General features: G+C 40.7%; 1 protein-coding gene across 1 annotated transcript; it reads left to right on the plus strand.

The window, feature by feature from the left end:
• The first annotated feature begins 4,380 nt into the window (after positions 1-4,380).
• On the plus strand, positions 4,381-51,633 carry LOC117524182 (protocadherin-17-like). The gene is given in 6 exon segments (XM_034185938.1): positions 4,381-5,274; positions 5,276-7,597; positions 8,720-8,778; positions 8,929-9,094; positions 36,372-36,375; positions 50,254-51,633. Coding segments are annotated over 6 exon segments (3,282 nt in total). The 5' UTR covers positions 4,381-5,124; the 3' UTR covers positions 50,835-51,633.
• The last annotated feature ends 20,456 nt before the right edge of the window (positions 51,634-72,089 follow it).

Below are 72,089 nucleotides of genomic sequence, written 5' to 3' on the forward strand. Positions count from 1 at the left end.
ACCAGCACATGCTCCCAGACTGAGTTGACCAAGTTTGAATCATGGTAGATTTACTACAAACAAGCTTAAAGAAATATGGCCAACCATCCATCCATCCATCTTCTATACCAACACAAAACATATTTTGTGTGTGGTACTGTGTACAACACAATAGCACAAATACAGTTTCTATATGATCTCTTGATAATAAAATCATTGTTAAAAGCTGATCGCAGGAGATCGCCTAAAGAACTGCCACATTTCTTTGATGCAGTTTTATCAATTTTATCACAAATAAGAAAATATGAAGCCATACATCACTCACCTTCAACCATTTAATCCAATCAAGGGTGACGAGAGAGCTGGAGTGTATCCCATCAGTCACAGGGCGCGAGGCGGGATACAACCTGGACGGGACACCAGTCTGTCGCAGGGCTACATATAGAAAAACAAACACATTCACACTCGTGTGCACACCTACAAACTATTTAAAGTTTCCAGTTCACCTAACCCGCGTGTCTTTGGATGTGGGAGGAAGCCGGAGGACCCAGACGGAACCCATGCAAACACGGGGAGAACATGCAAACTCCACACAGAAAGGCCACAGGTGGGAAGCGATACCATGACTTTCTCACTGTGACGCAACAGTGCTAACCACTAATCCACTGTGCTTCCCATATGTTAATATCTACACCGTGCAATTTTAAGGTTTGGAAGAATGTGAATCGAGTTAATTTAGTAGTTTGACTGCAGGTACCATGTTGCTATATTTCATTTTCTACAATTTGTGGAAAATGGGATTTGTGCCATATGACATATCCACATTGGAATGGTGTACATGTTTCCCAGCCCAGAAATCCACATAGGATGACCACCAACAGCTCCCCCAACACACACACACACACACACACACACATATGTACACACAATGCATTTATACCAACAGAGGTATTTGATATTTTTTACTCATAATGTGGCTTTTCTTATTGTGTATCTATATATTAAAAGCCAAGTAGCCTCTGTGTACATGTATGTGTGCGTGCGTGCATGCATGCAATTCGTGCGCATGCATGTGTGAGTGCATATGAACTTCAATCACAGAGAAACTGGGGAGAGCTGATATTTTCCGTTTGGTTTGCTTGTGTGTTTTGGGTCAAGAATGAAGACTGTGAAAACGGAAAGTTGATAGGACTAATATTTTTGGAGAAATTAGGGATATTAGGTAACAACAGTGAACAATGGACGTTGATAATTAAATTCTGGACTCACACACCATTCCAGCAGGGGGTGGTAGATCATCTATATACTAAAAGCCACGTGGCCTCTGTGTACATGTGTGTGCATGTGTATGACTTCGATCACGGAGAAACTGGGGAGAGCTGACTTTTGCCGTTTGCATGCTTACCATATTTCTTTGATAAAAAGCCCGGGTGTTTATTTTTTTCAAACTGTGCTCAGACCCGGCGCCTAAACGAGGCAGGGCATAATTCAACAGATGTGATTATTAATAAAAATGCTGCTTGCTGCCTGCACTGTAATCTAGTGTTAGATTTCACACATATCCTTGGGGGTGGAGAACCAAAGACAACTGCTTTAAATCAGAACCCTCTGTGTGGCTGCGAACCCTCCCCGTAGAGCCTGACACGCACCTGCTTTAATGACGGAGACGAGATTGGTCACATTTTTGGTTTCACTCCATCTGCCGTCAGATCTAAAAGTTTTAGCAGTTCACACACCAATTACATTTCAATCACAGATCAAATACAGGGGTGCACATAACTGGTACTCATCATGCTCATGTGTGCTAAAAATCATTGATGCACAGCAGACAGAACACAGAGAGAAACACTTTTTCTGTAATCTGTCATTGCTTTCCTTCTATGAAGCGCTTCCCTTGTGTGTTCTGCAGCGCATCATTTATTTTTAGCATGCACAAGTACCATTAGTCCCAGTTATGTGCATGCCTGCAAATAGAGGAACGATTGGCAGAAAAGTCCGCGAATATGACGAACTTTACAACACAAAGTCTGAAAAACTGTAGTTATAGTTATAGTTGAGCAATAGTAGAGTTAGTATAGTTATAGTTGTGATAGTCAGGGTGAAATGCTTCTTCTTTAACCATCTTTAAATATATATATATATTACTCACTGACATCGGTGTGTGAGTGTGCCTGTGTGAATGGGTGAATGTGAAGCATCATCGTAAAGCAGTTTGAGCTTCAGATATCGATGGAAAAGCACCGTATAAATGCAGCCAATTTACCAATGATTAAAATGACTATACAATGAATGAATGAACAAAGAATCAAATGAATGAATCGTTTGATAAACTGAGCCAAAAGAACTAACTTTTTCAAATAAACCAGATTTACCACAACTGGTATATAGTTGTACTAACAGTGTAGTTATAGTTGTGCAACAGTATAGGTAGTATAGTTATAGATGTAATAGTCAAGGTGAAATGCTTATTTTTTTAACTTTCTCAAAAGCACACTGACATCGGTATGTGAGTGTGCCTGTGTGAATGGGTGAATGTAAGGCATCATTGTAAATCAGTGAGCTTCTGATAGAGATGGAAAAGCGCTGTATAAATGCAGCCCATTTTCCAAAGATTAATATGACTAAACAATGAAAGAATGAACAAAGAATCAAATGAATGAATCGTTTAATAAACTGAGCCAAACGAACCAACTCTTTGAAATGAACCAGATTTACCACAACTGGTATATAGTTGTAGTAACAGTGTAGTTATAGTTGTGCAGTAGTATAGGTAGTATAGTTATGGTTGTGATAGTCAGGGTGAAATGCTTCTTTAACCATCTTTAAATATATATTTATCAAAAGCACACTGACATCGGTGTGAATCGGTGAATGTAAGGCATCATTGTAAAGCCTGATGGAAAAGCACTGTATAAATGCAGCCCATTTACCAATTATTAATATGACTGAACAATGAATGAATGAACAAAGAATCAAATGAATTAATCGTTTAATAAACTGAGCCAAAAGAACCAACTCTTTAAAATGAACCATATTTACCACAACTGGTATATAGTTGTAGTACCAGTGTAGTTGTGCAATATTATAGTTAGTATAGTTATAGTTGTGATAGTCAGGGTGAAATGCTTCTTTTTAAACCATCTTTAAATAAATATATTTCTCAAAAGCTCACTGACATCGGTGTGTGAGTGTGTCTGTGTGAATGTGAGGCATCATTGTAAAGCACGTTGAGCTTCTGATATAGATGGAAACGCACTGTATAAATGCAGCCCATTTACCAATGACTAATATGACTAAACAATGAATGAATGAACAAAGAATCAAATGAATGAATCGTTTAACAAACTGAGCCAAAAGAACCAACTCTTTGAAATTAACCCGATTTACCACAACTAGTATATAGTTGTAGCAACAGTGTAGTTGTGCAATAGTATAGTTAGTATAGTTATAGTTGTGATAGTCAGGGTGAAATGCTTCTTTTTTTTAACCATCTTTAAATATATATATTTCTCAAAAGCACTCTGACATCTGTGTGTGTGTGTGTGTCTCTGTGTGAATGGGTGAATATGAGGCATCATTGTAAAGCACTTTGAGCTTCTGATATAGATGGAAACGCACTATATAAATGCAGCCCATTTACCAAAGATTAATATGACTAAACAATGAATGAATGAGCAAAGAATCAAATCAATGAATCGTTTAACAAACAGCCAAAAGAACCAACTCTTTGAAATGAATCAGATTTACCACAACTGGTATATAGTTGTAGTAACAGTGTAGTTGTGCAATAGTGTAGTTAGTATAGTTATAGTTGTGATAAATCAGGGTGAAATGCCTCTTTTTAAACCATCTTTAAATACATATTTCTCAAAAGCACACGGAGCCTCTTATCCTGACTGATCTTGACCACTTGTCAAGTTCATATTGGTTCCACTTCATCCCAGTCAAACACGTTTCATCGATCTATTCCAGAGGTCTAGTTCCCTTCCACATGTATTAGGAAAAGCATCCAGGAGCACGTTTTTCCCCTCTGATGCTGCTGTTGCACATCAGTAAATGAATCACGTAGCACTAGAACAGCCCTTCTTCATGCGATCTCAGACCTATTGAAAGGGGAGAAAAAAAATCCCTAAGGCAAGATCTGTCACTGTTCACTCATTTGCTGGATGGCGATCACAAACTATGTTAAATGCACCGAGAAATATAGTGGAGTGCGCGCGCTGAGGGCGTCGAGAGGATTCCAGTCAGATCTCACTGCGAACGGAGCAGGTTTCAACAGTTGACGCGTGAGAAAACTGGGGGGAGCGCGCGTGCGAGGAGAGCAGAAGCGATTAATTTGGATGATCTGAAAGGTGGAGAGGGGGGGATTTGGGAAAAAGGGAAAAATCCACGCGATTTTCTGGGAGCAGCACCAATGCGCATTGTCCGAATGAAGGATGTAAGAGCTGTGGGTCCAATCGGACTGGATTATGGGATTATCGGACTGATTACAGGACAATCACCGGGCAAAAGTCGCAGCCGCGCCACAGATGCTCTTGACTGACGGGGATACAAAAGGTTTCGCCGGAGAAAAAGCTGTGTGTCCTGCTTTCTTCCACTTTATGGCTTCTGCTCCGCAGTCGGCGCCGACATGTGCAACAGTGTGCCGCACGGAAAGTGAACGCTTTTTGCGAGAGGAAAGCGGCGCCGATGCTGCATTTTCAACGGCGATCTGCTGTAGGTGTAGATGTCGCATGAGAGGGCAATGCGCTTTTGTGCACGAGCTTCAGCCTAACCTTCAGCGCACAGATTCAAACGTTTTCACCTTGATGCATGCAGTAGGGGGAGATTAATACTTTATAATCATCGATTATTTATTAAGAAACACCCCCTCACCACCACCCCCAGGAGGGGAAACAAAGCCTTTCTGCAGCACTATGTTGAATTTTATCTTTAATTCATGCAATAGGTGTCGCCAGGCGGTCATCATTGTTTACAGAGTTCATCACAGCTGAAAGGGATGTGAAAACGGTTTGCAAATCGATTTAATTCACCATTAGAGGGAGATCAGGTTCTAGGTTCTCAGTAATCAACAGGTTGAAAGTCAAAGAGGATTTTTTTTTTTCCCCCCTCTGTCTGCCTCTAGCGCATATATTCAGTTGAAGGATGATGCGTCTCTCTGTGCCCATCTTCCTTCTCTTGTGGGTTAAAGCCCTGACATTGAAAAGCCTTAATTATTCCGTTCCAGAGGAGCAAGGACCCGGAACTGTTATCGGTAATATTGCAAAAGATGCCGGTTATGGGACCTTGGAGAGAGGGAAAAAAAACCAACTTCAGAGTGTTGGAGAATTCTGCACCACATCTGGTGGATGTTGATCCTGAGAGTGGACTAATCTTCACCAAACAAAGGATTGACAGGGAAACGTTATGCAGACGCAACCCAAAGTGCCAGCTCTCCATGGAGGTGTTCGCAAATGACAAGGAAATATGTATGATCAAGATTGACATCCAGGACATCAATGACAACTCGCCCAGTTTCCCCTCAGATCATCTTAATATTGACATTTCGGAAAATGCAGCCGCCGGGACTCGTTTCCCTCTGACGATTGCACATGACTCCGATTCTGGGGAAAATGGGATAAAAACCTACCAGGTTACACGAGATGACTACAATACCTTCTCTCTGGATTTAAAAGTCAGGGGTGACGGAACTATATACCCAGAGCTGGTGGTTCAAAGACCTTTGGACAGGGAGGATCAGAGTCATCACACCCTTCTCTTGACGGCAATTGACGGAGGGGAGTATCCAAGATCGGGCTCCATGCAGATCAATGTCAGAGTGACAGATTCGAATGACAACAGCCCTGTTTTTGAAAAATCTTCTTATCTATTAGAGATGCCGGAAAACTCACCACCTGGAAAAGTGCTCATAGATTTGAATGCCACTGACCAAGATGAAGGAAGCAACGGACAGGTGATCTATTCATTCACTGGGTATGCATCAGAGAGAATCCAAGATTTGTTTTCCATTGACCCCAACACTGGTGTCATCAAGGTTCAGGGAGAGATCGACTTTGAAGAGAATCCAATCATAGAGTTTGACGTGCAGGCTAAGGATCTAGGGCCCAACCCAATACCAGGCCACTGTAAAATTACTGTCAAAGTGATTGACAAAAATGACAACTCACCAGTAATAAGTTTTGTGTCAGTCCGGCAGGGAGCCATCAGTGAGGCAGCACCCCCTGAATCTGTCATAGCGCTGGTCAGAGTGACGGATAAAGATTCTGGCAGAAACGGTCAACTTCAATGCAGGGTGTTGGGAAATGTACCTTTCAGACTGCAGGAAAACAACGACAATTTCTACACGTTGCTCACTGACAGACCGCTAGACAGAGAGATGAAAGATGAATATAACGTAACAATAGTGGCTCGAGACAATGGGATTCCATCTTTGAACTACACTAGATCGTTTACTGTGAAAATCCTGGATGAAAATGACAATGCACCTCGCTTTACAAAGACAGTCTACGTGCTGCAGGTTCCCGAGAACAACATCCCAGGGGAGTACTTAGGCTCTGTTCTGGCTCATGACCCAGATGTAGGTCGAAATGGAACAGTGTCGTACTCCATTCTGCCGTCACACATCGGAGACGTCTCAGTGTATACTTATGTGTCCGTTAATCCCACCAATGGTGCCATTTACGCCTCACGCTCTTTTAATTATGAGCAAACGAAATCCTTTGAGTTCAAAGTTCAAGCTAAAGATGGCGGATCACCTCATATGGAAAGCACTTCAACGGTCAGGGTCAACATCCTGGACGTTAACGACAATCTTCCAGTTATCATTTTGCCACTCCTGCAGAATGATACAGCTGAAATTCCAGTGCCTAGAAATGCAGGCATAGGGTACATCGTGGCTACAGTAAAAGCGGTGGACCACGACCACGGGGAGAGCGGCCATTTGACATACGAGATCACAGAAGGCAACGAGGATCACCTGTTTGAGATGGATCCAGTGGGCGGGGAGGTCAGAACTGCCCACGCGCTTTGGGAAGAGGTGTCCCCTGTGGTCGAGCTTGTGGTGAAGGTAACCGACCATGGCAAGCCGCCGCTGTCAGCTGTGGCTAAACTGATCATTAAAGCCAACACGGAAGCGACGGCAGGTGGTGGATCCAACACAAGTGGTGAGCAACAGTCCTGGGATGTATCCCTTCCCCTCATAGTTACCCTGTGCATTATCTCTGTCATGCTCTTAGCAGTCATGACCGCCATCGCTGTCAAGTCCAAGCATCAAGATAAAGACACTGGGAATTATAACTGCCGCATGGCTGAGTACGCCAATCCTCCAGTGGGGAAGGGCAAAAAGAAAAGGATCAACAAGAGTGACATCATGCTGGTGCAGAGTGAGATGGAGGAGAGAGATTCGGCGAGCCGGATGAATGTGGTGAGCAGCCCCTCCCTCATAACTTCACCCATATGTTTTGACTATCAGAGCCCTCTGCCCCTCACACTGCCCAGGTCAGAGGTCATGTACCTGAAAACCACCCCAAACAGCCTGACAGTCCCCAGGGCGGCATGCCACTCCAGCTTCGCCGGGCTGAGCACAGACACTCCGGCGAATAGGATGTCAGTGATACAGGTAAGAAGGATGGTGCGCTCTTTATCTGGCCTTTATTCTCTCTTATCTGCACCTGCTGCTTCCGCTCACAAATCTGAGTAAAGAGAAGTAAGGGACTGAAAAAGAAAAAAAATGGGGAAAATAGAGTCGCCCTTCCTGTGAACAGACATCATCATTACGAAACATAAATATGATGTTCCACGTAAGTGTCAGAAGGTATTGATATATTGGAGAAGGCTCTTCACACAGAAAAAAAAAAAAAATCCTATTCCCCCCTCTAAAAGCTGCATTAGCGGGATCATTTCAGAAATTGGTCCGTTGAGAGTCCCTTTTTTGCAAAACGGTACAGGTGGTGTGCATAATCAGAAAGTCCTCTCAGTTAAACATGCAAACGCTGCGAGTCCTGAACAAGGCAACTGTGACCCTGCCAGATCCGCTGCCATAGCGTGAAAATGAAAACCCTGCCTGAAATTTGGGTTTGGACAGGTGTTTGAGCAGCTTGTCCGATCACATTACTGAAGCATTGTGCGCCAGGCAGCAAGATGCACACAGCGTAGTATCAACACACTATCAGATCCACCCGACCACATCCAAAGTTGGCACCCGCAAGGCCATTAATAAAGTGTAGATTTTCCTCTCAAAGAGGCTCCCGGAGTGGTGGTGGTGGGCGGTGCATATAGAATCTGACGAGATGTGTTTTTTTTTGTTGTTGTTGTTTGGGACAGCACAGGCGCAGTGGAATTATCTGGTGTAAAAGCGGTGTAAATATCTAGGACGCTCTCATTTAGAGATAGTACCACAGACGACAGGGCCTGGCGCTGTCACCTCTCCACTCGGGTGTGTGGGTGTGAGCAACACAAACACATTATTCTCAAGATAGGAGCAAAAGGATGCTAATCACAGCGGTACTGCTTTGCCGCGTCCAAGGAAGCCGCATATGGCCACAATGGTGATTGTTTTCTTATCAAGCTGTCTGACTGGCAGGTGCTCCAAGGCCAGAAATGACACTTATTTTATTGACATGTTTCAGATGTTAAGGGAAGAAATGTAAAAAAGTCTAACTCTCTCACAGACCTTTGAGGAAAATCGTAAGGAAATTCTGTACTGACCGATGAACTGCGTTATTTTCTTTTATGTTTATAGACGGAAAATTTCCCCTCAGAGCCCAATTATTCTGGAAGCAGGCAACCATTTGTTCAAAGGTAAGAGCTCGATCCAAAAAGCTTCCTGACCACTGCTTTTAGTAGCTGCAACTACGTATCAAGCAGGCCTGTCTACAGCACTCGCGGACAGCTAATGGCCAGTTATGTTGTTTTTTTTTTTTTTTTCTTCTTCCTTCTGTTCTGCTGCAGCTCAACATTTAAGGATGCAGAACGAGCAAGCCTCCGAGACAGTGGCCATGGTGATAGTGACCAGGCTGATAGTGACCAGGATACTAATAAAGGCTCACACTGCGACACGTTGCCAGGGAGGGCTCTCAAGATGAACGCGGCAGCAGTTAATGGGCAGCCTTTTCGAGCAGGGTGAGTGGACGTGCTTCTTCCTGACATCTTGAAGATGCCTAACTGACTCTTGCATCAGATGTTGTTTATGCGCCGAGGGCACAACTAACTGGTATTTAAGTGCTGGTCCGTGAGCATCTTTCGGCTGTCAGAGAGGTTAATCCACAGCAGTGGCACCAGAGAGGTTTTATTGGGGGGGTTGTGTGAGGGTGTGATATTTTCAGGGAAGGGTGACAGGTTTCTACGAAATGTGCAATATGTATTTTAAGTCTTTTCAAGTCTACGGAACCCAGGAGAGGTCACTTAGTGTTTTTTTTTTTTTCTGGCCGTGATAATTTGTGAGCCTGTTTTCCTTTAATTGAGCCCTCAAAATATACAACATGAGCATGTTTAGCTGAGCTCTCGAACTCTGTATTTTGTGTTTACATTTAGTCATTTGCAAAATTTTCTCACGTTCGCTGTTGCAAGATATTGTACAGAGATTGGGCATACTAGTACGTCTGTAACATTGCAGTTCATATTGGAAGTGATGATGAAGTGATTGTGTTTTCACCATTAGTGGTTTCAGTTGACTAATACCACGCTTTTGTGCACACAATTAATCTTCTGCGGCACACGTTTGAATTTTTCCTGGGTGTGTTTTAGTAGATCAAGATGTGTCAAGACAAATTGAGTACACGTTTTACAAATTGTGGCCACGTTTACAGTAAGTAGATCATACACGCCAGTGTTTTATAACAGTGTTTACTAAACTGTGCTCTCATTATCTCTAAATTGTTCCTTCGTTTTACTAAATCGTTCCCTAGTTTAATAAATGTGCCCTCGTTTTACTAAACTGTGCGTTTATTTTTACAATGCTTAAAATGAGCGCACACTATAGTAAAATGAGAACACAATAGAGTAAATTGTGTACACAGTATAGTAAAACGAGAGCAAGTTAGTAAAACAAGCACATGATTTAGTAAAACGAGCGCATAACTTAGTAAATTGTGCACGCAATATAGTAAAAAAAGAGCACAATTTAGTGAAACGTGCACAATTTAGCAAAATGAGCGCACACAGCGTAGTAACATGAGCGCACATTCTCTCGACATGTAAAACATTTTGTGATGACGTTTCTAGTGCTCCGTACAAGTGCCCTACTACATACATTAAAAATCTTTTAGGTTGCTCCTTCTTATTTTTATCTATTTATTTATTTTTGCTCAGGGCCACCACAGCAGATCAGATATAGCTGTGTATGTTGATTTGGCACATGCTTTACACTGGATGCCATTTCTGACACAACTCCAGACTCCAGTATTCGGGCTTTGTCCCAATTCAGAGGCTGCATACTCCTAAGGCTGTGTCCGTAAGATCGGTCTTCTGAGACAGCGGAGGCAGATGAAACCATTCTGAAATGAGATCATCTAGCCATGTAGATGTGCTATTGCCATCATTAGCTTACTCACTAGCGTAGTGGTGTGTAACCCATAATTTAGTCATAACCCCTGCCCATTTCTCCATGTAATGTGGAGTTGCATCAGGAAGGGCATTCAGCATAAAACTTGTGCCAAATCAACATGCAGATCCACCTCAGATTTGCTGTGGCGACCCTGAGTGAAAACAAGTGAACAGTTGAAGGGATTTACTATTACTTATTGATACTTTTCTTCGAAACATTACTTATTCACAACATATGGAATTCAACATTGTCCTTTTATGAATTCATTTTTTTAAATTTACCAAATAGGACAGCCTAGTTAGACCATTTATAATGTATTTGGCCAAAGAATTCAGCCTTAGCGGGGTACAACCACAGAATTGGGACACAGCCATATAGAATGGGCCGCAGGTGGTTTTGAACCAGGAAGTAGTATCTGTTCTGGGAGTAAACACACTAAGTGCCTGCTTACTGCTTGCAATACGTTTGTCAATTCCCAGAAACAATATGAACAATTGTTTTTTTGACAGGAACCAAGTGAAAATGTAAAAACTTTCAAACTTACAGTCAAATCATTGAAATGTAGACATCTGAAGACGGAACATTGAGTAAGACTGGTGTTAACAGTTACTGTAGGGTTGCAAGATTTAGATGCAAACCAGTGGTCGAAAGGCTCATTTATGGTAAATGGTAAATACTTTGTCTACACTCTGTGCAAATTGTGTCCATATTTGTGTCTGTTTGCTGAAAACTTTCAGATATGCACTAAAGAATCAATACCACCAGTCATTATGGAGGCATTGTAGCTAAAGTTGAAGTGACCTTAAAGAAAAAGTACATGAAGAAGATGGTCAACTATAATTAAATATTTTGAACAGCATATATATATATATATATATATATATATATATATATATATATATATATATATATCTATATATATACACACATATACATATACACAAGGTCTGTCCAAAAAGTATCGTACCTTTTTATTTTTTTCAAAAACTATATGGATTTGAATCACGTGTGATTACATCAGCCAAGCTTGAACCTTCGTGCGCATGCGTTTTTCCACGCCTGTCGGTTGCGTCATTCGCCTGTGGGCAGGCTTTCAGTGAGCACTGGTCCACCCCTCCCGTCGGATTTCTTTTGTCTGAGAACTTGCTGAGAGACTGCCGCTTTGCTCCATGAAATTTTTTTCAGAAACTGTTAGAGACAGGCAGTTGGAAACCATTCACTAGATTCAGTTGGATATCGGTGAAGATTCTGTCAGTGTCACGCGGATTATGGACTGTTAAAACCTTTTTAAAGACGGCCCACAGCGGCGGAGGGCGCGCGCGCACCGAGCGGCCATTCAACAGGCTGGATCGACCAGATCATTTCTAAACTGAATGCTGTGTTGATCCGAGACATCATGTAACTACCACAGAAATGGCAACAGAGCTGGACATAGCACTTTTGCGGCACATTCCACTGTTACAGGAGATTTTGTAATGAAAGACGTGCGGAGGATTTCGCGCGTCGGCACAAAGCAGCTCAGGACTTGCAGCAAAAAAACACCTCTGTCTTGGAAGTCTCACAGGACATGTTGGGGCATGTCCAGCTGTTACACAATTTCTCGGATACTCACTCGACTGAAAGCCATCGAAAGCCGTCTGAATCTTCTGAATGGTTTCCAACACGGAGGTGCTTTTTTTTTTGCTGCGCATCCTGAGCTGCTTCGTTCCGGCGCGCGAAATCCTCCGCACGTCTTTCATTACAAAATCTCCTGTAACAGTGGAATGTGCCGCAAAAGCACTATGTCCAGCTCTGTTGCCATTTCTGTGGTAGTCACATGATGTCCCGGATAAACACAGCATTCAGTTTAGAAATGATCTGGTCGATCCAGTCTGTCGATGGCCGCTCGGCGCACCGTGCGCCCTCTGCCGCTGTGGGCCATCTTTAAAAAGGTTTTAACAGTCCATAATCTGCGTGACGCTGACAGAATCTTCACCGATATCCAACTGAATCTATCGAATGGTTTCCAACTGCCTGTCTCTAACAGTTTCTGAAAAAAATTTCATGGAGCAAAGCGGCAGTCTCTCAGCAAGTTCTCAGACAAAAGAAATCCGACGGAGGGGTGGACCAGTGCTCACTCAAAGCCTGCCCACAGGCGAATGACGCAACGACAGGCGTGAAAAAACTCACGCATGCGCACGAAGGTTCAAGCTTGGCTGATGTAATCACACGTGATTCAAATCCATATAGTTTTTGAAAAAATAAAAAGGTCCTTTACTTTTTGGACAGACCTCGTATATATATATATATATATATATATATATATAATATATATATATATATATATATATATATATATATATATATATATATACATATATATATATATATACATATATACTCAACAAAAATATAAATGCAACACTTTTGGTTTTGCTCCCATTTTGTATGAGATGAACTCAAAGATCTAAAACTTTTTTCACATACACAATATCACCATTTCCCTCAAATATTGTTCACAAACCAGTCTAAATCTGTGATAGTGAGCACTTCTCCTTTGCTGAGATAATCCATCCCACCTCACAGGTGTGCCATATCAAGATGCTGATTAGACACCATGATTAGTGCACAGGTTTGCCTTAGACTGCCCACAATAAAAGGCCACTCTGAAAGGTGCAGTTTTATCACACAGCACAATGCCACAGATGTCGCAAGATTTGAGGGAGTGTGCAATTGGCATGCTGACAGCAGGAATGTCAACCAGAGCTGTTGCTCGTGTATTGAATGTTCATTTCTCTACCATAAGCCGTCCCCAAAGGCGTTTCAGAGAATTTGGCAGTACATCCAACCAGCCTCACAACCGCAGACCACGTGTAACCACACCAGCCCAGGACCTCCACATCCAGCTTGTTCACCTCCAAGATCGTCTGAGACCAGCCACTCGGACAGCTGCTGAAACAATCGGTTTGCATAACCAAAGAATTTCTGCACAAACTGTCAGAAACTGTCTCAGGGAAGCTCATCTGCATGCTCGTCGTCCTCATCGGGGTCTCGACCTGACTCCAGTTCGTCGTCATAACCGACTTGAGTGGGCAAATGCTCACATTCGCTGGCGTTTGGCACGTTGGAGAGGTGTTCTCTTCACGGATGAATCCCGGTTCACACTGTCCAGGGCAGATGGCAGACAGCGTGTGTGGCGTCGTGTGGGTGAGTGGTTTTCTGATGTCAATGTTGTGGATCGAGTGGCCCATGGTGGCGGTGGGGTTATGGTATGGGCAGGTGTCTGTTATGGACAAAGAACACAGGTGCATTTTATTGATGGCATTTTGAATGCACAGAGATACCGTGATGAAATCCTGAGGCCCATTGTTGTGCCATACATCCAAGAACATCACCTCATGTTGCAGCAGGATAATGCACGGCCCCATGTTGTAAGGATCTGTACACAATTCTTGGAAGCCGAAAATGTCCCAGTTCTTGCATGGCCGGCATACTCACCGGACATGTCACCCATTGAGCATGTTTGGGATGCTCTGGACCAGCGTATACGACAATGTGTACCAGTTCCTGCCAATATCCAGCAACTTCGCACAGCCATTGAAGAGGAGTGGACCAACATTCCACAGGCCACAACTGACAACCTGATCAACTCTATGTGAAGGAGATGTGTTGCACTGCATGAGGCAAATGGTGGTCACACCAGATACTGACTGGTATCCCCCCCAATAAAACAAAACTGCACCTTTCAGAGTGGCCTTTTATTGTGGGCAGTCTAAGGCACACCTGTGCACTAATCAAGGTGTCTAATCAGCATCTTGATATGGCACACCTGTGAGGTGGGATGGATTATCTCAGCAAAGGAGAAGTGCTCACTATCACAGATTTAGACTGGTTTGTGAACAATATTTGAGAGAAATGGTGATATTGTGTATGTGGAAAAAGATTTAGATCTTTGAGTTCATCTCATACAAAATGGGAGCAAAACCAAAAGTGTTGCGTTTATATTTTTGTTGAGTATACACATACACACACACACACACACACACACACACACACACACACACGTATATGCACTACTGCTGCATATTCTTGTTTCTTTTGTGGCAGAAACATTCTTATAACCTCTTCAGTGGTCGCCATGTTTGAAGATGTCAAAAGCTTTCAAGATGGTCTGCAGGACAATCTATTGCATATCTTTCTTGACAACTCTGCCAACATAAAGGATGTGTGGATGTATGCGGGTTGCAATAGTTAAACCATTTGAAAAAATACTGACAGATTTATATATATATATATATATATATATATATATATATATATATATATATATATATAGTATACAGAGTAGTAGTACATATAGTAAGTGGAGTATAAATGAGCTGTACATTGGCAACTGTGTGTCTTTAGTATTGGGTCTTTTGGCAGGATTCTTGGATACCACTGCAGTGACTTTGTGTCTCAGAGAAAATCAGAGTTCCTCAGCTTTGAGGATCCTAGCAACTAGAAAAAACTGAAGGTATACCCACAAGTATATCAGCCAGCTGTGACAGATAGATGGCTACTTTTGGTAGGTGGATATGGACCGGTTGTTTGCCTCTGTAGTTTCCATCTAGGACCCAGAGGGGTTCCATAGTGTGGCAGATCCAGTGTTGCACAACATAAGCTCATGCTCCCAGATCTGGTCTGATATTGCAGAATGAGCATATTACTTCACAACCCATGCCAAACTGTCATGGTTTCAGTTGTATTGTTTGAGTTGCACTATATAACATCGATTCTAAGTTTCTTAACAATCAGGCATCGTACAGTAAAAAGTATTGTGCTCACAACGTTGGGGTGAAAAAAACACTGTTGATATTTGACTGTCTGATCACAAAATCAGCTGGGTTCTAGGGGTCAGGATCAGTAATAGATATACCATGTTTGGAACTCAGGCTTGAGCAGTAGTTATTATGGCAATCATTTTTTCAGTATCAATGCCAAAATAAAGATGGCCACCAAATCAGCCATGTTGAAAGTCCAATTTGACCCAAAATCAACAGGCTTTTGTGGAAACCAGACCCAAACATATCCTGGAATTTTCAAGTTGATTTGTCACCCTGCTTTCCAGCAAATGTGTTTAAAGCAAGGGATGAATGGTCTTACTGACGGACAGATGGCGAAGTGATGATAACACCCCTCCAGGCCGGGAGGGCCGAGGTGTAAAAAGCTACACACATAACAACAAGCGACACAGTCAGGATGCATGCTGTTCTTCTTTAGGTGGGGCTGGTCTTCCTCAGTCTTTGTCACACATAGACTGTCATGCTCAAATTTGCCATTTTTATTATTTATTTATTTGCCGTAATGTTATTCCTGAAAGAGTTTGTTATACAAAAAAATAATAATAATAATAATCACACTAGCTCACCAAAGCAAACTTAAAAACAACAAGATTAATAGAAGAAATGCACATTGTATTAGATGTGTAACATGAACTTGCTCAGTGGATGCCACCGCAGTGACAAAATTCCATGGGTGCTATGGAAACTGAGTGTTGTAGGACCGTTTCAATCAGAGAATGTGAGAAACTGAAGATGGTGGCAACATTTTATTATTTATTATAGAGACAGAAAACAGCTGGAGACATGCAGCAAAGGTCACCCAGGCCTGCGGACACTGCAAACTGTGGAATGTGGTTCAGTACACACCCTAACCTCTCAGCCATAATTGCCCTATTGATAGCAGGATTTTAATGGCAAATGTCAATATTTCTTTGAGCAATTTTCTGTTGGATTTATGGCTTATGGATGTCATATGGACTACTGAGCTTCCTCAGAGCTAACTAAGTCAGGGGCTTTAAAAAAAAATAAAAATACTTAATCATACTAGTTAAGTGTAGGACTCTGAGAATTTATGAGTTCCCATGTTTAGTCAACAGTCGTTTTTCCTTTTTCCATAGCCTTTCTTTCAGTTGGACTTTGGGCTTTTTTAAGGTTAGACCTTCGCCGTGTGAAGCACCTTGTGATTTTGCACTGCATAAATAAAATAAATTGAATTGAATTCACTTTTTTCCACTCCATAAGAAGCATTAAGTACAGAGGCTATAATATATAAAATGTGAATCTATGAAGGAACCAAGGTGCATCACTAAAAGAGTTTGGTGCCATTTTTGCACTATAGTGATCCAAGCTACAAGTCATGGCATCTCGCCCGGTTTTCCCAAATTAGCACTCACCTGGACACGTTCGGTGCCAATCCTCAAGAGCAGGCATACTACTCAGCAAAAGTCGGGAAAAGTCTTTTTTTTTCCAGAGCTCAGTGGACTCCCATCTGTGTTCGGTATGGGACAGCTGAGTCCCACTTAATGTAACTCTAGGTGATCATGGTGTCCACTCCATCCTCAGCTTGTAATACCACGGGGTAATTCTTTCCTTGGGTGCTGTGTTGTGCCGACCCTGGTCCAGCTGAGCTCCTGAAAATTTCAAACATAAAAAAAAAAAAACTGGTACAACTTTATCTGACTTTCCTCAGCTTGTGTTGATCCATGACAACATTCCACTGGCACACATAGGAGCAATGCTGAGGCGCTGGTTGAGTAAATGTGGCACTGAAATCAGCCGGGTGCAAGAGCTGCCCAAGACAGATACAAGCTTAGAGAGAACCATGAGTGCTAATAAAGTTAGGGACTTCTTATAAAATCCATCTTCTATACCCACTTACTTCAACTGAGGGACATGGGGGGGTGGGGGGGCTATTCTACCAGTCATAGGGCATGAGGCAGGGTACGCCCTGGACAGGACACCAGTCTCTCGCAGGGCCACATAAAGTAGTGTTCAGAATAATAGTAGTGCTATGTGACTAAAAAGATTAATCCAGGTTTTGAGTATATTTCTTATTGTTACATGGGAAACAAGGTACCAGTAGATTCAGTAGACTCTCACAAATCCAACAAGATCAAGCATTCATGATATGCACACTCTTAAGACTATGAAATTGGGCTATTAGTAAAAAAAAAAGTAGAAAAGGGGGTGTTCACAATAATAGTAGCATCTGCTGTTGACGCTACAAACTCAAAACTATTATGTTCAAACTGCTTTTTTAGCAATCGTGTGAATCACTAAACTAGTATTTAGTTGTATAACTACAGTTTTTCATGATTTCTTCACATCTGCGAGGCATTAATTTTGTTGGTTTGGAACCAAGATTTTGCTTGTTTACTAGTGTGCTTGGGGTCATTGTCTTATTGAAACACCCATTTCAAGGGCATGTCCTCTTCAGCATAAGGCAACATGACCTCTTCAAGTATTTTGACATATCCAAACTGATCCATGATACCTGGTATGCGATATATAGGCCCAATACCATAGTAGGAGAAACATGCCCATATCAGGATGCTTGCACCACCATGCTTCACTGTCTTCACTGTGAACTGTGGCTTGAATTCAGAGTTTGGGGGTCATCTCACAAACTGTCTGCGGCCCTTGGACCCAAAAAGAACAATTTTACTCTCATCAGGCCACAAAATATTCCTCCATTTCTCTTTAGGCCAGTTGATGTGTTCTTTGGCAAAATGTAACCTCTTCTGCACGTCTTTTATTTAACAGAGGGACTTTGCGGGGGATTCTTGCAAATAAATTAGCTTTACACAGGCGTCTTCTAACTGTCACAGCACTTACAGGTAACTCTAGACTGTCTTTGATCATCCTGGAGCTGATCAATGGGTGAGCCTTTGCCATTCTGGTTATTCTTCTATCCATTTTGGTGGTTGTTTTCGTTTTCTTCCACGCATCTCTGTTTTTTTTTTTGTCCATTTTAAAGCACTGGAGATCATTGTAGACGAACAGCCTATAATTTTTTGCACCTGCGTATAGGTTTTCCCCTCTCCAATCAACTTTTTAATCAAAGTACGTTGTTCTTCTGAACAATGTCTTGAACGTCCCATTTTCCTCAGGCTTTCAAAGAGAAAAGCATGTTCAACAGGTGCTGACTTCATCCTTAAATAGGGGACACCTGATTCACACCTGTTTGTTCCACAAAATTGACAAACTCATTGACTGAATGCCACACCACTATTATTGTGAACACCCCTTTTTCTACTTTTTTTTTTACTAATAGCCCAATTTCATAGCCTTAAGAGTGTGCATATCATGAATGCTTGGTCTTGTTGGATTTGTGAGAATCTACTGAATCTACTGGTACCTTGTTTCCCATGTAACAATAAGAAATATACTCAAAACCTGGATTAATCTTTTTAGTCACATAGCACTACTATTATTCTGAACACTACTATATAGACAAACAAACACATTCACACACACACACACACAACTACGGGCAATTTAAAGTTTCCAATTCACCTAACCTGCATGTCCTTGGATGTGGGAGGAAGCTGAACCACCTGGAGGAAACATACGTAAACATGGGGAGAACATGCAAACTCCACACAGAAAAGCCACAGGTGGGAATCAATCACATGACCTTCTTGCTGTGAGGCAACAGTGCTAACCACTAAGACACCGTGCTGCCCCATTATTCTTATATTAAAAAAAAAAAAAAACACTTTTCTTCCACAGTTCTTTTCTTCTTTTAACATTGCGAGATTGGTCAGCTTAATGGATTTTTGTTAATTTCTCCAAATACTACAGCAGATAAGTGAAACAATCATGCAAATGGTGATAAAAGCATCAAATTCGGCAGAAATACTCCTTAGACACTCCTCTTGAAAAAAACGATTGGCCACTTGACTTTTCAATTGGTGGTCAGGTAGGGGTCAATTGAAGAATTACACAGAGGTCAAAATTAAAAGATGTTCCAATCATATTGAAAAATATTCCACATTATTTGCCTGATCATAACGATTCCAAAAAGGTACAGTTTGGACTATCTGTGACTGAATTCTATGGAGTTATGGGATAAAACTGCAAGAATGGTGACAAAGCTCAGTGTCATTTTGTACAGGGGTCAAAAGTTAAAGTTGCTCCAATTTTTGTAAAAAGTGATGCAATAAATCAGTGCATAAATCCATAAATCAGTGTTTGAGAAAAAGTGGTGGCCACTTGAAAATCCAGTGTGGTGGCTATGTAGGAGTCAATGAAGAATTACACAAATTTAAAAATGCTCCAATCATATTGCAAAGTATAACATTATTTGCCTGATCACAAATATTCCAAAAAGATATAGTTTGTACTATCTATTACTGAATGTTATGGAGTTATAGGGTACAAACAGCAAGAATGGTGACAAAAGTCAGTTTCAGTTTGTACAGGTGTCAAAAGTTAAAGTTGCTCCAATTTTTGTAAAATGTGATGCAAATTATTGGTTGAGTTAATAGGCTTTTAAAAAGGAATAGTTTTCACCATGTGTCATGCTCAGTTGTCACGTTAGAGGGTCACATATGTCACGTGCCCTAGAATCCAATGTACGTCAACACTGTTTGACATTTACTTTGCAAACCAAGCATTCAACACAGACAAAACTATTCCATTTATTAATCCTATTAGTTCAAACAATAATTTGCACCACTTTTTACCAAAATTGGACCAACTTTAACTTTTGACTCCTGTACAAACTGAAATTGACCTTTGTCACCATTTTTGCTGTTTTTACCCCATAACTCCAGAACATTCAGTCATAGATAGTCCAAACTATACCTTTTTGCAATCTTTGTGATCAGACACATAATGTGGTATAACTTTCAATATGACTGGAGCATTTTTAAATTTTGACCCGTGTAATTCTTCATTACCCCTACCTGGCCGCCATATTGGATTTTCTGATGCTTGTATCAACATGTGAAAGATTGTTTCAGTTACCTGCTGCCCTGATAATGGGCCTAGAGAAATTTGTGGGGGCCACAGCCCCATTGAGCCCAACATTAGAACCGCCTGTGTAAATCCACTGCAGCATGTAGTTTTACTATGTACTGCTGTATGCTGTTGCACATTCCTGAGCAGTGATGCAAAAGATGACACAAAGTCACTTGAGTGGATGGTAGATGATAGTTTAAGGGGATAAAGGAGTCCACTGGCTGAGAGGAGAATGTTTAAACATCTTCTGTCTGATTTAACCATCAAACACGCTCACATGCATGGCAAAGTGCAGCTCCGTCAACGTCGCTTTTGATCACGGCATTATTTGAACACAGATTTGCCGCATGCATGTCTGGAATAACACGACACAGAGTACAAAGTCTGATAGACACTCACCGTGCAAAATGACAGCTATTTCTGTCGAAACATGACACAGCCTTTTCACGCTTTCCTCTGCAAGATTTTCTTACTTATTGTAGGTTTTGGAAAAGGATTTTTGGCTTTTTGATCCAAAATAGAAACGTTGCATTTTATTTCACGTATCCGAAATGATCCGCACTTGCCAGGAGAATAATCGCAGACGACTCATCAATCGGTTGCAACTGGAGTGACCTGGCAGGGGCTGATATATTTAGCTCCTGTGTGCACGTATGGGCTGAAAATATTAAAGCAATTCTCCGAGGTGAGATAAAAGATAATAGGGGACTTGAGTGCAGTGGCTCCTGTCCCTGTGTGAGCCTTAGAGGAGAATGGTCATCAGGTCCCCGTGCAGTGCTTTCCACACCATTTACATCGCTATGAACTGTTTGTTTGTGGCGAGCTCAGGAGGCCAGAGATGGAAACACTCTGGCGCCTGCCAGAGGGAGGTGTGAATCTTTTTCTCTTCCTCTCTCTCACTTTGTGTGTACATGCCAGCATCGGCGAGTGTGTGTTTGTGGAATTATGTCAGACCAAACTTACCCTGTGGGAGGTGTAAATTCAATCACAAGTTCTCTCTCTCTCTCAGCACATTTCTGAATCTGGTTCAGCTCGACATCCAAGTCCAATTACATGGAGAGATATGGAAAGAGCTGTTTTGTACATGCATAGTCTCATGTTTACATGCACAAGGCTGACAGTTTCGTGAAATGGGATAATTTTAGGGTTGGTTAGTTCAACATTAAAGGGGTCTATTATACATCATTTCAGTCGGCTAATGTATGTCACCAGGTGTTGTGAAACATTATAATTTGTAACAAAACATATTCCAAGAAATTTATGATGCATTTGTTTGCTAGCAGCAGGTGGCGCCACACTGCATGCCTCCATAGTATGTACCATCAAATATTCAGATTTTTTTTTTCTCATCTTCTTCTGCTTGCCACAGCTGAAAAGATAAAATTGATGTTGATTTATACTGAGCACAAAGACAGACAGCGGAAGATTAATCTTATGATTGTAGCGTTTGTACGTCTATATGCAGCGGTGCACATAACTGGTACTCATGGTGCTCGTGTGTGCTAAACATCATTGATGCACAGCAGAGGGAAACACTTTTCCTACAATCCGTCATTGCTTTCCTCTTATGAAGTGCTTCCCTTGTGTTTTCTGCTGTGCATCATTTATTCTTAGCATGCACACGCACCATGAACACCAGTTATGCGCATGCCTGTCTATACGTGTGTATGTAGGCATGCAAACCCCCCCCCACACACACACATACACACACACACACACACACACACACAAAACCCCCCCACACGTGCATCACCTGTAGGGCAGGTTTTTACAACTACTATTAATAATAATAATAATAATAATCATAGTAGTAATAATAATAAACAGTAATTTAAAAATAAAAAGGGATTTACAAAAAAGATGCAATAAAAAAAACCTTCAAAACTGTAAAATGAAAAACTTAAAACACAATAAATAAAAATTAATTTAAAAAAATCTAGGAATTTAGAAAAAATAAGACAATAAAAAACTTATTGACAAAAATTTTAAATTCAAAATTAAGATTAAAACTTACCAGCCAACAATGACTGTAAGCAACTGAGTACAGAAGAGTCTTTAAAGTCTCATTTTAAAGACTTTTTTCCAAACTCATGTGCCTAACTTTTATAGGTAAACCATTCCACTCTATCTCCATGTGAGGTGAAAGTGCTCTAACACAACAAGAATAGTTTCTATGACCTCACAGAGAGAAATGATCGCTTTATTACTTAGGTGTTTATAAATATAGCTATTTCTATCTAAACTATATACCCAAATGTAAAGGTTTATTGCTACTGAACAAATATAACTTAGGGACTGTATATTACATGACAGAAAAATAAGTTGGCTTCATGTTTAGACATTCTCAGGTTTAGTTACGATGAATAAACACTAAAATATTTAGGCAAACAGAGGATTTTACTTCCAGTTACACAGCTGTCAAAATGTTTATTTTGGGAAGACAAGCCAGATCCTTGGATTAAGTGTTGTAATGCTGCTACTGGTCAGAATTATTTCATGTAAATTCATCAAAACGTGGAAATAACTCACTCATTTGCACATTTTACGTCTGTATTTTTATTCCACTATATGAAAGTATTTGTTTGGATATTTTATGAAATATTCTGATGATACAAAATTGGTTCATTTGAATTTATTTTGGAAAGATTTTAAATTATGTATCTAATATTCAGACACCCAAATATTCTGACCAAGGCTGTAACTATACTGCAAAAAGTTTTTGAATTATTTAAGTAAGTCCATTCACCTGCTCACTCCTTTTTTCACTTAGGTTCACCACAGGAGATCCAAGGTAGACCTGCATGCTGATTTGGCACAAGTTTTACACCTGATGCCCTTCCTGACACAACTCCACATTACATGGAGAAATGTGGCAGGGGTGGGGTTTGAGCCAGGAACCTTCTGCATGGAAACCAAGCACACAAACCACTTGGCCACCACCCCTGCACCTAAGTTTTTGATGTATTTGAAAATAAGAAATGAAAGCATTTGTCCCTTTTTGGCAAAAAAAACATTTCCTAAACTACTGCCAAATAATACAGATTTTAAAATTTAACACCTTCCAAGAAAAAACATCGTCAGAAAGCAAAGATGCTGTAGCCGGATGGTTATCTTGTGCTTTAATCTTGATTTATTTTGGGATTGTATTGTTATAAAATGTGCTTATTTTCTTCCAGAGAAAATAGGCTTTTAGCAAATATTCATAAATTGTGTATTGCTGAGATATAGTGATTATACATAAAACATAAGGAACACCGCTTCCCGGGTGCTATAGACCTGCCCTGTGTCACTCCATTTTTAAGGGGTTAAGCTGCAAGATCACAAAAAGTTGATTCTTTAAACAACAGTCATTTACAGAGCTTCTTTTTTAAAATATGGCATTCTGTAAAAAGCTATATCACTGTTGCATAATTCTAATTATTGTCCTTTTAATTAATCTGCCTTCATCATTTACTGACACAATGCCTCTGTAACAGTGAACGCCACTGTTTTGTTTTTCCCACCAGAATGTGAACGCAGCATGACACGTAATAAAACAGCCAATTTTCATGTCTCTAAATTATTTTTGTTGCATTAAATGAGACTGTCCACGCGCCCCCCCCTTCAGAAAATGGGCCAGTGTCGCAGACCGAACGGTCCCCCACTAAAAATTGGTCCACCCTGCCTTCAATGCGCATGCGTCATTTCAGACCACAGCAGCACGTCTGAAACTGAGTCTCTACACCCAAAGCGATCAAATGGATTAATGTGATTATTAATCATCAGGTGACAAATTAAAACCTTAAATCATTATAAAGTCTGTTTTAAGCAGAAATGAGGCCGTTTAGCGCAGCAGATAACTGAAGCAATCATGCAAATTGTGATAAAGCATCAAATTCAACAGAAATACTCCTTAGACACTCCTCTTTTGAAAAAAAATGATTGGCCACTTGACTTTTCAATAAGTGGTCAGGTAGTGGTCACCTGAAGAATTACACAGAGGTCAAAATTAAAAGATGCTCCAATCATATTGAAAAATATTCCACATTATTTGCCTGATCATAAAGATTCAAAAAAGGTATACTTTGGGCTATCTGTGACTGAATTCTATGGAGTTACGGGATAAAAACAGCAAGAATGGTGACAAAGGTCAGTTTCATTTTGTACAGGCGTCAAAAGTTAAAGTTGCTCCAATTTTGGTAAAAAAGTGATGCAAATTATTGGTTGAGCTAATAGGATTAATAAACGGAATAGATCTGACAGTGTTGAATGCTTGGTCTCCAAAGTAAAGGTCAAACAAGGTCTACATCTATTGGATTCTATGACATGTGACCCCATATATATATATATATATGAGGTCACATGTATACCCCATAACGCCATATGCCATACCCCATATATATACCCCATAACGTGATAAGTAAGGATGATACATGGTCCAAACTATTCCTTTTTTAAAACCGTGTTAACTCAATTAGTAATTTGCATCACTTTTTACCAAAATTGGAGCAACTTTAACTTTTGACCCCTGTACAAACCGACACTGACCTTTGTCACCATTCTTGCTGTTTTTGTATGTAATTGTATGCTGTCCTTGCACAAATAAATGAAATGAAATTTTATCCCATAACTCCATAGAATTCAGTCACAGATAGTCCAAACCATACCTTTTTGGAATCTTTATGATCAGGCAAATAATGTGGCATAGGTTTTAATATGATTGAAGCATCTTTTAATTTTGACTCCTGTGTAATTCTTCAATTGACCCCTACCTGAACACCGACTGAAAATTCAAGTGGCCAATTGGTTTTTTCAAAAGAGGATTGTCTGAGGAGTATTTCTGATGAATTTGATGCTTTTATTACCATATGCAGGATTCCACTCTAAATATTCTCTTATCTGCTGCACAAGTTTTAAGCAGAAACAAGGTGATAATCAGTGAGCCGCTAGTGACGCTTTGAAATGACGGAGGTGCAGTGAAGGCAGCAGCAGCAGCTCGTCTTGCTGCGGCGCTCTGATCGCTTCCTCCGTCTTTTATTATGAAATAATGCTGAATTTATTTAAAGGGGATAGAGAATCAAAATCATCTTTTTCATGTTTTTGGTGTTAGTTCAGAGTCTCCCCGCTGTGGGGAATACACACGAAGTGCCAGCAAGTTTCAGAACCTCTGTTTCAAGTATTTCTCCTTTTTTGAATTGCCCCTAGAACACAGGCCAATCCGTTTTTGAGAGAAATCTTACGTCACTTTTTCACCAATAGCCCCCACACACACACACACACACACACCCCCTTTCACACACGCCCCTTCAAAATTAATTATTCATAAGGTTGTGCCCACCCATTCGTGTGCTCTCCCAGGCTGTTTTAGTGGACTACGATCTTCCCACGGAAAGCAATGTACGCGATCACTGGCTTTTATTCATTTTTAACCGCATCCCCAGTACATACAACCGCCGACTATTTCTTTGCTCTGCGCATGTCACGGAGGACTGTTTCACAAACCTTGCACGATTTCGAGCTGGCTTCAGTCGGCATTTAATACTCAGTAGAGGGTCAGTTCCGACTCTGCGACAAAATCAACCCCAGCAATCAGTACAGCCTGTGAGTATCACATTTTCTTGTTTTAAATTTGTGTTGCACCATATTCCTGTTGTAAGAATTGCATGTTAGAATGGCACGTTAGCTCTGGTTTGTTCCTCTAAAGGGAATGAGCTAAACCCTTAGCAGCTAGGGATGTGTATCGAGAACCGGTTCCTTTTGGGTATCTTTAAGAAATGACTCGATCCACCGACATCAATAAGCTTTGTGCTTAACGATTATGTTATCGGTCCTTCAGAGTGGCCGTTGTTTTGGGGGGTGTTTGTCAGGAAAATGATCATTTCTGTATTGATTACAGACCCTGCAGCGGGTCCGTAAACAACTTTTCTGCAGCGCGGCTTTGCTTTGAACCTTGAACCAATCGAAGCAGTGCTTCGCAGATTGAAGCAATGCTTCGATTATTCTTTCTTTCTTTTGCTTAATTTTCTCCTGCTAAAACCCTGAAGAGCATACGTCTGTGAGTATTATTTACCTTTTCTATGTTAACCCGACCTGTTATGTTCTTCTGAAACAGTTGATAGATGTATTTTATAACTTAAAAACTGGAGCGATGCTAACATGTTAGCATGTCTATGACATTTTCAATGTTAAAAGTTAGCATTGCAGCTGTCATCACGCTCGGGTGCATTTGTTTTCAAATTGTAATATTTCTTAAATTTATTTTTGTTTATATATTAATAATCTAATGATTATTATATACAATTTTAGAGAAAGAGGCAAAAAAAAAAACCTGAGTAGAAACACAACAGAAAATATAAAAGCAATGAAAATAAATAAACAATGCTTTCTTTTCAGTGAGAGCAAGGGCAGCCAATCAAACAACGGCAACCGATCAGCGCCACCTACTTGCATTTCATAATGAGGTTGCCAAATAAGCTCCGAAACGACACCATTAAAGGCAAACGAGGCATTCTAAACCCAGCATAGTAACATAGCTGTTTCAGAGAGCCTTTTAGGAAGGTTCTGAGCCATTACAGACCCAACACATTTTTTTGGGCTACATATCACATCACAGAACAAGGATTAATGCCCCATTCAACCTCTCTCTATCACCTTTAAAAATGATTGTTGTACAAAAGCTTCAGATATCTGTCGCTCAGACAGATGATGACTGGAGTGTAATTTTAAGCAGAAACGAGGTGATAATCGGTGAACCGCGGCTGACGCACAGAAATGACGCATGTGCAGTGAAGGCAGGGCGGATTTTTAGGTGACGCCGGCACTCCTTCTCCCTTTACAAACTATATGGCGTGTCAAGTGCACACTGCCTCAGTGGGTGTGTCTCATACTTGTGACACGGGTCACAGAAGTCAAAAATGAGCTGTGTCAAACCTAAATTTTACTTAGAGCAGGGCTGTTTCTACAATTACGTACACAGAACTGCTCAACTTTTAAGATGCTTAGTGTGAAATCTTAAGCATATGGAGCCCTAAAAGGTCAATTTCAACAGATTTTGCACAGTGTTACCCTTTTCAATATTCTTGCAGTCTACTTTGCATGACATGGTGCATTTAATCACACAAAAGCATCAACTTCCAGCCCACACACTCCTTTTCACACACGCTCACATTCGAAGATTTTATTTATTGAACAACAAAGCTGCTGTTTTTGCAGATTGTGACGATACAGCACCATTATCCAAAGTGGAGAATTCTGCTTCCAAATGCAACAACACAAAAGCTTGCAGGTTAAGTAGTTCTGCTTTTTGTGTTGTTACCTTTACTATCCCTCTAGTCTCCTGGCTGCTTTGATACAGGTAATATATGCACCTGTGCAGCTTCCCCCATCATGCACTCTGAATATTTATTCACTCTGGCAGACACCAGATGCACAGTGGGTATGTTGCTAGGCTTTCTGTGATTCTATTTATAATGGGCAGGCTCATTCTTTCTCTTTGAGAACATGTTATTGTTCCATTCATATTCGCCCGTAAGATCACAGCTATTTTATGACATTTCCACAGCTCTATTATGTGGCAGTCGGCTGCATAGAGCTGCAATACAACACATTTTCAAGCTACAGTATTGTATTCTTACTCAGCATCGACACAATGCTCGCATGTTCATTGTTTTTTATATTTTAATCCTATTAATTATATGGAAATTGCAAAAAGAAATATAAAACTGATGATTATTAATGTTAATAATTACTTCTATATGGCTTTTTTGCAGGAAAAAATACAATCTAACCATGTGGGTTTGATGCATCAGAAAAAACAGCATTTAGGGCAACAAGCATGTAAAGAACCTCTTTTTAAGTAATCGCATTTGATGTAGGAAGGCAAACACGGTCCTTTTATTTCTGCTTAGTGAGACATAGTAACACAATGACAACAAAACAAACTGTTTATGTTGAACCTTCGAGCACATGCATCTGTTTGCATCAGCATCATCTTGCCCCTCTGCAGCAGTGTTAGGTGCTGTGGAAATGAATTCACGATTTCTCTTTCCTTTGCTTATGCTTATTGTTCTGGCCTTGTGTGTCTTTCCTCCCGAAAACATACTTTTTTCATTTCTTATTCTTTTTTTTTTTCTTTGTGATGGCAGAGGAAGAAAGTCAGAGAAATAAAAATGCACAAAGCTGTAATCTGCAGAGTAGATGCTTCACTGCACTGCACACATATTGTACACTGGCTCTGTGTTGCAGTTTTGCAAAATCAAAGCTACCGTTTAGTTCTGCCTTTTGATATAAAATGCATTTTAAAGTCAAATGCACATTTTCTCTTGATCTGTCACTGGAATGATTCACACCAACAATAGTTAGGGCACATTCACGTAAAACAGACTGTGACCAAAAAAAAAAACCCTGATATTTTGCAGGATGAAATGTAGAACTGTACAATGCTGTAAGGAGCATCTACACAGTAAATAGAGTAAAATAACAAAGCCATAGTTGACTGTGTACATAAGCTGTCACAATACATTAACAGTACTGTGTAAAAATATTAGGCATACTGTACTATACATGGTCCAAAGCATTAAAAATGCATTTAAATAAACACACTGTGTTTATTTACCCCTTAACTTTAGAGGCAAGTTAAGATAATCCACTTTTACTGCCGCATTGGGGAAATTTGCATTGTTGCAGCAGCAAAAAGGTCTGGGAAAAAAACAGACAGCAAAGTCAAATTTAAATAGGCCAATATAAAAAATAAAAGTAAATAGAACATTTTGCATGTATAGATGGTATACTTAAAGATAATCAAATAAAACATCAGAAAAATCTAAAGCTGAATTATTACCCAAGGTCAAAATATGGTCATTGGGTATTGCGAAAACTTTGCATCTGTCCATCTGTCTTTGCTCAGCATAACTCCAGTCCTATTACTACCAGGATCTTCAAATTCACAGGGAGGATTCTTGGGACACAGACTTGGACAAGTTTAAAGATGGGTAACCTTGACCTATTCTAAGGGGTCAAAAGGTCACATTCTTTCAACACACACAGGGTATTTTAGCATTGCCTTATATATATATTTTCTTAATTTTACAAGATAATCACACATATCAGAACTGTAAAATACTGAACATTCTTATTTCACTCTGAGTCTGCAGATGCTGTTCTACTAGAGTTGCAGAATATTTCAGTCTTGACATGTGATGGGCAAATTAGGTTGTCTTGTGTTTATGACATGTGATGGCACAGCGGTGTTCTGCTGTATCTGTTAGCTGTTTGAACTGAGCTGTTTGAGTTCTTTGAATTAACAGTCTTTTTCAAGACTTTTTTACTTTTTTATTTTACTTTTTCACCGTGCTCCAACGCCTAAAGAAGACCTCTAACGGTCGAAGCATCGCGACGGAGCACTTTTATCAGCTAACCTTCATCAGCGTTGGCAAGCTAACTAGCTTGCTAACGCTTTCGTTTTTATTTTTATTTTATTTTTTAGCACTGTTGTCGTGCTGCTCCACAGCCTGCCTAGTGGATTTTTATTTTATTTTAGCGCTGTTGTCGTGCGTTACCTGTGCTGCTCCACAGCCTGCCTAGTGGATTTTTATTTTATTTTAGCGCTGTTGTCGTGCGTTACCTGTGCTGCTCCACAGCCTGCCTAGTGGATTTTTATTTTATTTTAGCGCTGTTGTCGTGCGTTACCTGTGCTGCTCCACAGCCTGTCTAGTGGATTTTTATTTTATTTTAGCGCTGTTGTCGTGCGTTACCTGTGCTGCTCCACAGCCTGTCTAGTGGATTTTTATTTTATTTTAGCGCTGTTGTCGTGCGTTACCTGTGCTGCTCCACAGCCTGTCTAGTGGATTTTTATTTTATTTTAGCGCTGTTGTCGTGCGTTACCTGTGCTGCTCCACAGCCTGTTCAGTGGATTTTTACCTGTGCTGCTCCACAGCCTGTCCAGTGGATTTTTATTTTATTTTTAGCACTGTTGTCGTGCGTTACCTGTGCTGCTCCACAGCCTGTTCAGTGGATTTTTATTTTATTTTTTAGCACTGTTGTCGTGTGTTACCTGTGCTGCTCCACAGCCTGTTCAGTGGATTTTTACCTGTGCTGCTCCACAGCCTGTCCAGTGGATTTTTATTTTATTTTTTAGCACTGTTGTCGTGTGTTACCTGTGCTGCTCCACGGCCTGTCCGGTGGATTTTTATTTTATTTTTTAGCACTGTTGTCGTGTGTTACCTGTGCTGCTCCACAGCCTGTTCAGTGGATTTTTACCTGTGCTGCTCCACAGCCTGTCCAGTGGATTTTGATTTTTATTTTATTTTTTTTAGCACTGTTGTCGTGTGTTACCTGTGCTGCTCCACAGCCTGTCGAGTGGATTTTTATTTTATTTTTTACCACTGTTGTCGTGTGTTACCTGTGCTGCTCCACAGCCTGTCCAGTGGATTTTTATTTTATTTTTTAGCACTGTTGTCGTGTGTTACCTGTGCTGCTCCACAGCCTGTCCAGTGGATTTTTATTTTATTTTTTACCACTGTTGTCGTGTGTTACCTGTGCTGCTCCACAGCCTGTCCAGTGGATTTTTATTTTATTTTTTACCACTGTTGTCGTGTGTTACCTGTGCTGCTCCACAGCCTGTCCAGTGGATTTTTATTTTATTTTTTACCACTGTTGTCGTGTGTTACCTGTGCTGCTCCACAGCCTGTCCAGTGGATTTTTATTTTATTTTTTAGCACTGTTGTCGTGTGTTATCTGTGCTGCTCCTCAGCCTGTCCAGTGGATTTCTATTTTATTTTTTACCACTGTTGTCGTGTGTTACCTGTGCTGCTCCACAGCCTGTCCAGTGGATTTTTATTTTATTTTTTTTTAGCACTGTTGTCGTGCGTTACCTGTGCTGCTCCACAGCCTGTCCAGTGGATTTTTATTTTATTTTTTTTTAGCACTGTTGTCGTGCGTTACCTGTGCTGCTCCACAGCCTGTCCAGTGGATTTTTATTTTATTTTTTAGCACTGCTGTCGTGTGTTACCTGTGCTGCTCCACAGCCTGTCTAGTGGTTTTTTGTTTTGTTTTGGCACCGTTGTCGTGCGTTACCTGTGCTGCTCCACAGCCTGTCCAGTGGATTTTGATTTAGCACTGTTGTCGTGCGTTACCTGTGCTGCTCCACAGCCTGTCCAGTGGATTTTGATTTTTATTTTATTTTTTTTTAGCACTGTTGTCGTGCGTTACCTGTGCTGCTCCACAGCCTGTCCAGTGGATTTTGATTTTGATTTTATTTTTTTTGGCACTGTTGTCGTGCGTTGCCTGTGCTGCTCCACAGCCTGTCTAGTGGATTTTTATTTTTATTTTATTTTGTTTTTCGGCACTGTTGTCGTGCGTTACCTGTGCTGCTCCACAGCCTGTCCAGTGGATTTTTATTTTTATTTTATTTTATTTTTTAGCACTGTTGTTGTGCGTTACCTGTGCTGCTCCACAGCCTGTCTAGTGGATTTTTATTTTATTTTAGCACTGTTGTCGTGCGTTACCTGTGCTGCTCCACAGCCTGTCTAGTGTCGGATTCCCTGTTTGGGAATCCGCTAGCTTAGCGTAGCTACTAGCTCTTAGCCGTTTTAGCATGGCGGCTTCTCCTGTCTCTCCCGTACTTTTCTGCTCTGGGTGTGAAATGTTTAGTTATTCCTCGGCCTCTTTTAGCAGTAACGGTACTTGTAATAAGTGCAGCTTATTCGTAGCTTTGGAGGCCAGGCTGGGCGAATTGGAGGCTCGGCTCCGCACCGTGGAAAATTCTACAGCTAGCCAGGCCCCTGTAGTCGGTGCGGACCAAGGTAGCTTAGCCGCCGTTAGTTCCCCCCTGGCAGACCCCGTGCAGTCGGGAAGGCAGGCTGACTGGGTGACTGTGAGGAGGAAGCGTAGCCCTAAACAGAAGCCCCGTGTACACCGTCAACCCGTTCACATCTCTAACCGTTTTTCCCCACTCGACGATACACTCGCCGAGGATCAAACTCTAGTTATTGGCGACTCTGTTTTGAGAAATGTGAAGTTAGCGACACCAGCAACCATTGTCAATTGTCTTCCGGGGGCCAGAGCAGGCGACATCGAAGGACATTTGAAATTGCTGGCTAAGGCTAAGCGTAAATTTGGTAAGATTGTAATTCACGTCGGCAGTAATGACACTCGGTTACGCCAATCGGAGGTCACTAAAATTAACATTGAATCGGTGTGTAACTTTGCAAAAACAATGTCGGACTCTGTTGTTTTCTCTGGGCCCCTCCCCAATCAGACCGGGAGTGACATGTTTAGCCGCATGTTCTCCTTGAATTGCTGGCTGTCTGAGTGGTGTCCAAAAAATGAGGTGGGCTTCATTGATAATTGGCAAAGCTTCTGGGGAAAACCTGGTTTGTTAGGAGAGACGGCATCCATCCCACTTTAGAGGGAGCAGCTCTCATTTCTAGAAATCTGGCCAATTTTTTGGGATCCTCCAAACTGTGACTGTCTAGCGTTGGGACCAGGAGGCAGAGCTGTGGTCTTACACACCTCTCTGCAGCTTCTCTCCCCCTGCCATCCCCTTATTACCCCATCCCCGTAGAGACGGTGCCTGCTCCCAGACCACCAATAACTAGCAAAAATCTATTTAAGCATAAAAATTCAAAAAGAAAAAATAATATAGCACCTTCAATTGCACCACAGACTAAAACAGTTAAATGTGGTCTATTAAACATTAGGTCTCTTTCTTCTAAGTCCCTGTTGGTAAATGATATAATAATTGATCAACGTATTGATTTATTCTGCCTAACAGAAACTTGGTTACAGCAGGATGAATATGTTAGTTTAAATGAGTCAACACCCCCGAGTCACACTAACTGTCAGAATGCTTGTAGCACGGGCCGGGGCGGAGGATTAGCAGCAATCTTCCATTCCAGCTTATTAATTAATCAAAAACCTAGACAGAGCTTTAATTCATTTGAAAGCTTGTCTCTTAGTCTTGTCCATCCAAATTGGAAGTCCCAAAAACCAGTTTTATTTGTTATTATCTATCGTCCACCTGGTCGTTACTGTGAGTTTCTCTGTGAATTTTCAGACCTTTTGTCTGACTTAATGCTTAGCTCAGATAAGATAATTATAGTGGGCGATTTTAACATCCACACAGATGCTGAGAATGACAGCCTCAACACTGCATTTAATCTATTATTAGACTCTATCGGCTTTGCTCAAAAAGTAAATGAGTCCACCCACCACTTTAATCATATTTTAGATCTTGTTCTGACTTATGGTATGGAAATAGAAGACTTAACAGTATTCCCTGAAACTCCCTTTTGTCTGATCATTTTTAATAACATTTACATTTACCCTGATGGACTACCCTGCAGTGGGGAATAAGTTTCATTACACTAGAAGTCTTTCAGAAAGCGCTGTAACTAGGTTTAAGGATATGATTCCTTCTTTATGTTCTCTAATGTCATATACCAACACAGAGCAGAGTAGCTACCTAAACTCTGTAAGGGAGTTAGAGTATCTTGTCAATAGTTTTACATCCTCATTGAAGACAACTTTGGATGCTGTAGCTCCTCTTAAAAAGAGAGCTTTAAATCAGAAGTGTCTGACTCTGTGGTATAACTCACAAACTCGTAGCTTAAAGCAGATAACCCGTAAGTTGGAGAGGAAATGGCGTCTCACTAATTTAGAAGATCTTCACTTAGCCTGGAAAAAGAGTTTGTTGCTCTATAAGAAAGCCCTTCGTGAAGCTAGGACATCTTTCTACTCATCACTAATTGAAGAAAATAAGAACAACCCCAGGTTTCTTTTCAGCACTGTAGTCAGGCTGACAAAGAGTCAGAGCTCTATTGAGCTGAGTATTCCATTAACTTTAACTAGTAATGACTTCATGACTTTCTTTGCTAACAAAATTTTGACTATTAGAGAAAAAATTACTCATAACCATCCCAAAGATGTATCGTTATCTTTGGCTGCTTTCAGTGATGCCGGTATTTGGTTAGACTCTTTCTCTCCGATTGTTCTGTCAGTTATTTTCATTAGTTACTTCATCCAAACCATCAACATGCTTATTAGACCCCATTCCTGCCAGGCTGCTCAAGGAAGTCCTACCATTATTTAATGCTTCAATCTTAAATATGATCAATCTATCTTTGTTAGTTGGTTATGTACCACAGGCCTTTAAGGTGGCAGTAATTAAACCATTACTTAAAAAGCCATCACTTGACCCAGCTATCTTAGCTAATTATAGGCCAATCTCCAACCTTCCTTTTCTCTCAAAGATTCTTGAGAGGGTAGTTGTAAAACAGCTAACTGATCACCTGCAGAGGAATGGTCTATTTGAAGAGTTTCAGTCAGGTTTTAGAATTCATCATAGTACAGAAACAGCATTAGTGAAGGTTACAAATGATCTTCTTATGGCTTCGGACAGTGGACTTATCTCTGTGCTTGTTCTGTTGGACCTCAGTGCTGCTTTTGATACTGTTGACCATAAAATTTTATTACAGAGATTAGAGCATGTCATAGGTATTAAAGGCATTGCGCTGCGGTGGTTTGAATCATATTTGTCTAATAGATTACAGTTTGTTCATGTAAATGGGGAATCTTCTTCACAGACTAAAGTTAATTATGGAGTTCCACAAGGTTCTGTGCTAGGACCAATTTTATTCACTTTATACATGCTTCCCTTGGGCAGTATTATTAGACGGTATTGCTTAAATTTTCATTGTTACGCAGATGATACCCAGCTTTATCTATCCATGAAGCCAGAGGATACACACCAATTAGCTAAACTGCAGGATTGTCTTACAGACATAAAGACATGGATGACCTCTAATTTCCTGCTTTTAAACTCAGATAAAACTGAAGTTATTGTACTTGGCCCCACAAATCTTAGAAGCATGGTGTCTAACCAGATCGTTACTCTGGATGGCATTTCCCTGATCTCTAGTAATACTGTGAGAAATCTTGGAGTTATTTTTGATCAGGATATGTCATTCAAAGCGCATATTAAACAAATATGTAGGACTGCCTTTTTGCATTTACGCAATATCTCTAAAATCAGAAAGGTCTTGTCTCAGAGTGATGCTGAAAAACTAATTCATGCATTTATTTCCTCTAGGCTGGACTATTGTAATTCATTATTATCAGGTTGTCCTAAAAGTTCCCTAAAAAGCCTTCAGTTGGTTCAGAATGCTGCAGCTAGAGTACTGACAGGGACTAGCAGGAGAGAGCATATCTCACCCGTGTTGGCCTCCCTTCATTGGCTTCCTGTTAATGCTAGAATAGAATTTAAAATTCTTCTTCTTACTTATAAGGTTTTGAATAATCAGGTCCCATCTTATCTTAGGGACCTCGTAGTACCATATTACCCCATTAGAGCGCTTCGCTCTCAGACTGCAGGCTTACTTGTAGTTCCTAGGGTTTGTAAGAGTAGAATGGGAGGCAGAGCCTTCAGCTTTCAGGCTCCTCTCCTGTGGAACCAGCTCCCAATTCAGATCAGGGAGACAGATACCCTCTCTACTTTTAAGATTAGGCTTAAAACTTTCCTTTTCGCTAAGGCTTATAGTTAGGGCTGGATCGGGTGACCCTGGACCATCCCTTGGTTATGTTGCTTTAGACGTAGACTGTGGGGGGGTTCCCATGATGCACTGTTTCTTTCTCTTTTTGCTCCGTATGCATCACTCTGCATTTAATCATTAGTGATCGATCTCTTTTTCCTGGTTCTTTCCCTCAGCCCCAACCAGTCTCAGCAGAAGTCTGCCCCTCCCTGAGCCTGGTTCTGCTGGAGGTTTCTTCCTGTTAAAAGGGAGTTTTTCCTTCCCACTGTGGCCAAGTGCTTGCTCATAGGGGGTCGTTTTGACCGTTGGGGTTTTTCATAATTATTGTATGGCCTTGCCTTGCAATGTGGAGCGCCTTGGGGCAACTGTTTGTTGTGATTTGGCGCTATATAAGAAAAAAGTTGATTGATTGATTGATTGATTGATTGATGTTGATTTTAACATAACTACTACATCGCCCAACTTCCACAAAGCCCGACACCTTAACCACTAGAGTGGTTAAGGTGTTGGGCTTGAGACCAGAAGATCCTTGGCTCAAATCCCAGCCAAAATGGAAAATCACTAAGGGCCCTTGAGCAAGGTTCTTAATCCCCTAGTTGCTCCCGGTGTGTAGTGAGCGCTCTGTATGGCAGCACCCTCACATTGGGGTGAATGTGAGGCATTATTTATAAAGCGCTTTGAGCGTCTGATGCAGATGGAACAGCGCTATATAAATGCAGTCCATTTACCATTTTACTACAGAGCAGACAGCTTATTCTTTGTTGTTTGTTTGTCTGGCAAAACTCTTCCAGTTTGTGTATGTAGATCGCTCATCAAACTGCACAAGGTCACATCATCTCCAACAATTGCTTGCTCCTCATCATGGCCGCAATCCAAAATCTGATCAAGTTCCTCACTCCCAACTGTGGAACAGCGATAATTATTTGGTAATCACTTAGCTGATCAAAATAAAATGATCTGACTGCTGCTTTGAGCCATATGAAAACAATTCTGTGCTTCCAGCTTCTTAAATGTGAAAAATTATTTTCTGACATGTTATAAGCAAAATGATCAATTTCACAACAATCCAGATTAATCAGAAATGAAACAAAAACTAATTTAGTTGCAGAAACATAGTTATGATTGATATTCAGAATTTTACAAGATAAGAGATTGTGCATCGGTGATGATCAGAGTGTAGTATCAAGTCTCGTTGAAGCTACACTACATTTAGTATTGTTTGCAGGAATTGTTATGTGTCGACGCGGGTTGAGGAGCGGACCTGCGTCAGACGGAACCCAGCGCTACAAATAACCAGAAAAGCGGTTCCAAAAACAATATATTTATTTCACCCACTGGTGCATAAAAAGTGTAAAAACAGAAATAGCGTCCTTCTGGTGGAGTGAAGGCTGGCACGCTCTCCAGCGCCCAAAAGGATCGAAGCCCGGCGCTTCTGGACCCACTACCACCGCCAAACACCCCCCAGGTGGACACGACAAACCGACTCTCTGCGAAGCATAGAAGAGGTGAGGTAAGTTAGCAGTTACAACTAATATCCTTCAAAAGACACACACTATCAGCAACACATACAGGTCTGTATTTTAAGCTTTATGCAAATAAGTAGCTTCTCACAACAGGTGGAGGACCACTTGTCCGCATGCCACAGCAGTGAGAAGCGAGCTGCACAATCCTCATCACAATTCAAGTATACTGCGTAACAAAATACCAAGTTACTATCAACAATTAGTCAAACACTTAATCACCTTTGATGTGTGCTGACAGCATGTGTCCCTCACCCTTCCTTGCTTCATGGGCTCGATGTGTCAAACCCAGGCGCGGTCCTCAGCGTCTCACAAACGAACATCACAAGGTCGAGTTCCCGGCAGTTCTGCTTGAATCACACATGACTTAAATGCAGAACGCCATCCAATTAACTGCTTCAGCTGAAAGTCTTTAAGGTTGCATGTGAGCACCATTCACAGGTGCTGCACATGATGTTGATGAGGGTGAAGGATTCTTCAGCCAGCACCTTCTCCACAGACAAATCAGTTCTCATGCCACCTGGAGAGCAAAGAAAAGAAAAGAACACCAAAATATCCAGCCACACCCCCAACACACAACAGTACCCCCCCTTTAACGGCGACCGAACAGACCAGGCCCGAGAACAGCACCTCCCTCCGGGGTCCTCGTCAGGAAGCAGACAGCACCACGCTCCCAAGGTCCACCACAGACAGCAGGACAGGGCACTGCAGCTGGAAGGCCGGCTGGCATCAACAAAAGCCCCAAAACATTCCCCAGTACAATCCAACACACAGGAAAAAACACAAAACCCACCCAAAACCTCCCATCAAACCCCGGGAAGAAAAGAAAAACTCCCAAACGCAAAAACCCAACACAGCCCCACAAACACAATACAAACATAAATGCATAAAGAAAAATAACAAACAACCCCCCCAGAATGACCTGCAGAGCCCAACCCCCCCCAGAAGGCCTTTACCGCCAGTTCCAGGAGGAACAGCCAGAACCAGAATCCCACACAGGTCCCCAGGTATACATGGAGCAAACGGCACCCCCCAGAGGACCGTACCATCAACCCCAGGAGGTACCCTCCCCACAACCGCGGAACCCCAGACCCGGCCACACTTGGCTAGTTGGCCCCAAGCCAATTCCCCCCCAGAGGACCGCCCCATCAAACCCTGGAGGTGGAACCCGGAAGGAAACAGAACAAAATCAAAATTCAACCCCCGGAGGACTACCAAAAACAACCCCGGGGGGATATAAAACGACCGTAAACCCTGTTACCCTCCCCGGCACCCCGAAAGACTCCAGGTCCCTCCCAGAGCCCCTCGGCGGCTCAATTTTGGCGACCGGCTCAAAACATTAAGCCGGGGAAGGGAACAGGAAAAACTAACCCAGCCCCAACCCCAAGGCGCAGCGGAAAAGCGGAAATACGTCTGGTGCCCCAACTCGACCATACCCCAGCCTCTCGGGAGGGGTGGAACTACCGAAATGGCGAACGGCAACAGATCGGCCCACCCCTCCGACTGAGGTATGTCTCCGCTGCACCACACCCCGGCAACACCAATGATGAACGGTACAAAGGCTCACCGAGGCTGGAGTGGAACCGGGCCCTAACCAAACCAAGAAAAACGCCCCTAACACCCCCCCCCCCAGGTGCAGAGGTCTTCTGAGAACGCTCAGCGTGACCAACCTGCACCACCCCACAACCCACAAGACAAACGGTCTTGGGGCAAGTGAGGTTGGGGTTAGGGATGTAGGGAAATAAAACACAACAAAATAAAACGACCCAACAACCCAAACAGAAAATACCTAAAAACACATAAAAATTAACAATTAAGTGAGCCCAGACGGGCTTCTAACCGCCTAACATTCACTCCACCAAACACGCCTCTGACTCCCCAAACAAATTATAACCCCTATTTAAAGAAAACAAAACATTAACCCGTATTGTTTTTTGTTTTTTTTTATGTGTGTTTTGCCTGTCCCAGAACACCTGGAGATACGTCACCATTATTTTTCTTGACGCTTATATGTCGGGGCAATACAGTAATCTCTGTTTGTCCGAGCTGCTTGGGCTCGTCAACAGGAGGAGCCAGAGGTCCCGTCGGAGGAGCCTCAGTGGGGCGAAGAAGAGGCGGCCCAGATCTGTGTCGGGGAAAGCCCCGAGACGAAAAAACCCGCTCTGAAGGCCGCCCTCTCTCGCGTCCACGCTCCTTCATCCGATCATCTAGACGAATCACCAACGATATTAGCTCATCTAAATCGTTTGGCTCGTCACGGACTGCTGGCTCGTCTTTTAATGACTCATTTAACCCATCTACAAACATTCCTCATAAAGCTGCGGCGTTCCAACCTGACTGAGCAGAAACCAGAGAACATTGCATCAAAAACGAAGCACAGGCTTCGACATCTCCCGCACAAGGCTCCGGACGACAAACAATCGGTTCGGACGCCGAATCTCTGGGTGACGGAATTATCTGCACCGGTATCGATGGTGCCGCAGCTGGAGCAGCAGGAAGCGGAACGGCTTGCGCTGCAATCTCCGTAACACGGGCGTCTGTTTGTTTAATTTGGTTTGCGAGATGCTGTAATTGCTTCCATATTTTCTCCAAGTGTTCTTGAACTTTTTCGGCAAAAGGAACCGCCGCTGCCGCTGGGTCCATTATGGAATGGCCGGGAACTACTGTTATGTGTCGACGCGGGTTGAGGAGCGGACCTGCGTCAGACGGAACCCAGCGCTACAAATAACCAGAAAAGCGGTTCCAAAAACAATATATTTATTTCACCCACTGGTGCATAAAAAGTGTAAAAACAGAAATAGCGTCCTTCTGGTGGAGGGAAGGCTGGCACGCTCTCCAGCGCCCAAAAGGATCGAAGCCTGGCGCTCCTGGACCCACTACCACCGCCAAACACCCCCCAGGTGGACACGACAAACCGACTCTCTGCGAAGCAGTTACAACTAATATCCTTCAAAAGACACACACTATCAGCAACACATACAGGTCTGTATTTTAAGCTTTACGCAAATAAGCAGCTTCTCACAACAGGTGGAGGACCACTTGTCCGCATGCCACAGCAGTGAGAAGCGAGCTGCACAATCCTCATCACAATTCAAGTATACTGCGTAACAAAATACCAAGTTACTATCAACAATTAGTCAAACAATCATTGATGTGTGCTGACAGCATGTGTCCCTCACCCTTCCTTGCTTCACGGGCTCGATGTGTCAAACCCAGGCGCGGTCCTCAGCGTCTCACAAACGAACATCACAAGGTCGAGTTCCCGGCAGTTCTGCTTGAATCACACATGACTTAAATGCAGAACGCCATCCAATTATCTGCTTCAGCTGAAAGTCTTTAAGGTTGCATGTGAGCACCATTCACAGGTGCTCACATGATGTTGACGAGAGTGAAGGATTCTTCAGCCAGCACCTTCTCCACAGACAAATCAGTTCTCATGCCACCTGGAGAGCAAAGAAAAGAAAAGAACACCAAAATATCCAGCCACACCCCCAACACACAACAGGAATAACATGAACTCATAAGGTCCACTTCTTTTGAATCTGTTGTGTGTATACATACATACACATATATGTATTCTATTGAGAGGTTTTCACTATGGAGAGCACTTTGACATTTTCAAGTAGAAAATGCGATATAAATCTATTATTATTATTATTACTGTTGTCATTGTCATTATGGTTGTTTACATACTCTAGATGTATAGTACAATTTTAAAAAGGCTCAAAGACAACAACTACAAACAATTTTTTTAAACTTGTTTTTGACTGAGGTTCATAACTTGATAAGTCAATGATTGATTGAATGAAACAGCAAAAAAAAAAAAAAAAGCTCTCATTTGATAATTGTTGATGTAGGAATGTTTGAGCATTTCAAATTTAATTTTCTGTTGACACGCCGACAAAGAAAAAAGCACGACACACAACATTTTAATCAAAACTGTTGGGCGCCTATAACTTTTGCACAGTGCCACGTGCGTGAGTACGTGTCATGCTGCAGGCACGGCATGTGTGAACTCAGCTCATGTAGCTAATAACACTAAATGTTCCAATTATATTACCAATTTTTCATGCTTTTGGATACCCATTGTGAACATTATCAGCTGTCGGCACAAACACATAAAAGAAGATATTTACAGAAAATGACAACAGTCAGGTTTGACTGAGACACAACAGGGGGAAGTTTTCATTTATTGTCATTTACAAAAACACACCTTTTGCATCAAGCAATAAGCCTTATTGTCATCCTCAAATTAAGTTTGATAGCACAGTGGAACTGGCTTGTGGTGTGAGCTGCGCTGTGTGTTTATTCAGCCTCCCAGGATAAGATTTGATGTAAAATGGATAGAAAGAGACATATTTATGGTGCCTCCGCCGTTATTCTTCCTGCTATGCAGCGGCGTGCTGGAAGTGTAGATGAATAATCAGGAGATCCACGTCTGATATGTTGTGTAGAAGAATGCCATTAAATACCATGAAAGACTTATCAACAAGTCACTCAAGTCGGCTCATTTCACATTCTTTTGTTAGTGGCGCTATTGACAGTTCAGTTTTGTCGTGTTTATGAATACACAGTTCACCGCTGTGTCGCTAATGTAATGTGAGGAGGAAAGTAAGTCTCACAGCTGGCCCAGTTTGACGTTGTTCCACGCAGTAGTTAGAGTCATACCTCCACACAACTCAGTTGATTTCCCCAAGCAGCTCTCATTAGCTCACATTAGTCCCCCAAATGGTAAATAACTGGTAAATGGACTGCATTTGAAGAGTTCAGATGCAAAACCCAGTATCTCCAAAACCATAAATTTTTAGTTGACGCCAACATCTACTTGGCTGTCAAGGGGACCATCAGTGTGCAAAATATGAAAGAATTTGAACAAACTGTGCATTTCCGCATAAGGTTTCCTTTAAATCTCCATTTTCAACTGCATTTTTCTCCATTTGAAAAAAAAGGGACTTACTGGGTTTTGCATCTGAACTCTTCATTTATATAGCGCTTTTCCATCTGCATCAGACGCTCGAAGCGCTTTACAATGATGCTTCACATTCACCCATCAATGTCAGGGTGCTGCCACGCAAGGCACTCACTAACACCGGGAGCAACTTGGGGAACTTGGGGAACGGTCAGGCTGGGGTTTGAACCGAGGATCTTCTGGTCTCAAGCCCAATGCTAAACCACAAGACCATCACTTCCCCCAAGTCCCTCCAACAACCCCAACCCAACTCACACTCAACCTGAGAGAACCGGGCATTATTCAGCTTCACTCTGGATGAACTTGGTGTACCCTTTTGGCATATTTGGGATTGTAGGTTTCCCCAAACCTACCAAAGCCCCTTTCACACCAGGCCAACCAAGACTTGTGTAATGTGGAGTACCGACTACGCCAAGCATATGCAGCCCTATGCCGAGCTCACAAAGGGTTTTTTTTTTCACCGACAACCAGTGCTCTACACAAGTCTATGCAACACTCCGCTACTGTATGCAAGTTTACGTAACACTGCGCTACTGTACACCATGCCAATTGCACGCTACCCTACACCAGTCCGGCAAAAAATCCTTATATATATATATATATATATATATATATATATATATATATATATATATATATATATATATATATATATATATATATATATATATATATATATATATATATATATCAGTACATACCTGCATTGCTCGATTTTATTCATCCCGCTGGACTCTGGTGAACTTAACTGGCAGTGAAGCTTCAAAACCATAGAAGAAGAATAGGCGGGTAAAGCTTCTCCCACTGTGCCCAACATACGCAGCCATTCCTGTGTAATAGATACGCAGCACAATGCAACTCTACACAGGCCCGGTTTGTAAAGGGGCTTCAGATCAATGCTGAGACTCCAACCGAGCTCCCAAAAGCTTTTAATACATTTAATACAATACAAGTTTATCTGACCTTTCCCGGCTCATGCCTAGCCACACGGGCATACTGGTGACCCTGACCCCCCCCGAGCTATTTATGAGCCCGGCCGCTGGGGAGAACTCGGCTCTGAAACTCGGTCATGTGTGAGAGCTGCTTTACTTAGTGCTGTGGTTCAGGCAGCAGCGAAACAACAGGGAAGCGGCAAGAAATGTTCACACAACAGCTGCTGATTATACTCTAGACTCACTTAGTAGTAGTAATAATAATAATTACACCACCACTCGTTAGCATATGAATGACCATTTACATGTCAAACACAAGTTAGGAGAAATCCCCTGCATCTGCTCCAAAACATTATTATTTTCTTTTTCTAACCTCGTCCTAAGAGTCATAAGTTCTGAGAAAGTCAGTTTATTCTTGTTTGAGCCATTCCTGCTAATCAACTGTCACAAAAGAAACCAACAAACACACAAAGGCACACAATCTCAAATCAGCTCAGATATCTATCTCATAGAGTAACTGCTAAAGCCGGACACTCAAAAATATTCATTTTGAGGATTCGTCTTTGGCGTGCGTAGTTACACATAAAATGTGTTTCAGAATGGCGTTTTAAAAAAACATGCTGTAGTCTGTTTATAGGAGGTTTTGCATGAATCTGCCAGAAATGTCACATATTCAGTGTTGCCATAGTTACTTTGAAAAGCTACTTTATTAGTAACTTTATACAGTTACATTATATGGTTACTTTATACCGTTACTTCATTAGCAGCTGCAGACAACTTGTCAGCAGCTACTGAATGTAACTAATAAAGTAACTAGTAATCAAACTTGGTTATTTTCAGTGTTGTGAAAGTAACTTTGACAAGTTACTTTGTTTAGTTGCTTTATACAGTTACTTTATGCAGTTACTTCATTAGCAGCTTTATGTAATTACTTTATTAGAATCTGCCGACAGCATGTAACTAATAAGTAATGTAACTAATAAGGTAACTAGTAATCTAACTTTGTTACTCTTAAGATTGACCAATCAGCAAAGTAACTCATAGTTACTTTTCTGAATACTAAATCTTAAAAATAACCAAATTAGATCATGAGTTACTGTATTAATTACATTCAGCAGCTGCCGACAAGTTGTCTGCAGCTGCTAATGAAGCAACTGTATAAAGTAACTGTAAAATATATCTGTATAAAGTAACTAATGAAGTAACTTTCCAAAGTTAGTTTCCCAACACTGGTTATTTTTAAAATTGAGTATAAGTTACTTTGCTGATAACTCAATCTTAAGAGTAATCAAGTTAGATTACTAGTTGCCTTATTAGTTACATTTAGTAGCTGCCGACAACTTGTCGGCAACAAACTTTATTAGTTTATTAGTAACTTTATTAGTTACTTCATTAGTAACACTATGGTGCTAATGAAGTAACTGTATAAAGTAACTAATAAAGTAACTGTGGTAACACTGCACATATTAACATGCTTTTATTGTGGTATTAGTATTTCTTTTGAATGGTGGCGTAAAGAGGCCACACCACTAGCAAATGCAGAGAACACTTGCAAACAAGAAGACAGGGGACTGGAAGGAGAGGAACAGTAGTAGCCAGTAAACCAGTAGCGATCACTATGTCTGGTATTTATATTTGTGTATGTGTATTTATATTTACAAATTGTTTTTTTGTTTTTTTCACTTTTGATACTCTGTGTGCTTCTTACCCTGTGTGCTGCTATACATGTGCTGCTGGAACCTCAGTTTCCCTGAGGGAGTCTTCCCAAGGGATTAATAAAGTTCTCTCTAATCTAATCTAATCTAAATGCAAAAGTAGTAGTAGTAGCAGTAGTAGTTAAATCAAAAAGTCTTACAAATTGAAAAAACACAGAACACAAACAAATATAACCTACAGAACAGGCAACAACTGAATTTGGTCAAACATTTGCTGTCAAAACAGACAATGCTCGCACAAACATAGATGTGTTGCAAAGAGTGTTACAATGAGCATTTCACAACAATGCAAATACTAAAAATGCAAAAACAGATTTCAGCCTGGAGCACTTTCACTGACACTACTCAGAGCATTGCAAATAAAATAATAAAATGCAACATAGCTGGTTCAAGGTTGGGGGTGGTGATGGGGGTGGCCAAGTGGTGGCTCCCCACCCCTGCCATATTTCTCCATGTAATGTGAAGTTACGTCAGGTAGGGCTTCCACCGTAAAATTTGTGCCAAATAAACATGCAGATCCTTGTTGGATCTGCTGTGGTGACCCCGTGTGATAAAAAACACAGGGAAGCAGCTGAAGGGACTTACTATAGCAAGTTCAAGGTTTAATCATTAATAATTTATTCAACTCTGCCGATCAGGTATGTGCCATAGCCCAAACATAACAGAATACCTGAATGGTTATTTTTGTGTTGTGTTTATGTTCTGGCTATTTGCAAAACTTCTATATTTTTTTCTGTGCTTTGTCTGAATTTGAAGCAGACACACTGTCAAGTCAAATTGCTGTATGTGCTGTAGGTTAGATTTATTTGTGTTTTCTGTGTTTGCAAGCACCGTCTCAATGTGCAAGTCTGTTTTTAATACAACTCCCTGCTGCAGGGCTTGTGCGTGCGTGCTGTGCATGCATGCGTGCATGTTTCGTATGCAGGGAGGTGATGGTGGAGGTAGTGGTTAAACGGTGGGCTAGAGACCAGCGGATCCTCAGTTCTAACCATCAGTCAGGCCACAAGAACACTACGTGTAACTTCCCTCCGTGAATTGTTGGTCATTTGAGTTTCTTTGTTTTTCTACTCCGTGTTGTAAAGTTGGTCATATTTGCAGAATTTTCTGCCAGTGTTCCTGTATTTGATCCATGATTGAAATGTAATCGTGTGCGCACTGCAGAAACTTTTAAATATGAAGGGAGAGGAAGGAGTGAACCCGGAAAAATGACCAACAAGCTGTTGCAGTTTCTGTCGTTTCAACATGTAGTTTCAATTTTTGGGAGGTGCATGTCAGGCTACGGAGAGGGTACGCAGTGATGCAGAGGGCTCTGCGTTGCTACGGAGCTGCAGAGACGGAGAAGCATAAATCAGGCTTTAAGGGCTCTTGGCAAGGTCCTGAGTCCCCAAGTTGCTCCTAGTATACAGTGAGCACTGTGCATGGCAGCAAACTGACACTTTAATTGAATCAGGTTAGTCCCATTGAGCTCGAGACCTCTTTTCCAAGCGAGACCTGGACAATTATAGAGTTTCCAATTCATCTAACTTGCATGTGTCATGTAAAATTATTAATTTTTGCCTTACAGATAGCCTGCCTAAAACTTTTGCATCTAAACTCTGTATGAATTGTCTTTATGTAACCTTGCAGCTTGCAGCTTTGCAGCTACACTGATAAAACACACAGTCTCTCCTCCACAGCCGAAACTCTGATAACATTCATTCTTTAGGGCCCCTTCACACATAGTACGAATGTGGTCGAATTGCGCATGAAGTGCCCATGAAGCAGGAATTGTATGCAATACGTGTAAAATCGTAGCTGCCTCGAACGCCTCGTACACCTGTTGCTACAACTATTTGTGCACACCATGGCTGAAAGACAGAGTGTGCCCTGTGAGAGCCCATTCGATCCCTCTCGCGGCAGGTGTTGGCCAAATTCCAGGTGACACACACGAACATCTAACACCGCTCGTATGGCACTTACAAAATGTGTGGCCATTTGTGCTGTTAGCAAGAAAAGAGTCAGCAGACAATCACTTTCGAGCTTGCTGTGAAATTTGTCTAAGTGCCCACACAACTGTAAAGTTGTCAAGTACGCATGTGGTGTGCCAGAGAGTCGGCTGCCCCCCCCAACACGTGTGCGTGTGTTTCACGCATTCCCCCCCCCTCACCCGAAGGCGAGGCGCCTCTCATCTGATCACAGAGTGACACCCTGGTCTGTGTGCTCAACGGACGGGGATGTGGCTGCCTGCCAACAGCCGTAGAGACATCTCTGGTCCTGGACATCACAGCTGCAGAAGACATACCATGTTTTGACTGACATGCGTGTGTGTGTGCTTGCTGTCCTCACGTGGAAATACTTAAAAACATATATCGCTCTTGCAACGGGCTGGAGAAACGGACAGTCAGTTCATGTGGACACGCAGTAGGCAATCTGAATGACATGTCTGTCTGTCAAGACATGCGTGTCCTGTGAGCGGCGTAGGATTATATGACAAGGCAACAGTGCGATAAATACGCCACTTTCAGTCACATATCAACAGAAATACGTCATAACAAACACCGTTCGGTCAGTTATCACGGCCCTTTTTTCTCTTTTAAAAAAAAATACATTTATCTACTTGTTGATTTTAGCCATTTCATACTCCTGTTATAAGACAGTGATTGTAGCGCAGTAGTAAAGTTTCCATCTGGTAATCAGAGCTTTTGTAAACTGCAGGTTCGAATCCCATGAGTGGCATTTATTTTTTATTTAACCAGGGTTATTTAACCGCGGGGTTCTGTATTGCGTTCCCTTTTATTTATTATTTCTATCAACCCAGTGATATTAACTAATTATACAGCTGGTTTTTATTTTATTATTCCCTATATCAGCAGCACAATGGGGTGCACCACGTCCCAGCTGCTCGCACTGTGTTGCTGCTTGCACTGTGTTCCCGCTCACACAACACCGTCGCAGCGGGTTCGTTCATGCCTGCCCATTGGCTCTATGTTTTCGTGGTTCACTCATACGAGCTGTTCCACCATGATTCTCCCTGATTTGTACTTATTCGTACTATGTGTGAACGGGCCCTTAGCGAGAGTTTTCATGGGAAACTTGAACAGTTTCATTTACTGGCAAAATGTACGTGACTGCAACAGTCCCACCTTTCTCTGAATGTACAAAAGAGCACTTTTAGAGTTGTCTCATATACACTCTTTCTCAGATTTTGCTGCATTGGGTGTGACTTCGAAGCTTCAAATTAAAAGCCTGTGTTTTTCGACAACCTGTCAATTTCCTGATTTTTTTATTTCCACAAACAGCTTCAGACAGCTTGACTTAAAGCCATTTTTTGCTTCTACCCGTCTTTAAATGTGGGAGGAGGACAGAGCACCCAGAGAAAACCCACACAAACACAGGGAGAATATGCAAATTCCACACAAAAAGGCCACAGGTGGGAATAGAACTTGTGACCTTCTTGCTGTGAGGCAACAGTGCTAACCACTAATCCAGCATGCTGCCAGGGTAAATGTGAGGTATGAGATTTGTAGTCCATGGAGTGAATGCAGTCATTTATCATTTTCTACATTTGCTAGTGTTGTCTCTTAATTTGAGTGTGGTGACCTCTCATGGCCACCGTACCTTCGGGAAGTGGCAGGCAATAACAAGCATTAAAACTAAATGATAACAAAAAATGTCTTTTAAAAAGTCTTGTACCAATTTATCCGCTCCAAAATGTTCTTTATTTTCCACACCAGGCGTGATAAAAATTTGTATTAGTTTTTGCAGGTGAAGGCGAAAACATCACCTTTTTTGGCAAATGCAACAATACAGTAAACTGCAATTTTGAATGAAAAATTAGATTTAAAAAATTTATTTTGCACACATATTTTTGTACTGTAGACTTATTTGATCTGTTTGTCACCATATTCTTTCCTAAAAATGGTAGGAAATAATGATTTAAAGAAAAAAAAAATAATGCAATTGATTTCTAGCAACTGAAGTTGCTCAGCTTGTGCCACATTGCTGATGTGATTAAAAACGTGACAGTGACTGCTTGTGCAAACAAACTACTGCTCCTGGAAATGTAAAACAGCTCACTTCCTCTGCACTAGATGATAATTTCTAGGAAACACCTACACGAGGTGTTTGGAACAGCAGGTGCGAGTGCTATCATTAAATATGCAGACTCTGAGTAACTGTTCAGCAAAAACAAATGGGCATTATATTTGTATAAAATAAGTGGATTATTGCATTCAGGGTTGATTTGAAAAAGTCTGTATTTAAGAAAGTCAAGATGAATTGTCACACACACATTATTTATTAGGCATCACTAGAATTTTGATGAGGAGGGATGTTATAGTTGGTGGTTTTGTGCTGTGGCGTTATTGTTGCTCATTACCCGAGGCCAACATATGACCATCGGGTATTGCGAAGACCTGGCGTCTGTCCGTCCGGCTGTCCGGCTGTGTACAGCATAAGTCCAGTTCTATTACTGCCACAGTCTTCAAATTCACAGGGAACATTCTTGGGACACAGACCTTGGACAAATTCAAAGATGGCTAACCTTGATGCATTTTAAGAGGTTTAAAAAGTCGCATTCTGTTATAATCTGATTTCGTCCTTGGGTGACAACCAATTAGAGTAGAGCTGCACTGTGACATCATTTGCTAGTTTCTTCAAAACCGCTTCGTTTTGTGTGTTTATATACATGTTTCTCATATATTATGTAAACACTAGCGAGAAGTAAGCACTTTTAAAACTGAAAACGCTGTTTTTTTGGAACCTGTTAACACCTCTGAACTTATTTATAAGACATTTTACGGAGGTTAGCATTGTGGTGTCACTTCCTAGTTTAGCGACTTGCTAAAAGCAAGCAAGAAATAAACACTTCTAAAACTGAAGCAAGAAATAAACACTTCTAAAGCTGAAAATGCTGTTCTTGTAACCTGATAACACCTCTGGTGTCATTAACAAGACATTTTGTGGACGTTAGCTTGCATGCTAACTTTCGTTAACTCAAAGTTAACTTTCTATGGAGTTAAATTTGTCTCTTTAATATTAATATGTGCAAATGCACAGAGGGTGATCTACAAATATTCCTTGATTCGCACAACATGAACAACTGATGATTTGATTTGAACATGTACAAATTGTACGTAAGACAATAAGATTGTAATAAATAACTAAACAGCTGCAAATTATAAATAACACAATACTCATATGGTCGAGGCTATTTTAACATTGCGTTATTTTTTTTTCAGAATGTGATCAGGTGAATTAAAAAACAAAAACAAACAAAAACAACAAAAAAAAAAACATCATGGTCCAGTAACTAGTGTTTAACAATTTTTTTTTTTTCTGCAGAGCAAGACAAATCAGTCCACTGCACCGATGAATGTCGTGCACTGGGACATTCTGACAGATGCTGGATGCCAAAGTTACGGGTAGGAAGCCAAGCAGACAGCGCGGATAATCGCACCAACCTTTTCATCCCTGTGGGAATGGATGCCATGGTAGAGACAGAGATTTATGGCACCATCAGTCGCAGCAGCAGAAAAACCCTCAGCACGTTTGGGAAGGAACAGCGGGACAGTACAATCCTAGTGGCCAATGTCAAACCCTACTTAAAATCCCAGCGTGCTCTGAGCCCACCATTGCAGGAGAGCCCGTCCGCATCCAGTAGTCCCACTAAGAATAGTTTGCCCCTGGACTTGGCCAGCCATGAGTCCAAAGAAGAGAGGGAAGGAGGTTCAGACAGCAGTGCCTATGGCCCTCCAGATGGCCAGTGCTCACCGCCGCACACCGAATTGGAGGAACCCTCATACCTGACCTGCGAGCTCAGGCCCAAATCCCTGTCCAGCAGCCTCATTCACAGCTCCGTCATCAGCCAGGAGTGCGGCGGGGGGTCCGAGTGCACAATTGACCTGCGGGACTCCGCTAACTGACAGGTCAGGTAATCCCACCCGCACTCACCTGCCAGGGGTGGGGGCGTGGCGACAATATCACGGATTAACGGCCAAGACGCGGTTTACGTTGACATGCCGAGGGTTTTCAGACACGCATTGTATAACCAAAAACCATCTGCTTTGTATGTTCTTTTGAGTTTGTGACTTGTTGTGTTTCGGTGAAATATTTGTCCTTGACTGATTGATGTGAAGGTGCGGAGAGAAAATCAGTGCTTACCTGACTTCAAGTGTTTCATGGTGTACTGTACCTGTCAATTTCGGTGTCTGTATTTTACACATTTCAAACTCAGATTTTGTGAGGCTGTTGAACAAATTGCTACTGTTAAGCTATTGAGTCCCGTCTGCTTTTGTACAGTGAAGCTTTCTGTCTCCATTCAGTGTATAAGGAACATCTCTTTAAATATCACAGGCAACTGGAATACATATCAGTGACGTTACATACAAAAGTGAAGTGTCTTATGAACTGTTAATGGTGGTGCGACAGGGAACGTCCCTTTTCATAAAACCATCTGAAGTTCCTATAAACTGTTTTTTAAGAATGTATTTGTAATTTTACTGTTGTCTCCGCTGTTTATGTGAAAATAAGCCGAGCTTACACACATCAATGTGGGCCACTGTACTTGTTGTGTATTTTATTAAATTTGTATACACTGTGCATGGAAGGTAATTCTTTTTGAGTCGTGACGACTTCTCAAGCTGTCGTGTTTTATGTAACAGAAGTGCATTTATGTCCATGAGGTGCTTACCACGTTAAAGGGGCAATCCTTCAATTTTTGTTTGGCAGAAAATTACAGAAGTAAAAAAATAAATAAATAAAAAAAATGTGTCTGATCGAAATTAAAAAAAAAAAAAACAAGCCTGTTGATGGCAAAATTTGTTTTAAAGGGGTCATATTATGCGCTATTTTAGGATCTAAAAGAGCAGGTGAATAGTTGCAGCTGAATTTTGTAGATGAAGAGGAGATGGGCTCCATGAGTTTGTGCATGTTGCTTTAAATGGAAGGGAGCTGCTATAAGCCACACCCCCTTGACAAAAGGAGCCGAACAGCCAGTAGGGAATTTAACCAAGGTTGGTTTTATGGATTTATGTTTCTGAAGACTTAAAGCAGACAGGCCTTAACAACGCTATACTCACACTGGTTCAAATTTAATACATTTTGATACAATAACAGAAATTCCAGATTGATTTCTTGCTTAAAAAAAAAGTTTCACAGGACTTATCAACGATCAACGTTAAGTTCTCCCAGTGGTTTAAAATGAATAAACCTATATTTACAAAAAAATAATAAAATTTACTCATTCAAAATGAATATATTTATGTATGATAACAGAGATTTCAGATTGATTTCTTGTGAAAAAAAAATAATAATAAATAAATAAAAGGTTTGACAAGACTTATCAATGCTAACTTCTCCCAGTCGTTTAAAATGAACAAACTTGCATTTACTAAAAAAAAAAAAAGTTACTAGTAAAATTTACTAGTTTAAAATTCAGAAATTTGTGCATAATAACAGAAATTCTGGATTGATTTCTTGCTAACAAAACACCATCCTGGCTGAACGCTGTGTGATATGGCTGATTTAGCAGCTCACAATAAATGTAAGTAAAAAGTGGGCAATTCTACGGCAACGGAATTACAATCTGAGCTAAATTGTCATGGTTAGATGCCATATGTCCCGATTTTGCTGCTGTTGTAATTCCGTTACCATAGAATTGCCCAATTGCAACATTACTGAAAATATGTGTCCCTTGAAGCAGGGGTGGTGGCCAAGTGGTTAGTGCGCTTGGTTTCAGTGCAGAAGGTTCCCGGTTCAAATCCCACCCCTATCACATTTCTCCATGTGAAGTGGAGTTGTGTCAGAAAGGGCATCCGGTGTAAAACCTGTGCCAATTCAACATGCAGATCCACCTTGGATTTGCTGGGGCGACCCTGAGTGCAAACAAGGGAGCAGCTGAAGGGACTTACTTTTTTACTTACTGAAATATGTGTCTCTGTCAAGTGTACACATTTCCCTTTAAAAAAAGACTACTCCCACTCTTTTAGAAAAAAAATAAATTAATGTTGGATAACACTATTTTCAGATTGGTTTCTTGCTAACAAAACAGCTTTAGCTTTAGAGAAAACAGAGAACGACTTCCCATCACTGCAGTGGAGCATAAAACTGTCATTGGCTCAAATAACCAATCAGTCTCCTCATTTTCACAGATATGCATCATGCTAAGTTGCAGTTTGAAAGCTTGGAAAACTTCTGAGGCTCCACTGCGATGGTTGTGGTGAATGGCAATATTCACTAACTGTGGCGTGGGCTTTTTTAATTGTGTCAAATCTTCAATGTGTTTGAAAATTTCATTTTTTGTTGAGACAGTAATGTTTTACATGCCGGGACATCGCAGTTGTGCTAAGGTTATATTAAGGGCGTGCTATGGTTGTTTTGCACGCATTGCACGGTACAAGCCTACGTTATCCCACTGCAAGCTAGATCGCACTGGTTGTGCATTTGTCGCTGTTGTATACTGTGATCTTCTAGAATGCATGTCTGTGAAAGTGACACAGGTACATATGTCACAGAAGTCTACCATGAGATATTTCAGACATAAACGCTACTTATTGCGGTGTAATTTCAACATGCACATTTACTGAATTGTATGGCATTGAGGATGTTTAACATGAAAGCGCAACCACGTTTAACTGTGAAAAAAAAATATGACTCCTTTAATAGCTGTCTTGAGATAGTCTGTTTATGAACAGTTGCCATTATTTTGTATTATAAAATCTGTGTTTTGTACTTCAGTGGCGGGGCAATGTGTTTGTTTACATGTGTATCAGGGATTGTCCCTTTAAAGACAAAAAGCATCAAGAATTCAGCAAATGTGCCAACTTTAGCTACATACTGTATACCAGCACAGACTCATCAGAAAAAAGAAAAAAAAAATCACAATCTACATTTTAACACAATTATTTATATTTTAAAAGAAACTCTAATAAAAACAGGCACTGTGTATTAGTGCACCCAATAAAAGATGAGTTGATTTTCTCTACTGCTTCAAAGCTCCGAATAAAAGGCGGAGATGGAAACATTTGTCATTCTTTGATATTCAAAGGTATCAGAGCTGTTGTCATTTTAACTCTACTTGTAGGTTTACAGTATTTATGTAAAGGCTGGCTTTGGGTGGAAAAAAATGGCATCATATGAATTAAACAAATGAAATACTTACAAGAGAGCAACTAGTGGTTCCAAGCCAAGTCTTTCTTCTTTTTCTGCTTCTTTTTTTTTTTTTTTTTTTAGATAAAATTAGACTTTAAATGATCTCTGTGGGGAAAGTAGGTCACTACCACACCAAAGTACTCAACAAAAAATATTTACAAAAATACTAGATCATTAATTGGAAAACTCTACATCCTTAAAGGGCAAAAATGGGATCTGAAAATGTAAAAAAAAAAAAAAAAAAAAAATGTAAAAAAAATTCTATATATGTGTGTGTGTAAACATTGTGAAAATATATATTCAGAAAAAAAGAATATATTAGATGAAATAAAAGTGAACATATCTCTTTCTGGGTATGACCCTTTATATGGAACTCCACCCACAATGGCAAGCTTTTTAATTCAGGGCCACATTTAGTCAATTTATCAATCTTGTAAATATATGTTTACTTTGTTTTTATATCATCTGGTTCATAACTAATGCTCAGAAATATACCTGGAAACCAGTGGCATCCTATAGGAGGAGGAAAAAACATCTCAGCAGCAATTACAATGATAAATACAAGTTCGATTACTATGCCAAGAATTTTTGTAATTATTGATGGCCAATATAAAATGAACTCAATTAAAAATACACACCACAACCCAGAGCTGCATAAGTGGCAGAAAATGAATGAATGAATATATCAAGTATCACACTGATGTTACACATGAAAATATAGACTTCAGTTAAACATAAGTGATTATGTGTCTTATTGTTTTTTGCGATGTAGAGGATTGTACTGAAATTCAAAAGAATTCATTTAATTTAAGTTGTTGAATGGAATCCTAATCTGTTTATATAAGTCGTTTTGCTTTTGGCTGCTCAGATGATAAAATAAATTTTTACAGTTACAAATTTACATAAAACCCACATCAAGCAGGTGCTCTTACAGTTGTGACTTAAACTAAATGGCATCAAATTAAACTTAATGGTCTTTGACAGCATGTTTTTCTTATTACATTTTTAGATTAATTTGTGTTTGCATGTTATATTTCAGATGACATCCAAAACAACATGGGCACTGAATAGTGATATAACAACACCAGGTATTTTGCTCTTTCCCAGCATTAGTTGTTGTGTATTTCTGCATCATGTAAACATCATATAGAGCAAAGATAAGTGGAAAGGAGGGAACCTAAAAGAACAGTTTGTCCAGATGTAATTACTGTCATGAATTTCTACAAATACTGTACCATTCCTGTTTGTTAAGCAATTAAACTTGCAGGCCTCGATCTTCCACCGTGATCAAACCAAAGAACCGCAAGAGTCATTGCGAGTTTCCGCCAGATACACTTGTCATTTTCACACCCAGCACTCAGTTTTCATCTATGCCAAATATATATGAGAGTACTTCAAAAAGCTCTCTACCTCACCCAGAAAACATCACAGGAGAAAGATCAGCCCACAAGCCAAGCAATTTTTTTGATACCACTTAAGGGGACTAAACAACACTTACAATCAATCCTCAGTATACTGTGGGCTACATAAATGTATGGTGGCCATACCAGAGAGGTAGCTGTAGCCAGGTAGGGGCCAATGATGTATTATCAATCAATCAATCAATCAATTTTATTTATATAGCGCCAAATCACAACAAACAGTTGCCCCAAGGCGCTTTATATTGTAAGGCAAGGCCATACAATAATTACGTAAAAACCCCAACAGTCAAAACGACCCCCTGTGAGCAAGCACTTGGCGACAGTGGGAAGGAAAAACTCCCTTTTAACAGGAAGAAACCTCCAGCAGAACCAGGCTCAGGGAGGGGCAGTCTTCTGCTGGGACTGGTTGGGGCTGAGGGGAGAGAATCAAGAAAAAGACATGCTGTGGAGGGGAGCAGAGATCAATCACTAATGATTAAATGCAGAGTGGTGCATACAGAGCAAAAAGAGAAAGAAACACTCAGTGCATCATGGGAACCCCCCAGCAGTCTAAGTCTATAGCAGCATAACTAAGGGATGGTTCAGGGTCACCTGATCCAGCTCTAACTATAAGCTTTAGCAAAAAGGAAAGTTTTAAGCCTAATCTTAAAAGTAGAGAGGGTGTCTGTCTCCCTGATCTGAATTGGGAGCTGGTTCCACAGGAGAGGAGCCTGAAAGCTGAAGGCTCTGCCTCCCATTCTACTCTTACAAACCCTAGGAACTACAAGTAAGCCTGCAGTCTGAGAGCGAAGCGCTCTATTGGGGTGATATGGTACTATGAGGTCCCTAAGATAAGATGGGACCTGATTATTCAAAACCTTATAAGTAAGAAGAATAATTTTAAATTATATTCTAGAATTAACAGGAAGCCAATGAAGAGAGGCCAATATGGGTGAGATATGCTCTCTCCTTCTAGTCCCCGTTAGTACTCTAGCTGCAGCATTTTGAATTAACTGAAGGCTTTTCAGGGAACTTTTAGGACAACCTGATAATAATGAATTACAATAGTCCAGCCTAGAGGAAATAAATGCATGAATTAGTTTTTCAGCATCACTCTGAGACAAGACCTTTCTAATTTTAGAGATATTGCGTAAATGCAAAAAAAGCAGTCCTACATATTTGTTTAATATGCGCTTTGAATGACATATCCTGATCAAAATGACTCCAAGATTTCTCACAGTATTACTAGAGGTCAGGGTAATGCCATCCAGAGTAAGGATCTGGTTAGACACCATGTTTCTAAGATTTGTGGGGCCAAATACAATAACTTCAGTTTTATCTGAGTTTAAAAGCAGGAAATTAGAGGTCATCCATGTCTTTATGTCTGTAAGACAATCCTGCAGTTTAGCTAATTGGTGTGTGTCCTCTGGCTTCATGGATAGATAAAGCTGGGTATCATCTGCGTAACAATGAAAATTTAAGCAATGCCGTCTAATAATACTGCCTAAGGGAAGCATGTATAAAGTGGATAAAATTGGTCCTAGCACAGAACCTTGTGGAACTCCATAATTAACCTTAGTCTGTGAAGAAGATTCCCCATTTACATGAACAAATTGTAATCTATTAGATAAATATGATTCAAACCACCGCAGCGCAGTGCCTTTAATACCTATGGCATGCTCTAATCTCTGTAATAAAATTTTATGGTCAACAGTATCAAAAGCAGCACTGAGGTCTAACAGAACAAGCACAGAGATGAGTCCACTGTCTGAGGCCATAAGAAGATCATTTGTAACCTTCACTAATGCTGTTTCTGTACTATGATGAATTCTAAAAACCTGACTGAAACTCTTCAAATAGACCATTCCTCTGCAGATGATCAGTTAGCTGTTTTACAACTACCCTTTCAAGAATTTTTGAGAGAAAAGGAAGGTTGGAGATTGGCCTATAATTAGCTAAGATAGCTGGGTCAAGTGATGGCTTTTTAAGTAATGGTTTAATTACTGCCACCTTAAAAGCCTGTGGTACATAGCCAACTAATAAAGATAGATTGATTATATTTAAGATCGAAGCATTAAATAATGGTAGGGCTTCCTTGAGCAGCCTGGTAGGAATGGGGTCTAATAGACATGTTGATGGTTTGGATGAAGTAACTAATGAAAATAACTCAGACAGAACAATCAGAGAGAAAGAGTCTAACCAAATACCAGCATCACTGAAAGCAGCCAAAGATAACGATACGTCTTTGGGATGGTTATGAGTAATTTTTTCTCTAATAGTTAAAATTTTATTAGCAAAGAAAGTCATGAAGTCATTACTAGTTAAAGTTAAAGGAATACTCGGCTCAATAGAGCTCTGACTCTTTGTCAGCCTGGCTACAGTGCTGAAAAGAAACCTGGGGTTGTTCTTATTTTCTTCAATTAGTGATGAGTAGTAAGATGTCCTAGCTTTATGGAGGGCTTTTTTATAGAGCAACAGACTCTTTTTCCAGGCTAAGTGAAGATCTTCTAAATTACTGAGACGCCATTTCCTCTCCAACTTACGGGTTATCTGCTTTAAGCTGCGAGTTTGTGAGTTATACCACAGAGTCAGGCACTTCTGATTTAAAGCTCTCTTTTTCACAGGAGCTACAGCATCCAAAGTTGTCTTCATTGAGGATGTGAAACTATTGACGAGATACTCTATCTCACTTACAGAGTTTAGGTAGCTACTCTGCACTGTGTTGGTATATGGCATTAGAGAACATAAAGAAGGAATCATATCCTTAAACCTAGTTACAGTGCTTTCTGAAAGACTTCTAGTGTAATGAAACTTATTCCCCACTGCTGGGTAGTCCATCAGAGTAAATGTAAATGTTATTAAGAAATGATCAGACAGAAGGGAGTTTTCAGGGAATACTGTTAAGTCTTCAATTTCCATACCATAAGTCAGAACAAGATCTAAGATATGATTAAAGTGGTGGGTGGACTCATTTACATTTTGAGCAAAGCCAATTGAGTCTAATAATAGATTAAATGCAGTGTTGAGGCTGTCATTCTCAGCATCTGTGTGGATGTTAAAATATTATGCAGCGGTCGTCATTTAAAAATGTTACAATTATATCGAACAGTCTATTTAATCCAATTTATTTCAATTTATTTAGATTATAGCGCCAAATCACAACAAAGCTGCTTCAAGGAGCTTCACACAAGTAAGGTCTAACATTACCAACCCCAAGAGCAAGCACACAGGTGACAGTGGTAAGAAAAAAAAACTCCCTCTGATGATATTGAGGAAGAAACCTCAAGTAGACCAGACTGAAAGGGGTGACCCACTGCTTAGGCCATTCTACCAAAACAGTATACTATATTATTTGTCTGATGATAATGATTCCAAAAAGGTTTCATTTGGACTATCTACGTGTGGATGTAGATACGTATGGCTGAATGCTATGAATTGATGAGGTTAAAACAGCAAAAATAGCGACAAAGGTCAGTTTAATTTTGTACAGTGGTCAAAAGTTCCAATTTCGATAAAAAGACATGCAAGTTACCAACTGAGTTGATAGAGTTCTAACAAAGAAGAGTTTGCTCCATCTGTTATGCTTAGTTTTCATGTTACAGGGTAACATATAGTATGTCATATATCATAGATTCTAATGGACATCCACCTTGTATGACCATTACTTTGGAGATCAAGCATTCAACAGTCAAAGCTATCCATTTAGTCTTCCTAACTGCTCAACCAATAATTTGATCCCTGTGTAATCCTTCATTGGTCACTAACTGGCTATAGCTGCCACCCTTGGGTGACCTCCATATATTTTTATGTAGGCCATGGTACACTAAGGCTGGATTGGAAGTATTGTTTACTCCCCATAAGTGGTACAGATTAGGTCGAAACTGGCTTCGGGCTCATGGACTAATTTGGTCTTACGTTATTTCTCACCATCATCTCCCACAGCATCAATGCACTTGGTCTACTGATGTTCAAGCTTTGCTTTCCCTTCGTGGAAGAAGGCTGTATCTTGAGTTTCCAGATACTTTTTATTGTGGGTGAGGCAGAGAACATTTTGAAGTACCCTTGCACAAAAACACATTAGAAATAATCATACACTCCAACCTTGTAACAGACAAAGAAAGCTCACTCTGCCTGCATGTGCAAGTGCAAAACGGTTAAAGACACACAATGCAATACATCCATCCATATGGCTGCAGGCTATTACTAATTCCAGCTGTAACTGCTGCCTCATATGCATGTCTCGTGCACAGTGGTCAGTGGAAATCCCTCACACTGCAGAGTAACACTGTGTTCATATAGGAGTTAATCCAAGTGTCATTGCAACTTCCAGCATTATATCTTTTTTTGCCAGCTAATTCTTGCTAAACCTGTCCACATGATATGTTTCCTCAATAGAAACCTGTCCACTTTCATTCACTCAATATCACAGTGCTGTGCACCTTGTGCTTGACCTTGACAGATGACATTCTGTTTGGGTGCTTTCACGATTTGCAGACTAACAACCCATGAATAAGATGCTGGATAAACCCAAAACCTTGATACCATGTGTCCACCATTGCACTCAGTTTGCATGCCCTCTAATACAGCAACAAGGACTCAGACACATGCAGTTTAATTTATGTTCTGCATTTTGAACATGCACCATAGACCCACAAGATAGCACCCAGAATGCTAAAGGAGACCTTACCATTGCATTGCTACTGTGATATGGGAAAGTCCAACGTCTACTGAAGGCAGTGTCAGTCCAACCCAGTCAGCCATGATGCTGCTGTTCCATGCATTATCTGAAAGTGGACAAACTCTGAAGATTGTTATTTTTTAAAAAACAGCACTTCTCACCAAGTTTGGAAAGAGACTCTTAACCTAATGGTTAAGATATAAAAATAAATAAATAAATAAATGCAACATTGGGTCCTCTACCAGGGGAGGTTACAGCTCCTAGTGCTCCTATTACCACTCGGACCACTTTGGACTTTACCTTCCACATCTACTCCAGTTGCTCCTTCAGCATTTTGATTTTCTTGTGCTCCTTCTTTCTGATGGTGCTGTCAACTGGGATTGCCACATCAATCACAATTGCGGTTTTCTTTCCCTTGTCAAACACCACTATGTCTGGTTGGTTGGCCAGCAGCTGCTTGTCTGTCTGGAATTTGAAGTCCCACAGGATCTTAGCCCCATTGTTCTCAACCACCTTCTTGTAGCAGCTGATCTCAGGGGGACCATCTTTCTGATATGTTCATGGATGCTCCTCGTCTCATCCTGGATTGTGGCTCCGACACTCACTAATCCTCCTTCCTTGCGTTGCTCATAGAGCCTCTGGACTTTGGGTGGAAACCTGTGCATTCTGAGGGGTTTTCGTGTCTTGACATCAGTGGCATGTATCTCCACCTATGGGCAACTTATTATCTCATCTTGGGATCTGATGTGTGGTAGGGTGTATGTATTGGTGGCTCGGATCTTATTCCTACCATTGAGCTGGCTTCTCAGCACCTGTCTTACCTTCTGGAGGTATTTGGCTGTGGCTGACCTTCTTGTATCTTCATCATGGTTCCCACTGGCTTGTGGGATTCCCAGTCACTTGTAGCTGTCCTGTATGTCCTCTATCCTGCCCTCTGGCAACTCCACCCCCTCAGTCCAGATTACCTTCCCTCTCTTTGCCACCATTCAGTCACTCTTATCCAATCCAAATGATATCGCGATATGATCACTGTAGATCCCGGTGAGGTAGATCGGTGAGTCAATGTCTCGCTCATTCTTGGCATACAGTTTGATGTCATCCATGTACAGGAGGTGGCTGATGGTTACTCCATTCCTTAAACAATATCCGTAACTTCTCTTTGTGATGAGTTGGCTGAGGAGGTTCAGGCCTATGCAGAACAGCAGTGTCATCAGACAGTGCATCACCTTGGTATATTCCCCACGTGATGGTAACTTGTGCAACTGCCTTGGAGTTGGCCTCCAGTGATGTCTTCCACAGTCACATTGAGTTCTTGATGAAGGTCATCAGTGCACTGTTAGCCTTGCATAATACCAAGCACACCAGTATCCATGTGTGAGGCACTGAGTCATAGGCCTTCCTGTAGTCAATCCAGGCTGTGCTCAGGTTGGTCTGTCTGGTCTTTCGGTACTGGTGTATTGCTCAGTCAACCTGTAGCTGGTGCTTTGGCCGTCTGGTATTGTTCCCAATGGCATTCTGAGCTCTGCTCATTTGTTGACTCATGTGCCTACTCAAATTGGTTGCTATGATGACTGATAGGATCTTCCATGTTGTTTGGCAGTTTCCAGGGCCTCATGTTGTACTTCTTATATATCCAGGACCTGTGTCTCATGATGCCCTTCTGTACTTCTGTTAGTTGGCTAACATCTTTCAGGGCTTTCCCGATTTGGACCTCCAATCGTCTTCTCCACAGGGGGCTTTGGATAGTGAAATGGTAGAATTTCTGCCTTTAGAACAGCAGGTTGTGGGATCAAACTCCTGTCAGGACACATATCCAATAAGGGTACCCAGGCTAGACCACACCAGTAGTCCCCCAGCCCACCATGAAATCATGAGTGAGAGACAAATAAATAAAGCTGTACCAGCTCAGACATCGCCCGGAATAACAAGGTCCACATCAGTTGTTGAGGAACCAGGACACACTGATAGGAAATGGGCTACTGGAACAAGACGTACATGGACAAGGACTGACAACACGGAACTGACAGAATGCTACTGTGACAGCAAACCCGATAAGAGAGGTGACATGCAACGCATGTTGGACCTATGAACGAACAGATCATCTTCCACACTGACCAAGAAGCACCTGGTAGCGTTTTAATGCGACTTATACTCCAGTGGGTCTTCAAGTCTTAACAGCAGCTGCACAACACGCACACTAATTGGCCTCTTCGTTTGATTTACATGACCTATTTTTCAAGCGTTACTGCTGTTTATGTGCATCGCCCTCCAAACTAACAAATGTGCAAAAGGCTGATACGTTGACAACTGCAGGTTTATCCCAACAGCTGACATCGTCTAATTGTCTTTGTTAATTTCTTTAAAGACACAAATAGATATGAGTGAAGTCTTCAGCACCCAAAACACAAACATTTGCCTAAGTTAAGCTCAATAAAAGGATTAAATATGGATTTTTTTTTTTCCACGCCGACAATTCCACAATAACAAAGCCTTAGAATGCTGTCTATTTCTCATCTGTTTAAAACATAACACAAAAGCCTCCTGTTTTCGTTAGTTTCGTTTAGTTTCTCCATCTGGAGACACTGACTCCTGCACCCCGGCTCGGGGAGCGGTTTCAGAGCATCTTGTTTTTCATGAGCTCTGGATAACAGAATCCTGTCATCTACTGAGAGATGACTATAAGTACAACTCAGTTCCTCCTCGGGGAAAACACATTAATTTGGATTTTGATTTGCATTTGTTTTGGTGCCGGTATTGACACAATTCCAGACCTAGATGTCTCATCTCAGCAGGCAGCTCTGATGAGCTCATCTGCATAAGTTGAAATACTCTTTGAGAGGGAGATTGCGTGGGTCACAGCAGCTCATCCCATTGAAATACAGACAGAAACATCGCATCATTTTATCTGCATCAGTCCCGGGGTTTCAGAACATGGCGCATGAAGACAGGTGAGCAGAATGTCAAGTAGACGAGGGATGAACCATTTGTTGCAACACTTACCCTTCAGATTGTTAACGCTATAGCGTTTAAGGATGTAAAGCAGGTTAAACTACCACTTTCGCCATAATTATGCAAAATTTGCTTTGAAGCAAACCCTTTCTTAATTAACAGCACTACAGTGCGGCGGCTTGAGAAAAAGTGCGGCGCTGTTGAGGGGAGCTGAATGCAGATTAAGGACTAGCATGCAGTGCCGGATGAATATGACTTGTCTTTCAGAATGATTATAGTCGCAGTGAAAGGGAATTACACACAATGAAAGTGATCTGTGTAATACCTCCATTCTTCAGCGTTATACATACACAAACGATCTATTCAGATGAAAGTGGAATGAGCAGCATACCATTCAGTTGTGAAAAATTGACACGCTCACCCTGACTACTTAAGCTTTTAATTCAATAAAACAGCCGATAAAGAGCTTGTCTCCCACCTCCACCTCCACCGAATGCTATGGGAGATGGTTCCACTTGGCTGAGACCTGCTGATGGGGAAAAGGCAGTGAACACATCACATCAACAATATTGAGAGAGTAGGATTCATTTTAACTTGGAGACGACGCTGGTGTTGGGATGCCTTAAGGGTAAAAATATTCAAACTGTGCTCCTGGCTTTATTTGCTTTTATTTATTTTTTTAACAGAAAAAAAGAGGACAGCTTATAATTCCTATTCAATCATAGATATGTGACATGCACAAATGTATTTTTTAAGAAATGTCATTGCACGTTTTCAACCTATGTCAGAAGCCACGCCCCAAAACTGTTTTTGGGACTGGTTGCATCATCTTGGTTTGGGTGTGAAATTATTTTCTGAATACTGCAAATACATTTTCCGTTCTGTGTTACATCACCAAAGGTCGAAAGAAAAATATTGAGCTCTAATACTTTTTATTTTGTTAAGTTTATGTCTGCAGTATTTTTTAAACCTGATCCTGAAGTAGAGTTAAGGATCATTTCATTAGTGTCAAATGTTAAATCAAGTATTTCAGGGGAAAAAAAAGATCAACTGCAAACTAAAAATATAAATTTGAGTAATTTCAGCCTAAAATCTTACAGTATAGCCTCAGTAGCAAAGGGTAATTTTTGGGTTCAAAAGACAAAATAGAATTTTATTAAAAATAAATAAATAAATCCACTGAAGCAATTAAAAAGTAATGGTTTTATTGTGGTCAAAGGTCAAAACAGCCATCATTGGTCATTTTTTAGGAAAAAAGTTTTTAACTCAGTGTTTCCCTGGGAGTGAGTTTAACAATGGCTAGGAACTCAGCAGAGGTGGGATGAAGTCACCATCAAGTCACTCTCAAGTCATGAATCGGCAAGTTCCAAGTCAAGTCTCAAGTCATAATGACCACCAATTGTTTGCAAGCTGAATTGAGAATTGACTTGGGACTTGCAGAATGATGACTTGAGAAGGACTTGACAGTGACTTCTTCCCACCTCTGGAACTCAGTGTAGCAAATGTGCACACCACAGTGTCTACTGCTACTTAACAGAAGGACTTTTAAATTCTAATTATAAGCCAGATGGAAAAATAAATGTGTGATGGACAACATATTGGAAGTTATTTAATGCACTTTGGACAACAGAAGATGTCAGATGGACACAGGTGCAGAACTGAACCAATGTGTGAAGTTTTGACTCACTGGGTGCAGTGATGAGAAATTTTGGCTTCTCAGAATGTAAAAGATGGAGAACCATGTACTGCTTTTTCTGGGTTGGGCTCAAAACCTCTCAGTCGCACCTTGTATGTAAGTTGCATTGCAGTATAAATTACAGAACCTCCCAAACAAGTAAATAAACTGTGACTTACACTTGGTAAAATGCTGTAAGTTAGGGTCCAAATGTTGCCTTCTCACTAAAGTCACTAACCACTGAGGCTAGTGAGAATGCAGTGTAACTGTGGTGAAAGATCAAAACAGGTATTAGATATTGTTTTCAGGAAAAAAAAAAAAAAATTAATTTGGAGCAATTTGAAAGCTGGGGTTTCTGAGTACATTAAGCCCCAAATCTGATCTCTAAACTCAGTGGTTACTAGGGCTATTAAGAGGGTCAAAAAATTGTGGTGAAAGGTCAAAACAGGCATTTCAATTTATTTTCACGGATAAAAATGTTCATTTGGAGCAATTACACACTTGGGGTCTCTAATTTACTCTGATCTGTAGCCTTAAGCCTGGTTCACACGACAGGATTTTAAAATGATCTTTAGGTTTCCAAAACCTGAGAGACCACACACATGAAGATAAAAAATCATGGATCTAACAGGTTTGGTCGTACAGTGTGTGGTGTTCAGCCACACAGTAAGGACAACACCACCACACACGAACAGATTTCACGCACGAACATTCACAGCTCAGACAGGAAATCTCGCAAAATCTCTCTGAGATTAAACGTGACTTCAGAGTAAACAGACGGAGATAGTTTTTGGACTATTTAAAACAGGGGGAATAATGATACAAAAAGAAAAAGGTGTTCTTTAAAGGAGTGAAGACAGCACGACCACCGGACTTTCTGGTAAGTCAGAACAGCTGTTTTGAGTTTATTTTCCACTCAGTGCTTCCGTCACCTCACTTTCTGATTGGCTGCACGTCACATTCAGCAGGCTGCGTGCTCATTTGTGGTCAGAGGACACAACACACGCTGTGATATCGGGTCAAAAAGATTCAACATGTTGAATATCCCCGATTTGCGATCGGAGCGCTCCTGACGCCCTTCCGAGCAGATCAGAGCGCTTTTAACACACCACACATGGGAGGAATATCTGATAAGATTATCTTTAGTGTCATCACGATTGTCAGGGCGTCCTTAAGATTATCGGAAGGGGAAGATCGGGTCCGATATCGGCCTAATTATCCTGCCGTGTGAACCCGGCCTTAGTAGTTACTGAAGCTATTTAAGGTGTAACTTAACTAAGGCTAAAGGTCAAAATAAGTATTAGATTTTGTTTTCAAGAAAAATATTAATTTGGAGCAATTACAAACAGGGTCTCTGAGTAACTTCAAATTCAAATTTATTAATTTATATAGCGCCAAATCGAGGTTGCCTCAAGGCGCTTCACAGAACATCCTTTAAAAAGCAGAACAAAGTGAATTAAAAGATTAATAACCCCATAAAAAGAATAAAAGAAGACATGCAGTAACATAAAATACTAATGATAAAACAAGGGAAAAAATGTGTCTTCAATCTAGATTTAAAAATCTCCACAAAGTCTGATTGACATATCTGCACGGGCAGATCGTTCCACAGAGCAATGGCACGATAAGAAAGGGCTCTGTGACCCGCCGACTTTTTATTCACCCTAGGGACACACAGCAGATCTGCACCCTGTGAACGCAGAGCCCGGGCGGGTACATAGGGCTCAACTGGGTCGGCCAGGTAGGGAGGTGCCAGTCCGTGAACAATTTTGTAGGCCAGTAACTCAAGCCTTAAATCCGATCTGGAGCTTCAATGGTTACTGAGGTTACTGAGGATGTAAATGAATTAGAGTAAAATGTCAAAACAGACTTTTCCTTTTGTTTACAGGGCAAAATGTTCATTAGGAGCAAAACAAAATCGAGTCTCTGAATAAGTTTCAACCAAAATCTTATCTGGGGTGACATAATTGGGGTGAAAGATCAAAAGAGATATTTCTGGGGTTTTTTGTCTTCATGAAAATGGTTATTTGAAGCAAATAGAAACTTGGGGTCAGTGATCAGACAAAAATGTCTGGGACAGGAAATAGAGCCATTACACAGACTGAAATAAGAACACAATGGCCAGAACACACAACTGTGAAACTCTCACAAACTCGCTCTGACAAAAGCCCGAATGGCTAACCAAATTGATTAATGCGTTGTTAAATTTCAAGCGAGCATTGTGGCACGGAAATAAATGTAAATGCCATCTTTCACTCGTCAGTAATGATTTCCTTAATTTGGATTCAAAGCAGGGCTCTAATGTTATGCATGTGCTGGAGTAGCTGCATTTTCACAATTTATTTTGTCTTTGTGGCTGCAGACAGACTTGACAGGACATTGTGGGAGGCTTTGCAAACGCTGTCTTTTAAATATTGTTCTGCTGCCGCGCTTAGAGGAGAATAGCGCCGTCGACTGCAGTCGCTTTCCATTCAGGTCGGCAGGGATTAACACCCCTTTTATTGACCCTGTCTGACAGGAAGTACCTGGCTACACAGCCATTTCAGTCTGACTGCTTGTTAAAACGGCGTTAGTTATGGCATTCTCCTCTGGGACGAGTTCAAATGCACACGAATCTGTCAGTCATGATTAATGTTTAACACCAAGACAAGATAGAGCATGAGGGAGCGACCGGGCAGGACATCACACAGGTTTCACTATGTGTTACTAGGTCGTGACACACTTTCCTCGCTTTGAATTGGGCAAAAAATAGTCCTCTGCACGCCTTTTAGGTGAAAAAGTGGGCCAATATCTCCATAAAGTGGAAAAGCTAATGTGTTCTGTCATACGCTCAAAAGTCTGAAAAGCTTCCCCCTTTAAGTGCTTTGTCTGCCTACACAAATAAGATGGAACATTTAAGGTAGGAGAGAGAAATAACAGGCATGCAAGAAAAAGATGGAATATAGAAGCATGCCCGGCTTTTTTTTCTTTTTCAATCAATAGGCATTATTGAATCAATACACAGTTTGGTGTAGTGCGAAGTGTGTCTGATGAAAATGGTTCACGTCGTATAGGATGGCCCGATTAAATGTCTCATGGGCATAAGTGCACCGTCCTCGAGCTCTGTAGCCACAGCAGGCCATCTGCGTTCTTGTCAGTTAGTTTGAAGAGCGTCACAAGACGTCTTTGAGGAACACATTGTTCACAGCTGTACTCAGGAGTAATCACAGTGTTACCTTGGCTTGAAGTGGATTAAATAGATGGACCAGGTATTTGTTCACTGGAGTCTCTTAGATTCATTTTTTTATACTGGCAATTCTAAATTTATGGTCTTCATATTGTGCATGACAGCACCCCCTAATTGTAGTTTTCAGCTCCACAGCTTTGCTTTTGTTATGAAGCAAATAAAAAAAACATCACACTGTGAAAATCTTGAATTTGAGCAGAATTATGCAGTGTCCCTTTAATTATTTAGACAGATTTTGCTTATTGTGTCCGCCAAGGTCGTAATGAAATCATCAGCGTTTATTTATTTGTCTGTCTTTTAGCAAGATTACGTCAAAACTACAGCACAGATTTTGATTAAATTTTCACCACATATAGATATTAGGCCATGGAAGACTCCATTAAATTTTGAAGGTGATCCGGATCTGGATCCAGATTCTGGATCAAGATTTCACTTTATACAGGCTTAGAAGGATTATGTAAAAAAAAAAAACTACTTCCACAGATAGATATTAGGGCATGTAACACTCCACTGAATTTTGGAGGTGATCCGGATCCGGATTCTGGATCAAGATTTCCCTTTATATAGGCTTTGAAGGATTATGTCAAAACTGCTTCACATATTCTCACCAAAGTTTCACCACATATAGATATTAGACTATGGAAGACTCTATTAAATTTTGGTGATCCGGATCTGGATCCATATTCTGGTTCAAGATTTCACTACATATAGGCTTTGAAGGATTATGTCAAAAAAACAAAACAAAAAAAAAACTACTTCCACAGATTCTCACCACAGACAGATATTAGGGCATGGACGACTCCACTGAATTTTGGAGGTGATCCAGGTCTGGATTTTGGATCAAGATTTCCCTTTATATAGGCTTTGAAGGATTACGTCTTTACACCTACTCTGATTAGTTCTGACATTCAGAATATTTCATTTGGTTCCAGAGATGGGGAAGCTGCCTTGAACCATGGCCCAGATCAAGACCACTTTTTTTTTCCCGACCAAAATTCATCCATTTTTTTTCTAGACCATAATGACACTTAGGGTGCTTTACACCTACCCTGATTGATTTTGACTTTCATACTATTTCATTTGGTCAGAGAGTTGCAAAGCTGCTTTGAACCAGTATCGCCTCTTTTAGTTGGACCAGAATTTATCATGACCAAACTCTGGTACAGTCAGAAGAGGTGGTGCTTGTCCACACCACAACCCAAGGCAGCTTTCACATCTCTCTGGGCAACTAAACAGTGTGAAAGTCAGAACCAATTGGGGTAGATATCAAAGCACCCTCAATGGACCAATAGTCCAGACTTAAAGAATAAATTTTGGTCCAACCAAATAACAGGGTCTTGGACTGGATCAAATTATGGTGTGGCCCAATTTGCTTACATGATTAAATAATTGCTATGGATGATTTGGACATCCTGGATTAGATCAGATCAGATTAGATTAGATTAGACCGAACTTTATTAATCCCTTGGGAAGACTCCCCCAAGGAAATTGAGGTTCCACCAGCATTCTATAGCAGAACACAGGGTAAGAAGCACAAAGTATTAAAAGCAAAAGTAAAAAACCATTTGCTAAATGTAAATACAAATATAAATACCAGAAATACTGCTCGCTACTGGCTTACTGGCTACTACTGTTCCTCTCCTTCTCATCCTTTGTTTTCCTGTTACTCCTCCTCCCCCTGAGTGATGACCACTTCTGACCACATACAGGATGGTCCAGTGAAGTAGGTTGTTGTCACTCTTCCTGGTTTCTCCCAAAACACAATTGCTATGGTTTGCCAGACTAAGCCACTGTTTTTTTCTACAAAAGAGAGTCATGAAAATACTCAACAAAAAAGATTACAGAGAGCATACTAACAATCTGTTTATTGCAGCCAATCAGTTCAAATTTAAAGATTTTGTTGACTCAAAAATTACTGCAAAATTTATTCAGTCTTGTTACACAGACCACTTGCCATAGAAGAAAATATAACTTTTGGGTTAAGTACTCACAAACTACTATGAAATAGAAATGTCCCTCTTTGTATGGAGTTAAGCTTTGGAATGCGCTGACTGAAGAAATTAAATGTACAAATGTTTACAAGTTCAAAAAAATGTATAAGGATACAATTATGAGAGAATACAGTAAACTAGAAGACAAAATGAATGCAGCTGCTGAAATGTAAGACAGTTATGTCACTGTTAATGATGTTTATTTGATGTGGTGTTGGGTTAGAATTGTGGAAGTTTATGGATTTTTTTTTTATGAATTTATGATATAAGGGGCAATGTTTACAAGATTTATCTTCTTTTGTTCCTTGTTCATGGAAATTTTTGTTCATGAATAAAGTAAAGTAGATTATTTGTACTCTTATCCTCATTTGCTGACACAAATTTTACACAATGCCCGTGATATAACAAGATATTAGAGGGGTCTCACTGATGTAAAATACATGCAACATGAAAACCAGCAGCATTTGTCTGTACTGCAGCAGCAGAAGGAAAGAACATGAATACTTAATTATTTTAATAGTCAAAGCTGCTTCATTTGTATGCATGAATCCCTGTATGACGCCTAAACTTCATCACACCTTCTGAGTGATTTTCATCCTGTGACGAGAATGACACATAAAGCAGAAAGTCTGTTTCATGTAATGTTTTATTGGTCTCATCTGCTGAAGCAGGAAAAAAAAATTGGCCTGTTGATGGAGATAAAAAACTAGATGAAAAATTGACAGCAATTTTGGAGAAATTATTGTGCAATTTACTTTTCCCCCAAACTCACACTGAAATCAAATTATTTCTCAAGAGCACTTCACAGCCTATTTTATAGGGAAACATTTTATAATTGTTCAAAGGCATAATAGTGTGCCACATCCTAAATTCCCAAACTGTGTGACTCAAAATGGGAATTATGTTGTTTGCTTGATTGATTATTCCTTGGCTTTGGAAAAGCCTTGGCACATAGGGGAACCGGGGCACGTTGAATCAGTAGCTATAGCTGCAAAACTACATACATATTTGCAGCAGTTATGTCATATTTTTATGCATAAAGACATCCTCCTTATAAATTAGTGTTTTGTTTTTGGATACATTAAGGGTAAAATTAAGTGCCAAGTGAAGTCAGTTTTTTCCTATCAAAAGTAAATTTTGTGGATGTCAGTGTCTGTATTTATTTTTCACAACAGAGGAAAGGTGGCCCAAAAAATTGTTTTTTAGTTAGAAGACTACCCGGTCCAACTGACGAACATGTGTTATGTCTTCTCCAGGCTATCAGCTATTAGATAACATGACTCATGTGTCACATGCACCCGGGGCACAGTGAATCAGTCAAGAAAGTGAATCACTAAGCCCCAGTATCAAGTGGATGACAGATATTACTTGTTGAAGCTTATACATTTATTTTTCCATGAATTATTTCTATAATTTGTGTATATAAACAACTGTTTTCATCTTTGAACAGAAATTATTACAGTTGTATTTATAATAGTTTCTAAAGGACTTATATCACTATATCAGACACTCACACATTACATAGCTGGTTTTCTGGATTATAGTTTGTATATGCATCAGCATATATTTAATAATTTTGAAGAAATCTTTATAATCATATGTTTTTTCATTATATTCTAAGTTGATTCACTGTGCAACGGACACTGATTCACTGTGCCCCGTGAATTAGTGTCCAGGGCACAGTGAATCAAAAATTTTTAAATCGATTTTAAACACCTGAAAATTACACTTGGGGAAACATAAATAACACAGCCTTCGAAACAATAACTTGCTGTATGAAATCCACAATAGAATGACCTAAACCTATGCATAATGTGTTTATGCTGCCACAAAACATTTCTGATCCACTGTGCCCCAGCTTCCCCGACCCTCTACTTAAAACACAATGAGTGAATAGACACAAACAAATCCATCCCGGTCAGTTTGTTAAGATGACAACTCAGAACAATAAATGCTTTCACCTTGTAAATCATCAAATTAAAAGGGGATATAATGAAGAAAAACACATTTTATGCAACACATCAATCCAAAAAACAACTTTGTTTTGCTTATGTAATAACCTACAGACTTGTCTGCCACCAGCTAGACATGTGTGGTCTTGCTCTAGGGA

Source organism: Thalassophryne amazonica, chromosome 14 (genome assembly GCF_902500255.1).
Source record: "Thalassophryne amazonica chromosome 14, fThaAma1.1, whole genome shotgun sequence".
Classification (NCBI taxonomy): Eukaryota; Metazoa; Chordata; class Actinopteri; order Batrachoidiformes; family Batrachoididae; genus Thalassophryne; species Thalassophryne amazonica.